We start from the raw sequence: 72,089 nt of genomic DNA, 5'->3' as shown, positions 1-72,089 counted from the left end.
GGGATCACCCCCATTCCACTAGGGATAAAAGAGAGAATGGACAGGGAGGATGAATGAGGGACACAGGGTAGGGTTGCCATAAAAAAAAAATAGGCATCTTTTAGCCCAATATTTGGAAAATACACTAGAAACTTATTCATCATTCACCTGAAATTCAAATTGGATCACGCATCCTAAATCTGGCAAGGAAGTCCAGATTGGACTTCCAGTCCAGGAAGTCCATTGCCACTTCAGGAAAAAGCCTCCTTACTTTGCTGCCATCACCTACAATCCCAGTGCAGCTGGTCTGGGAGTGGGGCTAGGAGGGCACTCTTCAAAAAAGGAAGTGCCCCTTTGAAAAATGACTTTTTTTTGGGACCTCCACTAGGTTGAGTAAATGTTCTCCAGGCAAACTCATGACACAAGGAGTGACTCGGACTCCTTCTTCTCCATCCGTTGCTGTGGAGTATTTTATGATGAGGTGGGATCACTTTACCTTCCCTCAGTAAATGAGAGTTTTCGCTAGAGCCGTGAGTGAGTTGAGTGGCTTAAACACCAGAAATTTATTGTCTCTCAGTTCTGGAAGCTGCAAGTGTGAGATCAAAATGTCAGCAGAGTTGGTTCCTTCTCTGGGCTGTGAGGGAGAACCTGCCCAGGCCTTTTCCCCAACTTCTGGCATTTGCTGGCAATCTTTGGCATTCCTTAGTTTGTGAAAGTATGACTCCCATCTCCGCCTTCATCATCACATGGTGTTCCTGTGTGTGTCGCTGTGTGCAAATTTCCCCATTTTATGAGGAAACCAATCATATTAGATTAGGGTCCCCCCTGAGGACCTCATTTTAATTTGATTACCTCTTTAAAGACCTGCTTTCCAAACAAGGTCATATTCTGAAATATCTAGAGTTAAGGACTTTTTTAGGGAGAGATACAATTCAACCCATAAAAATGCACCTTAGTCTTGTGTATATGTGCGTTCGCTAGGAAGATAAGGGATTCAGTGATTCGGAGTCCTATTCGGAGTCAGTGATTCGATTCCTTTGCTGGCTTTGGTTGATAGTGATTTAAGGACTTGGAGTAATGGAAGATAAACTGCTTGTCACTGCCCACTCTGTGCTCCAGGAGATTGCGTTTCTGAGTGAGGCCAACCCCCGCATTGCCCTGCAAAGGGCTCTTCCATTATGTTAAGAGCTGGTGATGATAGTTGCCATTAATATTCAGCCCTTTGGCCTCCACCCTCTCCCATTCCCTCAGCCCTACACACTTCCTTCTGACCCTCCGGGAGGTAACATCAGGACTCTTTTCTCCCAAGAGACCTCTGTGATTGTTTGCCTACAGCAGGGAGCCTGGCGATGCTTTGGGAAGCATGTGTTCACGGAGGGGTAGGAGAGGGAGAAAGGGAGTCTTTTTCGCAGGTCTTCACCCTCCCCCTTCCAATCCAATATTAGAATAAAGTCTCTGCTTCCTTCTTATCCTCCATGCAGATGCTGGGAGAACAATATAAAATTCCTTCTCAGTTGGGGCCCTAACTTCTCATTTATTTATTAAGAAATGATGCCATTTTCTCCAAGGAGCCATCTATCCTGTTTTCCTGGGCACTGTCCATTACTACAGAAACGAAGGGAGGGAAAGATCCACTTTCAGCCGTGGGGGTTGTAGTGGCTCTCAATGTCTCTTTCAGCAGAGAGAATGTTTTTTGAAGCCTGTCCAGGAAATTTGGTTCTAAGAACAGCCTGCTAATTTGAGCTTCTTCAGAGCTGACTCGTGTGACGAAGCTGGCATGATGTCCAAACCAGGCCGGTGCCATGGCAGTGGAAAGTGCCTGCGTTAGGCTGCTCAGGTGCCGTGACGAAGTGCCACAGGCTCGGGGAATTCAACAACAGACATTTCTTGTCTCACAGATCCAGAGCCTAGAAGTCTAAGATCAAGGTGTTGGCAGGGTTGGCTCCTTCTGAGGCCCCTCTCCTTCGTGTGTGGCTGTCCTCTCCCTGGTCCTCACATGGTCTTCCCCTGTGCATGACTGTGTCCTGATTGCCTCCTCATGTTGGATTAAGACCCCCCCCCCCCCCAGTGACCTCATTTAACCTTAATCACCTCTGTGGAGACCCTATCTCCAGAGTCACATTCTGAGATATTAAGGGTTTTCTTTAACATGTGGGAGGGGGGAGGCGGGGAGCACAGTTAAGTTCATAATGTTGCCCTTATATGAAATTCAGGGGCACTTGGGTCTCAGGCTTAGCTCTGCCTCTGGGTAAGTGACTTTGAGGAGTGTGTCAGCTGGAGGTTTTGGTTGTCAACAGCAGAAACAATCCAGGCTCATTTGAGCAACAGGGCAATTGAATTAGGACGCTATTGGGTGCACACTGACACAGCGGGAAGGCTGGGAACCAGACAGAGACCCTGGCACCCTGGGGGATGGGAAGCAGAAGCCCCAGGAAATGCCCTGTCGTGCAAATGCTTGGATCAGGGTGTGGTAGCTGACATGAGTGAGCTCAAGAGTGCCAAAGGGCAGCTCCTTGTTGGGTTCACCACTGTGCTGGGGGAGGAGGAGGAAGGACCCTGAGCCTTGGCCTCAGTAGTGGAAACCAGGCACCAGGGTCCATAGCTGTGCAAGACCTCCCCTCTTCGGAGGGAGTGATTCCTCAAGAGAAAATCAGCAACTGTCCAAAGAGGAAGTGGATGTTGGGACAAACAACTGTCACATGACTAATCCCTTGCTTGAGAAAAGGGGGCTGGACCAGGCAACCGCTATGTCTCTCTTCATTAAACATTTACGAAAGCTCCCTACCACTTCTTTCTTGAGATCTTCCCCTTTCTTTGTCAGGTGGGTGTTGAGACTTCCACTCCTGGATTCTTTATTGCCTGTGGTGCCTCCCTGGCCTTTGACTTCTCCCCGATGTCTCCCCAGTGGAGGCGTTGGCCTCTGTTTGTTCAGGAAGGTCACCAAGGCTTATACTGCTATAAAAAAGCAGAGTGAGCAGCTTTCTGGTATGGATCAGTTTATTAATGTCTTCTTTGTGATTTGTACTGGTAGTAAATATTATATTCATTATAAACAATAATTCAACCTGCCATTCTTTCTCTGGTCCTCAGTTACCTTGTCCATAAAACAAGGAGGTTGAATTAAATGATTATTAAGGTCTCTTTCAGCTGTAGCTCTGTTGGATTCCATGAAAATTAAACTCCTTAGGGTAGGTAGTCTGTGGGGGTTGACTGTGAGGCATCCCCCTAGAACTTGGAAATGGAAAATGTAATTTCCCTCTCAGGGAAAAATTATAAAACCAGCTGGCACCAGATCAAAGAAGATATATTCAAAGTCTCCTTAAATGGACAGGATGGATCGCAGACCAGAGAAGTCTGGATTGACAACGCAAACATCCCCAGGGACAGAATGGCCTGTCAGAATGGGATGGAGCATCAAGACATGGAGGAAAGGGAGGCTGGAGAGCTCCTCGGGATTGATTCAAAATCTGGCCAAGGTGAGGCTGGGGCAAGGCAGTGGGCAGGGTACCCACATGTTAGAAGACTCTGGACTGCTGTTGGCTGCCTCATTGTAGTAGAGATGGGGAGGAGATTCAAGCTGCTAGCACTGGATGAGAGTCCACATAGCTAACAATCCACTTGGCACAGGTGCCAATCAAACAGGAAGGTCTTTAGCTACAGCTGGAACAGGGCTCTAGGGTCCTACATATCCTGCATTTACACATTTATTTTCTAATGTCTGGGACGTCTATGGGGAACTTAGTATGGGAAGAGCAGTGAGTAGGAGCATATAGAAGGCTCAGGGCAGAAGCTATTTATCAATCAGCCCAGAATTATTTTGTTATTTTAATAACTTACATGTTCGAATCATTCATTCTCTTTATCTGATTCCAACTCATCAAGCAATCCTTTGATTTGAATGTGGTTACCCATGTTTCTACCTATAGGGAAAGAATGGGCATGACAGGCTTACACGATTATAAGATGACTGTATTCTTCAAAGTAAACGAACAGATTTTCTGTTTTATCAGTCTCTTGGGAGCCTGATCACATAGATCAAGTGACATCCCCCTGTGAGAGAAATCCTTTCTTGGCTTGCAAACAAAGTCAATTGTCCCAATTAAAAAAAAAAAAAAAAAAAAAAAAAAAGAAAGAAAACAGAAAGACCCAAACTTGCTGCATAGAAATGCTTCTTAGAAGTAGCCAGCCAGCTCCTCTTTCAAAACTAAAATCAGTGGTCCAAGGGTTTCTTCAGTATTTTTCCACAGGATTTCTGGCTGAAATTCCAAGGCATGTAAAAATTCAACTATAGACAGGTTAGATATAGTGGTTCTCTCTCTCTCTCTCTCTCTCTCTCTCTCTCTCTGTCTCTCTGGTGTGTGTGTTTAACAAATTTTTAGTAACACATTTATTTTCAAACAAAATCTTACAAAGGACCTGAAGCTCCAGATAAACATACCCATATGCCAGGCATCTCTTCTTGGGTGTGTAATAGGCACCTCAAATAAGAGGGATCCAAATAGCATTTTTTTTAAAGATTTTATTCACTCATTTGAGAGAGAGAGAAAGAGAGCAAGAGGGAGAGAGAGAGAAAGAGAGAGAGAGAGAGTGAGCATGAGCAGGGAGCAGAAGCAGAGGTAGAGGGAGAAGAAGACTCCCTGCTGAGCAGACTCCCCAATGTGGGGCTCCATCCCAGGACCCTGGGATCATGATCCGAGCTGAAAGCAGATGCTTAACTGACTGGGCCACCCAGACACACCCGAAATAGCTTTCTTAATGACCTGCCCTTCTCCATGCCTGCTCTTCTTCATCAGGCCAAAAACCTAAAATCATTCTCAGGTCCCCTCTTCCCAAACTCAGGCTTCTCCACACATCATATATTTAGAATCCCACCCCTTCCAGGCCAGGGCCCCTAGTCATGAAACATCGTTGCCGGCCAACATCCCCTCTTACCTGGGTCACTGCACTAGCCTTATAATAGGTCTTCCTGCTTCCACTTCTGCATCTGTGTGTTCGTTGTCTACGTAGTGAAGTACTATCTTCAAAACTGTGGATTAGATCATATTCCCCTGTTCAAAGTGCTCCAATGTTTCCCAACATACTTAGCATCAAAATGAAACTCTTTCCCGTGGTCTGCAAGGCCCTCCACCATCTGGTTTCCTGGTGTGTCAGTGATTAAACCGCTCTCCCCCTCATTCTCTTGGCTCCAGACACACTGGACTTATTGTTGTCCCTCAACTGTGCCAAGTTTGTTCTCTGCTTTGCATTCCCTGTTGTGCCCGCTTAGAACCACTGGTACCCTTGACTTTGAATGGCTCACTTCCTCACACCAGTCAAGTCTTTGCCCAAATGATACCTCAGAGAGGCCTTCCCTCACTACCTTGTCAAAATAACTGCCCTGATTCATTCCTACCCACTAGCTCCTTGATTAATTCCCACCACCACCCCAGCATTCTGTAGAGGACCCTGTGGTGTGCTACCCAGCTCCCCCTTGGGGACTGAGTGAAACTCACTGCTTTCACTGCTCGGAGTGTTGGCTGCCATCAGTTTACACCTGAGACACTTTCCAGGCATTGGTCTTTGCCCGAAGAAGCTGCTTCACCTGCATTTATGTCCATTCCCTGGAGGCAGCCTGTCTCCAACAGCTCGTCATACAGGCGTACAAATTCTCAATCCCCTGCTCTCAATGGAGACAACTCTCCTAACCAATGCTCCAGAGCTACCGTTAGCACTGGATGAAGCTTCTGCTCCCAGTGCTTCACAGCTCAACTTTTCCCCTCTGCCCAGCCTGTAGAACCCTGCCCAACCCCTCACCCCTCACATGTGCTGTTCCTGACAGGATTTCTATAAATCTCTGTCTCACAGTCTACTTCCTGTGGAAGCTAACCTATGGGCCACTACCTAAAATTATGTGTTTGTTTACTTATTTCCTGTCTCCCCAACTAAGACTGAAGTTCAGTGAGAGCCGTGATATTGTCCATCTTCTTTGCCTCTGTATCCCACCTCAGATGCTTTGCATGGTGCTTAGCATACTATAGGAATTCAAGAAATAATTACTGAATGAATGAATGAGTGTGTCCCCAGTATATATCATAGATGAAAGTGAAACTGCTGGGCACGGGGACAGTCAAAATAGGTGAAGGTGATTAAGAGGTACAAACTTCCAGTTATAAAATTAGTAAGTCACAGGGATGTAATAATGTACAGTGCAGGGAATCCAGTCAATAATACCGTAATAACTTTGTGTCCTGACAGATGGCAACTAGACTTACCTTGGTGATCATTTATTTCATAACGTATATAAATGTCGAATCACTATTTTGAACGCTAACATAAATGTCAATTACACTTCAGTTTTAAAAATTCTAATATTGGACTGATAAAAAGAAAAAACAACCCTGATACATTGGATTTCATCAAAATTACAAATTTATGTATATGATAAAGAACTTGTATCCATAATGTATAAAAACCCAACAAATCAATAGTAAAAAATAACTCGGTTAGAAATGGGCAAAAGACTTGATACGCAGTTAACAAAGAAGAGATATGAAAAGCCAATAAGCACATGAAAAGAGGCTCATCATGATTAATCATCAAAGAAAATTGAATCAAAAGCACAATAAGTTAACATTTTATACCCACTAAAATGCTAAAATCAAAGGCCAACAATACAAATGTTGGCTAAAATATGAAGCAACTGGAATTCTAACATACTGGTGGTGAGAGTACAAAAAACAGTGTAAGTATTTTGGAAGCTGTTTGGCAGTTTCTTATAAAGTCAAGCATACATTTACCATATGACCTGGAAATTTCATTCTGAGACATTTATCCAATATAAATAAAAATCTACAAAAAAGAGTTGTAGAAGAATGCTCTCGCCAAGATTATTCATACTACTGCAGGTTCGAAACACCCTGAATGCCCATCAACCAGAAAGTGCAAAAGTGAATTGGAGTATCTTGATACACTGAAACAGCACTCATCATGGCAAGGAATGAGCTACCCATACACAAGACAGCTTGCTGAGTGAAAGCAGCCAAATTAAAAGTACATATTGTGGGAGTTCATGATGATGAAAGAAAATTCATGTATGGCGATACATGTCAGAGTGGTCTCCCAGAGGGAAGGGTACCTTCTGGGAGAGAGTCATGGTAAAGATGGACTTAGGGGGCAATTCTCAACTGGTCTGAGAGCTCCTGCTCCACCTCCTTTTTACCCACATTTTTAATAACTCTTGGGTGAAGGTTACCCAATGTACTACTGGAATACTGCCTATGCAGGGGAATTGCTTTGAGAAGGAGCATGTAAGTGTGTAGACATGTATAAAATGTTATCTGTGCTGTGGAAACAAATGAAGATCAACCAACAACAACAACAAAAATTGAAACTACCTTTTTGAAATCAGGGGGGAAGAAGGGAGATGGGAGGCGCTCCTCCCTCAATCACTCCCACTCCCACACCATTTGAGAAGTGCCTGAGGGACCTTGCAGGACCTTAGGGCAGAGCTGCTTCTTTTTTTTTTTTATTATTTTTTTAATTTTTATTTATTTATGATAGTCACACACACAGAGAGAGAGGCAGAGACACAGGCAGAGGGAGAAGCCGGCTCCATGCACCGGGACCCCGACGTGGGACTCGATCCGGGTCTCCAGGATCGCGCCCTGGGCCAAAGGCAGGCGCCGAACCGCTGCACCACCCAGGGATCCCCAGAGCTGCTTCTGAATCAGGAAATTGAGATTCATGGCCAGGCCGCATCACTAAGAAGGCATTCACAAGGCCTCCTCAAGTCAAGATGTGGCCTTACAGGTGCATGAGCCCATTTGGCAGGGGCAAGGAGCCCCACACTCTGCTCTGGGAAAAGAAGAGACATGGGAAAAGAAGAGGCCTATCTCTCTGAAGTCAGTCATAAATCCCAGGGCTCTGGAGACGATCCTAGGGGATTTAGTATGCCCAGTGAGATTTGGGGTTGGAGGGATGACCCGAGACTCTGGAACCCCAAGTCAGGAGAGGTCCCTTTTTGTGACAGCTCCTGGAAGGAAGACTGCTTGGGCCCGGCCCTGGGGCGAGTCCTTTATTCGAGTAGAACGCCCAGGAAGCCATGGACCCTGGTGACAACTCATTTCCTCCTGAGCTTTTATAGTAACTCTCCTCTATTTCCAGTATTAGAATTCCCTGGAATGTTCAAGGCTCCAGCACCACAAGGTCGTAAAGGCCATTTCTGGGTCCAAGAAGGTGACATTGCCTATTTGTTCTGTTCCCATTTCTTCTGCAATTGCTCCCACATCTGACTGATCTTTTTCATTCTACTCTGCATTTTTGACAGAGACAGGAAAACAAGGCTGTCTGCCAGTTTCAGATGTCCTGACTTCTTGCCTGGGTGGAAACACACTGGGTTGGAATGAGATCATGCCGGGGAATCTTTCCCCTGAAACCAGGAGGGAGACGTGGCCAGGTGTGCTCGCAGACTACTGCCCGGTGAAGGCCCCGGAGTCGCACAGAGACTCAGCCCATCTCTGCTCGACCCATGGCCCAGGGGGAGAGGAAGTTCCCAGGTGGCTGGCCCCAGACTGGCTGTGAGAGTAGCTGCAGCCCGGGTTTCAGCTCCTTCAGAAGGCCGCTGGAGCAAAGTCCACTGCTTGGTCCCTAGGAAGAGGTTCTGGGGATTATCTGGCAATCTTTTTCCTCCCCTGAAGCCCTTTCACAAAACAAAAAAGGAAAGTAGTCCACCCAGCAGATGTCCAACAGCCTGCCAGACAGTCCGGACATACCCATCGCAGCCTGGCCTGGCTCATGACACACCCTGAGGAGACCTGTCCCAGGTCCCTAAGCAGGTTGATGCTGGCTCATAGACAGGAATGTTCAAGAAGGATACAGAGCAAGAGGAGCTGAGCCGGACGGAGTGCATCATTGTCCTGGAGCCTGCCAGGAAAGACAAATCCCTTCCTCAGCACTACTGAGGCCACGCACCCAGGGAAATGCCTCTGAGGACCTCAGGCATGCACGTCACTGGCCTAAGTACAAGCAGTGCTGGACACCACTAATAGCCATTGATGAGCAAACATCCTCACAGAAAAGCAGATAATGCCTCATCCCTGCCATGGCTAAATTGTTTTATAACATTCTCATCACTATTCTAAAAGAATAAAAACATTGCTAGCATGTAATGTCCTCATCAGGGTTCAGGACAGGCCCAGGCTTTATTCTTGGCCCTGGCACTCATTTACTGGAGAATTTAGTAATCTTGGGCAAGTCCTCCCACCTTTTTCTTTTTAATTAAAAAAAAAAAAATTAACTTCTAGGCTTTGAAGTCTGTTTGTTAGTAATAATATAACAATTACTACCATTACTCTCGAATGCCCACTGTGGGTTAGGCACTATTCGAGGAGCTAGAAAAAGCAAGTGGCAAGTAAGTAAGCAGACAAAATGTGCCCCCTTCAAGGAGACAGGAACCACACAGTTATGTTGACCAGGATGCTTTTATACAAAGAATTGTTAACTATAAGGGAGAGTTGGAATTAGCAACACATGGAAGCCTGGAGGAAGGGCACCGCCATTGATCTTCAGACCTTCCTGTTTTCCCCATTCTGTGCTGCAGCGAGTAGGAGTTACAGAATTTAGGTTGTGACATGTAAAGTACTTGCCACAATGTGTCTGTTGTTAAGTCCTTGCCTGTTAGGTCAAGATCCCCCTTCAGTTCCACGCTCTGTGATGCTGGAGCGGCTCGAGGCCCCCATGTTAATTTTGCCTTTGCCACCTGCCGTCTGGTAAATTCTCACCATGGGGGCACTGGAGGGAGGCTCGGAGAGAGAGGGACTGTGCCCTCCGGGGTGCTCTCTGAGGGCTTCCTGGCTGCTTCTGTCCGTCAGTTGCCACTGTTTGTCCTCCCTCATCCAGGGGTGGATGAGTCCATTTTGTGGTTCTACCAGCAGTTGCAGAACCAGCCACTGTGCACTCCTTCTGGGATTCCAGCACCCGCCGAGCAACAAGCACCCACTTGTCAGAGGTTTGCACACCACCAGTACCTCTTCTGCTCCTACAAGCTTTTGTGTGTTCCTAATTCCAACTCTTCCCTATAGTTAACAATTATTTTTATAAAATCATCCCAGTCAACATAACTGGTGTGGTTCCTGTCTCCTTACTGGACCCTGCTTTACGACTGTGTGTGCTCAGATGCTGGCCTCGCCTCGCTGGATCTAGGCCTTTGTCCTATCCACTGTCTCCCCCATGACGTGTGTCCATCTGCAGGTCTGTGGGAGAGAAGGGTTAGCTCTGACCACTGAACACCCCCCCACACACACACACACCACCACCACCAAGAAGACCTGGCTCACATTTTGTGATAAAGAAGGAAGACAGCACTTGGGTGGTCACTCTCCAGGGAGCAGACACTTGCTGCTAAAAAAAACGAGGTCAGTCAGCAACAGCGCATTTGCCCGCCCCCATCCCTTCTGAGGGCAGCTGATGGCACTCTAGCACTCTAGTCAGTGCTTGCCCTACAGCCATCGTCTCCCTTCATTCCTGCTGATGGGACCTGGGATTTGGGTCAGACCAGAGGTCTCTTGGTCTTGGGCAAAGTAGACCCTTTCTCCAAGCCCAGGAATGGGTCATAATTGGTCTAAGCCAGCCAACTTATCTCCCTCCCTTCTGCCAATGATCGGGCATGTCACTTGGTCATGGCCAATGACACAGAGAGAAATGAGGCAGAAATCCATGGGGGCTTCCCAGTGGCTGGACTTCAGCAGCCAACTTGGGGCCATGAGATGGCACTATTGAGGATGAGAAGCGAACCCCTAAGAGCAACAAAGCAAAGAATTAGAAAGAGCCAGGATTCTGCATGGCACGCCACAGTCCCGACTCCTATCTCCACGCTTCTCGTATGGTAATCCATGAACTGCTTACGCCACAAGCAGTGGTTGGCTATTCTGCTGTTTGTGACCAAAGCATTCCCATCTGATAGAAAATAGCCATCCAGATCAACCCGGCGCCACTGTCTCCTCCACCGGCGTCTGCTCAATCGTCACCCCGGCTGCTGCAGGCTGCGCCCCAGAAGGCAGTCCCCACCCGACCTCTGCGGGTCAGCGGTCTGCTCTGCAGCGGTGCCCCCAGCACACCACACGTGCCATGTTGTCCTTTGCTAGGCTCCAGGGCGACCTTCAGAGCAAGAGGGCATGTAAATAAAAGGTCTTATGTTTTATATGCTGGTCAATATTTATTCAACTCCCAGAGCAGTGGCCTGGAAGGAACAGAGAGACTATAAAATGTCTTCTGTACTGAAGCTTGAAACTGTGCAGGAGCAAAGGGGCCTCTCCGTGCTCTCACTGCCAAGCAGCCTTCAGCTCAGCAGAGCTTGGGAGCCCTTGGGGAGCAGAGTGGCTGGGGCAATCTGGTGCATGGGGACAGAGACAGCCCAGGGCTGTGGACACATGGCAACAGCCACGCTCTCGATGCAGCTCTAATCTGCGCCTTGAATGGCTTATCAAATGCAGATGGTCCCGCGTCCCCAGGGACCACTCTCCTCCCCTCCCTTAGAGGAGCCATCTCATGGGGAAGCCCACACTTTTAAGGGCTGCAGCTGTGGGGTCTTTGGAGGGGGGTGTGTGCGTTTGATGGAAGGCTCCCCTCCCCATATCTTGAGCCCCTGCTTGGCCTTGCTTTTCCCTGACCTCTCCCATTGCCTGTGTTGTGTTGATTTTGCCATTCTCGTGCTCTCTTACCTGTTTGTCGTCGTCCCCCACCTGGCCTTGTTTACACGGCCTCTGTTACTTGCTTCGGACAGGGTGGACGATTCTCTCTCTATGGAGAATTTTTAAACCTCCCCCTGGACGACTCTCTCAGGTCCCAAATCTGTTGCCTGATATTTTAGAGCCTTCCCCGCTCTGCCCTCTGGTTTCAGCTTTATCTCCATCTCTCCCTTCCACATACATTGTGTGGCCACTGGAAATGATGCTCCAAACCTGCTCCATGACCCCTTTCTCCTGTGCCTTTGCTGAGGCCGCTCTTGTTCCAGGGTAGCTTTCCTCTTCAACCACCAGGAGCAATCTAATCAAATCCACCAAGGCTTAGCTTAAATGCCTCCTCAGTGTCCTTCGATCTTTGCTTTTCCTCACTGGGAGAGAGTTTTTCTGCATCTGGATCACTAACAATTCATACTCCTTGCACTAGAATCAGAAGAATTTTCTGTGTCATGTATGATTGTTTCCCCTTCTCTTACATAATAAATCAGTGGTCTCAACCAGGGAGCGACTTCCCATCCCTACTCCGGGGCACATGTGGCAATGTCTGGAGATGCTTGGTTGTCACACTGTGGGGGAGCTCCTGGCATTTGGCAGGTGGGGGCCAGGGATGCTGCTATAAACAGCCCCCCACAGCAAAAAATAATCCAGCCCAAAATGTCAACACTATCAAAACTGAGACACCCTGAGTTAGCTTATAAGCTTCCTGAAAGCAGAAACCACACTTCCTCTTCCTTTTATTCTCCACAGTACACAGTTTTGAAATGCAATTTTGTTCAATTATTTTAAATGAGCAACTATAAATGTTTAATATACATTTACTCACTCTGTGTCGAACCCGTATATAGATGCCAACCACCCAAAGAGCGATCTGTCCTCTGCATCACGCCCATAATAGTCCCATTAGCCACCGCGCGCAATACATAAAGGGTGTAGCTCTTCATCATTGACATTCTCCGAGTCTCTCCCTGCATTGCTGGGTCCCATAAAGCAAAATCCCAGCTCATATTCACTTAGCTCCTTATAGAAATTCCTTCACTAAGCTATGCTTTAGTGTACTATGTCTTCTGTCTTTATGGAGGGTCAATAAAAGTGGCACTCTGTTAACAGTGTCCCTGTGCCGTGGAACTTCAGTTATCAGGATTTTGTACACTCCCCATCCTCGAAGGTGACTGTAAAGCAGCTCCTTTATTTTACAAATGAGGAGAGTTGGTTTCTCTGTTATTCAATATCCTTTATCCAAGGGCCTATGTGATACATTTTTACCTAACTTTAATTTCAGGAAAACATGTTGTAGATGTCATATATTGTCGAGAAGACAGAAATCTAGGCACCTTAATACGCTTCTCTTTTTGGCTTAGCGAAAAAGCTGTCAGAAAAGTTAGAACCAAATTAAAAGTCCAAGTGTTAGAATCTGCTCCACTCAGGTGTCTGAAAGCATCTATTTATTTCTTCTGCTTTCTTCAGCAGGAGTGCTATCCTTAAATACCTGCTCTTGTGCTGCGTTTTAATCTTTAAGCTGCCTCAAGTCTTTCGGAAGTGAGTACAAATCTTAAGTGAAACAAATAAAGACTAACTTAGAGCTATTGTGAGCCACCTTCTATTGTCGAGTGCCAAGCGCCAGGGTGCTGGGGCGGACGCAGCCTGGTTAGAATTTCAGCTCTACCACTTGTCACCTATGTAACCTTGGGCTTGCTACCTAACCAATCTCAAAGTTGCTACCTCATAGGGTTGGTGAAAGGATCAGAAGAGAGATGACGCATGCATGAGAGCGTCTTTCTGTGTCTGCCCATAATAGATGAGTCATGCCCATAGTTCCTGCTTCAATGTCCAGCCTTGTTTGTGAAGTTCACCGTTCGGAATTTGTTCCACTGAGTATCTGGCTCAGCCACTTTTCAGTAATAGTAACAAATTTGCACCTTAACATAGATTCTTCTTCTTCTTCTTTTTTTTTTTAAGGGAGGAGGAGCAGAACGAGAGAGAGAGAGAGAGAGAGAGAGAGAGACTGAGAATCTTAAGCAGGCTCCATGCCCAGTGTAGAGCCCAAGGTAAGGATCAATGGCCCAACCTGGAAATCATGACCTGAGCTGAAGAGTCGGACACTTAACAGCCTAGGTACCCCTAACATAGATTCTTAGAGTTATCATTTATCTTCCCTTTAAAGATAAAGTAACTTATACAAAGTTATCACTCTCTGTCCCTGTGATTTTCTTTGGGAGGATAAATCATGTAAACAACAGCACAACACTATACTTTGGGTCCTTTGATTAGCTGTTCTGGTAGCTATTTTCAGAGTTTGGCACTGTCTGCACTTCTGTCACTTAGGCTTACACTGGCCTTGAGGTTTCACGCTGTAAATGTAGGGAATAAAGCCAAAAAAGGCTACTTGTTTTTCTTCTTTCCTTCGATGGGATGAATTTAGAAACTAATGAAGAATACCAACTATTCTACGTGTCTTTATCATCAAACGGTTTCCCATTTATTGGGAAGCCCAGAGTCCCTTGAAAAAGTTAAAGAAACGTACAATTTCTTCAAAAAAACACTTCCTTTTTTAGAGTAGTTCGATTCTCATAGGTCCTTGTGAGGAAGTCAAGAACGAAGGCTCAGAGAGACATCAGGGCCTGGCCTCGTCCTATAACTGGAATGGCTGCTCTTATTCCTCTAGGACTGTTGCCATTCTCATGGAGCCAAGTGGCTCACTGGTCCCCTGCCCCTAGACTCCTAAAACTGAGACCCCAAGCTCAGGGACACTTATATTCCTTACTGAGTTGAGAGGAGGAGATTTGGGATTAAAGTTTGTGAACCTTCCAAAGCTGTGTTATCCCGATAGGGTGATCGCTAGGCCCATGTGCCCCCTTTGAATCAACATTCCAGCTAATTAAAAGGAAATAAAGTTAAAAACCCCGTTCCTAAGTTTCAATGGCCACATTTTAAAAGCTCAATAGCCACCTGTGGCTGGTGCTACCCATCCCGGGCAGCCAGAGGTAGCACACATGCATTGTCACAGAAAGAGCTGCTCAACAGTGCTGTTTGAGACCCTTTCCTACCCACAGGGGGATTGGTGCAGAAGGGAGGCATTGTTGTACATCCACCACTTCTTACAGTTCCAAGACAGTGTTCTTTGTGGAGGAGGGGCTCTCAGTGGTGATGCACCCCTGGGTCTCCCTTTTTTGGTGCTTGCTTGTTTCGCACCCCAAGCCTCTCTTGCAATTACAAAGAGCTACAGACAACAATGAATCCAGGGAGCAATAGGCGACTGTCTTTTGCTCCAAATACGTGTGTGCATTGAGGGGTGTGATGCAATCAGTGACCAATGGGCAATCTCAAATACCTCAAAGAAATGTTGCTCTGGAAACATTCACTGTCTCGGGGGGGCTCCCTTTCTAGCATGGCCCATGGCAAGAAGTCCTAGTGTCTACTCCAAACAGAAAGGGTGAGAGATTCTTTGGCTTCTGCAAGGCCAAACTTGCTTTATGTTTGCTCCTTTTATATTGATTTAGAGAAATAAAGTGTTCAAGTTTTGCCTGAGATGCTTATGTAGTTCCCAACTTCCCAGGGAGGTTTCTATTTTATATATTTCAGTACATAAAAAATATACAAACTAAATGCTGTCGCTATTGTCTCGCTGTGTCCCTGAAACCAGCTGACCTTGACTTTTCTTAATTCTCTGCTTCTCTGGAGGCTTTGGCATGGGGACAGATCCCTCGCCGTAGTACCCGCATGGTGCCTTTGAAGCTTAGAACAATCTTTTTCCCTGGTCCCAAAATAGTGCCTCTATGATTACCCTGATGCCCCGGCTGTCATCATCCCAGGTTTCTGGCTCTGCCTTCTCCTGATCCAGATAATGTCTGGCACATGGAACGTTGTGTCTTTTTTGCCCTCAATTTCACACTTTTCCTCACATACTTTGTTAATATTAATAAACACATGGCTATCCACTGAGCTCTTCCCATATGCCAGAAACGGTGGTGAGTACTTTACCAGGATTGCCTAAGTTTCATTTCACCCTCCCCTCTACCCCTGGCAGCTACCACCTTGTTCCAAGCCACTGCTACCTCTCACCTGGACCATTGCAAATGCTCCCAACATGTGTCTTTTCCCCTGTCCTTATCCCCTTTGGTCTACACTCAGCCGAGTAGTCAGAAAGAGCCTCCTAAAATATGAGTTAGATCATGTCATTCCTCACGGCTCCAGCATCCTCTCTTCTGACTCAGAGCCAAAGTCAAATGGCCTATAATACCCTAAGTGATCTGTGGCCCGCGCCCTGTCACTGCCTTGAGTGTGTCTCCTATCCTCATCCCTTATTCTAATCCAGCCACACTGGCCTCAGGGCCTTTGCACTGGTTTTCTGTCTGCCAGATGTCCACGTGGCCTGCTCCTTTGCCTCATTCAAGTCTCTCTTTATTCAAGTACTACTTTCCCACTGGGGGCTTCCCTGGCCACCCTATCTAAAACCATATATGCACATATATACACATACTCACACACACGTCTTCTCCACAGCACTTGGCACCATTAACAGGTCATACACTGAACTTATTTGTTTCTTGTCAGTCTTCCCAAATGATGGATCTAGCTAAGCTCCATGAGAATAGGGACTTTGGTCTTTTTTGTTTATGGGTGTACCAGCACCTGGCACATTATAAGGTACTCAGAGGGTATTGTTGAGTAAGTAAATGAATTCTCTGAGATTTGTAGTCAATCTGAGTTTATAGGCAGGGAAACTGAAGTTTAAGGTTAAGCAACCAGCCTGTAGTCACAGGGCTGGTCACTCCGAAGCCCAACACATGCTCCCACCCATGACAATGACTAGCATTCCATCAGCACCCTCTGGAGGGGCCCCTCCGGGCCTCACCTCACACCTGCTCCCCTGCCCACCCGTGTGTTCAGGCGGAGGGCTTCCGCAGCGCGCCAGCCTCCACAAAAGCAAGTTCAGCAAATTCCTCGGATGCCAGCTATCGTCAGGCAGAACTTCCAGAAACGGCAGCATCTCTTTCCCATCTGGGCCAGAAAAGCTCAGAAAGTGCAGATTCTCCAAAGGCTCGGGTGCAAGCTCACCGTACCCTTGGGTAGCCTGATACGAGGTGAGCCACCTATCAGACAGGGCTGGGAATAATGAGAGCAACCTTTTCTTTCGACCCAGAGTGGAGGGTGAAGAGTTCAGCAAATAAAGCCTGGACTGCCAGCAGATTTCTCATTGTTATGGTGAAGAGGTTACATTTAATGTTTAATTTTGATAAGCTATGTAGAGGAGAAAGAAAAGTGTTTTAAATATTAGCTAGTGAAGAGAGAGAACAAAGCAAATTTTTTTTAAGGAATGGGTTTGGAACTATTGGCACACTTTTTAAAAAAAAGTTTTTTGTATGTGCTAAAATGTACATAACAAAATTCACCATCCTAGCCATTTTTTTTATAAAAAGATTTTATTTATATATTAGAGAGAGAGAGAGAAAGAGAGCACAAACGGGGTCGAGGGAGAAGCAAGCTCCCTGTGAGCAGGGAGCCCAACCGGGGTCTCGATCCCAGGACCCTGAGACGATGACCTGAGCTGGAGGCAGACGCTTAATGACTAAGCCATCCAGGGGCCCCCATCTTAGCCATTTTTAAATGTGCAGTTCAATAGTGCTAAGTATATACACGCTATTGTGCGACCAATTTCTGGAATGTTCTCATCTTGTGGATCTGAACAACTCACCTTTCGCTCCTCCCCCAGCCCCCAGTGACCACCATTCCACTCTTAGTTCCTACAAATTCAACTACTCCAGATCCCTCATAGAGTGGAATAAGGAACAGTACAGTATGAGTCTTTTTGTTCCTTGCTGATGTCATTTAACATAATGTCCTCAAGGTTCACCCCTGCTGTAGCTTGGGTACACTTTTCAAAACCAGTGTTTGTGCCTGCTTCCTTTGATTAGGCTGGATGTAAAGTCCAGGACTATTTTTAGAGATGCTTATTTTTTCATAAGCATTCTGTTTGCATTTATGATGTGTAAAAATAATGCTTTGTTTACAACCACCCTGTTCAAATGGTTGAGGCTTGCCACAGAGCTGTACTTTTCCATTCAATTTTACTTTTTTCCATTAAAATAAAATAATCTAGTAAAACAATTGTCAATAAATAGAGAACACTATTTAAAGAAGATATTCAGTGCAGTGCATGCTTTAGAGCAGTGGTTGTCAGACTGTCCCCAGGAATCCTGGGTCCTCTGAATGCATGTCAAGGCCACCAAGGAGGTGTCTGTGAGGAATGAACTTTGACCTCAGCCCTCCAGTTTTGTTCAGAGCAGCTCTAGCTGAAAATCTCATGTTGAGGTCCTGCATAATATTTTATTTGAATAAAAAAGTTTCCATAGTGTGGAGACATTATTGTTGTCCACCAAATATTCTGATTCTTCCCCTCCCATCCCACCCCCATCAGCATTTGTAGAGTTGTAGTTCTTGACTTTCTGATGATTGGATAGAGCCATAGGACTAATTATGGCCAATGAGGGTATGATCCTGGCCTGGAACATTCAATTCCCAATGCATGACCCTCCAGACCACCTCCACTTTTGCCTTTTCTCTTTGCCGTGGTATTATGGATTGCATGTCCTCCCAAAAGTGATATTGAATCCCTAATCCTCAAGGTGATACTATTTGGTGATGGGAGTTTGAGCAATAACTAGATCATGAGGGTGGAGCCTTCATGGTGGGATTGATGCTTTTATGAGAAGAGACAAGAGAGAGCTTGTTTCTCTCTGCTCTAGGCCATGTGAGGGCACAGCAAGAAGACACCATCTATGAACCAAGAAGAGAGCTCTCGTCAGACACTGGATCTTCCAGCACATGATCTTGAAATTCCTTGGCCTCTAGAACTGTGAGGAATAAAAATTTGTTGTTTAAGTCACTCAGCTTGTGGTATTTTGTTATAGCAGCCTGTGTAGACTCAGACAAATGGCTACAATGTAGTGGCTACTCTATCAGCATGGATCCCAGGATGAGAATGAGGAGGATAACAGAGAAGAGCATTCAGCCATTTCAAACTATTCAGCATGAGCTAGGAATAATTATTTGTTATCTTTTTAAAAAAAATTATTTGTTATCTGAAGCCATTAACATTTTGGGGTTGATTTGTTACTGCAGTATAACCCAGCATGTCCTGACTGATACACATAGTTTTTGCAAGTGTGAAAATAACCATTTTGGAGCTATCTAAATGGTGATGTAGATTTAGATTTCTTCACTAACTTTTAACTCTTTTTAAACATTTCTTAATCCAGTCTCATGTTCTGTGGTTTTAGGTTGGGCTAGGGTTTATTTATGGCTTCTTCTTAGATGCTCACCTTCTACACTTGATTGTGACTCTAGGAATTTTAGGAGTTTCATCAAATAGTTAACTTTTGTAACTTTTCTGCTGCTGCAGATTTTAACTTTTCCCCCCCGGAAAGGAATCTTCTGATTACCATAGGTTTTCTCATTCAGCAGTGCTGCTAATACTTCTTCCTAATGCTCTACTCCTACCTCAGCTGTTTACATGGGGGAAACAATTACATATTCATTTCTTCTCCTGCCTCATGGCTGAGTCATATTGAGAGAGACACAGAGACAGACAGAATGAGGAGGAAGACCACAAGGAGGAAGGAGGCAAATAATAATAAGAAGGAAACAAGAAATATTTTTGGCACTTGGTTTATGTTGCTGATCTCTTTTTCTAATCAGGGGCTTCTGAGTTAGTGTTTATCAAAGTGTGGTTCTCCTACATCAGAATCACATGGTGAGCTTGTCAAAAATGCAAGCTGCTGTTCAGCACCCACCGGGGATATCAGGGTTATGCCCATGTACACCAAACTTTGACAAACACTGGTAAAAATCACTCTAAAACTCCCTGTTGGCCAAATGTAGCATCAAAAGCAGTCTTTTCTCTGTAATATTAGATGACACCATTTTTTTCAGTCCTGGCTCAGTATCCAAATTAGTTTCTGTTAAAAAAAAAATGTTGTAGTCACTAAGTTCTCAGCCTACTCCAGAACTCACTTTTTCTAATATATAGTTAAACAGAATATATCAATATTTTAAAATGGAGAAATAAAATGATACAATCACATTTTGCATTGCTTATCCTTTATATAGTTTAAAGTGTTGCATTCTTAATTTAAGGGCGACACACACCCAGACACACACACACACACCCCAAACCAAAAAAGACAACCTCAACAATTAATTGTGATGAAGCCAAGTGAGCATGAGGCAACCAGGTCCTGAGCTCCAGAATTACCATAGAAGCAGCACATTAACGTCGATCATCAATCAAATGTCCACAACTTGGCATATATTATCTCATGTAATCCTTATAGCCACTCTTTGAGGGAGGAATTATCTTGTTTATTTTACATGGAGGAGACCTAGACTCAGAGAAGTAAAGTAAGTTGCCCAAGGCCACATAGCCAGTATGTGGAAGAGCCTGACTTATATAACTTATATCCCAAGGCCACTGGCCTTCAAAAATTCAGATCCTCTACACCAAGCCATTCTCTCTTATAAGGAGCACTGAAACAGTGGAGGGAAAATTCAGGCAGAAAGGGGAAAACTGTCCCAGAGGGTATGTCCACCTAGACCAAATCACCCTTAATTTGCAAGAATGACCATAGCTTATAGCATGAAAAATACGGAAAGATTATGGTGCAGACTAGCATCATCTATGAAGAGAATTTGCTTGGTCAGGAAAAAGAAACAAACCAAACCACTTCAAATCTGGATGTTATTTCATTTGGTCAAAGTAGGTCAGAGAGTTGGGCAGAGTGATAGGTGGTTCTTTACTGGGAGCTGTGTTTGACTGAGGGAATTAAAGTAAGATGGAAAGAATACAATGATGCCACAGTGTTTCTCTTCAACTAAGTGATATTAGGAGTCTCTACTGAAGTAGGGACATTTACAGTTTCTATATGAAATGTCACCAAGACAGGTTGGCCGACAGAGAGTATCCTAGAAATAACTGCCTACAAGGGGAAAAATTCTATATGCAGTTGCATTTCTAATTCTATTTCTGCAGGACTAGGATGGGAAGTAAATAAGCTAGGAGGGTAATGTCCTCTTGTTCACTGTCATTGTCAACTGAAGGGAAAGTACACGTTCTGGTTCATTCTCCCTTCACCTGCCAGAAAGCCCGCTGGATTTTTCATAACCAGAGCTTGCTCCATATACCCATACAACCAAGCCTCGTGCATAATTTTTGTTAATATTCCTTTATTTAGATTTTAATTTAGCTGGGTGTAGAGTTCCTCACTACGTGTATATCCTCTTCAGCAAGTCGCATGCTGTGGGGATGTAATAAATGCTTATTAATAATAATGATATTTCTCTGTTGTGAGTTTTCTATCCGTATAATGAATTGTCATTGGAGGAGAAATGCTCTGCAATAATATGTGTCAACTTTTTAATGAAAACTACTATATTGAGTGTCTGCAAAGAGCTATTCCAATGTAAGTTATTAGAATACCATAGCGTTAATTTTTAGGAATTGATATATACTTATGTGGAGTGGCTTGAAAGTACCTGAGCTCCTGGAGCACGTTGAATTGCAACTTAGACATTTTGCTACTTGACATGCAGGGGGGCTTCTCCATTAGCATCAAAGGCTTCTCATGGTGTGGTTGCTTTGCTGATTGAGTCATGTAGATCACTCAAATTCGTTGTGAAGGCTTACACTTTAATCATTCTCTCACGGTAATATAATGGTAATTGGTGTCATTTAATCTACTGTGCTGTTTAATGCCCTGAGACTTCTGGGGATTTCACACAACCCATCAAATGTTAACCTACACTATTTATTTACTCCACGAAAGAAAAAAACTCCCCTTTTCCTCAGGTGCCCCAGCTTTTAAAGAACCTGCCTGAGGTAGAATGCACTCAGTTGGGTGTGGCCCCACACCAGGGAGAGGTTTTCCCTGTCTACATTCTCTTGAGCTATGTGGCTTTTGCACTTCTCCCCAGAAATTCTGTAAGTCACTAAGCTGATTCATTGAACTGATTCACTTCCCTGGGAAAATTCATTCCCGGGCCTGTGAATTTTCTGTCATTTCATATGTTAGTATTGGAGGCCTAGGTGAACCAAGCACGGCAGTGAGGCGAATTCCTCTCTAAATCAGGCACTCCTGAGACCCCACTCTAGGAAGCACAAATGATTAAAAACACAAAACAAAAGCAATGCTCAGAATTGTCAAAAAACAAAAACAAAACGACCACGACTATGACAACAACACACCAACTTGGGGAGAGGATGTGGCTGAGGGAATTACAAGAAATCGTAGACTGCTCAGCTCCTATCTGTTCCTGAGCTGGGTATCCTTGAATTTGGTCGGCCTTCCCAAACCCCCATTGCTCCTGCAGTACAAACATGCCTGCGCGGCACCTCGTGGAAGCCAATACTGTATGTATCACCCTCCCATAGAAATAAATGACCCTAGCAGAATGGAGGACATAAACTCACCAAGCACATAAATAACCATTATGGGCAGCTCTGCATGACTGCAAGGCACTGGATCCAGAACCTGACAAAACATTAGAAAGATTTGTAAATGGTTGTGGCTGTCGAGGTGGGAACCAACAAACCACATATCTCTAGCATTTTCAAATTTATTTTATTTTTGTCAAAATGGAGTACTTGACCTTGATCTTTGCTTTCTGAATGGAAAAGAAATAAGATTTTAGCAGGCATCCCATGCCATCTGAGGTGCAGATAGGATCTTAGCGGCGATGCAATGGACCCTGGTTCTGGTAGGATTGTTGTCTTTGAAGGTGCTCCCTGTGGGTGGGGGTATGGAAGAAAAGGTGAAAATACTTTAGCTAGACATGGCTCTCAGCTTTCATGTAGAGGAAAAGCAGATTGGAAAACCAGCAGCACTGGGTGGGGGTGGAGTGCAGACAGTGCAAAGGCTGGCTCTGTCTTAGGCAAATGGATTATTTCTTACATAGGTTAAGCAGATTGTTTGCTTTTTTTCTTTTGCTTCTTCCCTGCTTTTTTTTTTTTTTGCTTCTGTGATCTGAACAGAAGCAACTGGGTACAGTCAATCTCCAGTGTACCTGCCCTCATTTTTCCTACCTACAGTCACAGCAGACCCTAGTTGTTGATCATGAATGGTACTCTTTCCCCTGAGTTCATACGTAGTCCCAGAACATTTCTTCCACATGCTCTACAGCAACCTTTGACCAACAGAGGAAGCTGGTTTTCTGGATGGAACCTACTTATTGAGTAAACCCAAAAGAGACTGTGTTTCCTAGCCACAGTTTTGCTCTAGTTCACCCCATGCTCAAAAAATATTTGTTAAGAGAATGGGCCATGACTGGTGATAGAAGCAAATAATCTTGGAGGCTGGAGGACAGGACTCTAAGATAATATTGTTGAATTCTTGATGTGCTTTATTTTATCTATTCCATTCTTTGCCCCGTTTAGTAGCAAAAACGAAACTAATATAGTTAGAAAATACACTAACAACACATATATACATTATTATTCTAAGAAACCAACAATATAAAGTTTTTAGAAATTGTGTAAGAGATTAGTTAATGTCAGCTAAAATAACACTTTTAATAACATTAAAGAAATACTTGTTTATTATAGAAAATCTAAAAAGTAGAGAAAGTAAGTAAAAGCAATTAAAAAAGTATATATAGTTCCATCCACAATAAGTATTATAGCGATTTTTACTATTTAAAATCTCTAGTGTTTTTTGGAAATAAATATATCTTTAAAATGATTTCTTTCTTTTTTTCTTTCCTCTTCTTTCTTTCTTTCTTAGCAAAATTAATATCATTCTATGCACAGTTTTGTAACCCACATTTTTTCACTTAAAAATACATGCTGAGCATCTTTTCAGATAAATGTCTACAATTTAGTGCTCGGAAATGAATTTCTAGTTTTCCATCAGGATGCAATTTTCTCTTGGGGTCGAATGCTGGATAGTAACAAACCAACATCTTTCAGAAAATGCTTTTACATAAGGCATTTTAAAAAGAACTATCAAATTTTCTACTCCTCCTTCCCCATCCTCCTCCCCTCAAATAACTAAGAAGTTAAAGATTCCTGCTACCATTGAGATGACATTTAAATACTGATAGATCCATTGGAAGGAAGTTTGTGGTTGTGCGAAAAAGGGGGGCTTTCAGCTGTTCCATGAAGGAAATGAATGCTTGTTTTTCTTGGAGGTCTTTTCTGAATTAGAAAGGAGAAAGTGTCCTTTCCTCACAGGAAGCAGCATACGTGGGATCTACCAGCCTTTCAGGATGGGGACTGGCCCTGAATTTTAGGAAGTCCATCCCTGACCATAGCAGGAAGGCTGAAATAAGTGCTACCTAGAAACCACATCAAAACAGAGCCAGAGCCCTCAGAGTCTACATGTTCTACAGCAGAGTTGACAAGGCTTACTCAGGATCAATCCCCCCCGCAGGTGGCAAGAGTCTGATCTAAAAATCTTATACCACTTCTTCAATAAAGCAGAAAAGAAAAAACCTGCAGTTGGAGGATTTTGTGGAAAAGATGCTTCCAAGAAACCAGAACTAATAAATGTCAATGGACCGACTCCATTCCATGCCATGAAGCAGAGCACTGAAGCCTGTGGACATAGAATATGAATAGAGGGATCATGTCCAGGGTTTTCTTCAGCTTGGTGATTTCTCCTTTGAGGGCCAAGAGATGTCTTTAACTCTTTGCTTGATCTGACTGTTTGATTTTCTAAAGGTACCACATCTCACACATCCGAGATTTAAGCTTTGATGTCCTTGTCTACAGGGAGGGCCATACTGAACTAACCCAGCCCCTAAAGGCAGCTGCCTATCTTGCTCAAATGATTTTTAAGAAAGGAGGTTGGTCAAAGACCCCTGGCAACCTTTCCAGTGGTTCACGACCTAAACTATTCACAGCCTTCTGCTACTGACAAATAGTCTCTGGGCCTTGTCATCAGTGAAAGAGAACACTGTCCTTGCAAAATTCTTCCTTCGTATCCTTAGTTCAAGCATCCTTGTCCTGGCAAGGGATTGCTTAATCATTGGCAACAGAAACCTACGCAAGCTAGCTAAAGACAAGATATAAAAAAATTTAAGATACAGAGATAGCTCATGGGATTCAAGGGCAGAAATATAGATGGGTCTTAGGAAGGCCAGGAATTTGTAACTTGTAAATTACAAATGTGTTTGATATGAGTGACTGAAACAAACAACCAACAAAAACCCAACAGAATAATAACCAAAAGCCAAACCATAATACTGGCTTAAATGACCAAAAGGCTTATTTTTCTCATGAAACAATTTCAAAATAGTCAATCATTCCTGTCCTTAGGTATCCAGAGGTGGGACATTTGTCCTCATCGGTGCAAGGTGGCTGCTGCCCATCCAAGCATAGCATCTGCATCCTAGTCTGGAAGAAGAGGGAGGGGTAGAGAAGCAAAGGGCTTCTAGGAAAAAGGAATACTGTATACCTTTAACCTTTTGGAAAACTTAGCCTGGAGTTTCTACCTACTGGTGGTCACCTTGAGAGACAGATAAAAGAAAAGTCAACTGAAAGAAAGAGGACTAAGTGTGTGTGTGTGTGTGTGTGTGTGTTTTGTAGACATACTGCTACCTAGAGTACAATCTGATTCCTGCTGGTAAAGATGAGGGAAGAAGGGACATCGGGTAGCAGTTATCTCCTGCTGTGCAGGAAACTACCCCAGACATAGTGGCGTAAAACAACACCACTTTATTTTCCCTTGACTTTGTGGGACAAGGCTCAGGATGGATGGTTTGTCTCTGTTCTACAGTGTCTAGGGCTTCAGCTGGAGTGGCTCAGACCTGGGCAGGCTAGTATGGCAGGATCAGCTGAGATGGCTAGACTGGGGCTGAAGGATCTAAGACAGCCTCACTCACAGGTCCAGGGCTTCCTGGGCGCTGTATGTTGCCCTTCACATAACCTGTCTCTGGCTCACAGGCTTGGATCATGCAGCAACCTAGTCCAAGCATCTTTCCATGGTGATTGGCTTCTAAGGGGATTGAAACAGAACCTACAAGGCCTCTGAAGACCTCTTCTGGAAGTCATACAGCATCAATCTCCACACCTGTGACTGATCAAAGCAAGTCAGAAAGCCAGCTGGACTTCAAGGGGAGAGCAGATAGACCTTACCTCCTGCTGGAAAAAGCAGCATACACACCTAAGATGGGAGGAATTGTTGACAAGGTAATTGCGGACAATCTTCCTAGCTAGCCACAGGTCCTGAGGCTAACCTTTCTTCCTCCCTGTCTACCTGGCACTTGCCTCTGTTTTTTTCTGCAGATCTGTTCATTCTTCCTTAGCACCCAGTTCTAAGACAGTTGCCCTAGCATGGTGCCATCAGCCCTGGAGTCCCCTGACCTCTATGACTTCTGACTCCATAGCCAAGTAACTAGAGTTGCTAAATCCCTGTTCTCCTCTGAACCAGCACAAGGGCAGGTCAGAAATCACTGGGCAGTCCTTTTCTCTAGACCATAAATCCCAACCCCTTGAGGTATTTCATGAATGTTTTTCTATAGCTCCCTTGGGAACTAACCTTCAAGAAAAAGGCACAATCTTATAGTAGGTATTTGACAGTGGGTGGGATGTGGATGATGTTGAATCATGGCATAAAACCATTTGGAGAGCTTTTAAGAAGTAGTTCATGAAATGCAGTTTATATTTTTATCTTTAAACCCTTACGTCAATAGAAAAAACAATTTCCATCAGATTACATTGTTATCTGGTGGGTGAGAGGAGTGATTTTTTAATTCTGATGCCTCTCTACATATACATACTCTGTGGTCTGGCTCCATTCATTCTTAGGTGAGGCTCCTGTTACCAGTAAAAGCACTGTTTCCCTAAAGAGCAAGGAGACAAGCATCAAAGAGGTCATTCTCCCTGCCCAAGCCCGAGGTGGTTGAGTCCTTGGATAATCACTGCCTTTACCAAAATGCTGCACAAGTGCAGAGATCTAGGCGCCTTCCTAAGTTTGAAAATAACTGAAGCTAGAGTTCCTTTTTTTTTTTTAAAGATTTTATTTTTATTTATTTATTCATGAGAGACACAGAGAAAGAGGCAGAGACATGGACAGAGGGAGAAGCAGGCTCCCCACAGGGAGCCCAATGTGGGACTCTATCCCAGAATCCCAGGATCATGCTCTGGGCCAAAGGCAGACGCCCAACCACTGAGCCACCCAGGTGCTCCCCTTTTTGTTTGAAGTTAGAGTTCTTAATCTGAAGTTCAAAGAATGTGCGAGCCCCCTGAAATTATATACAAATTTTAGCATGTGTATTCATTATTCTGTAGCTGGAATTTAGCTTTCATTGGATTCCCAAAGGGGTCTATGAACAACCCCCCCCCCACCTGACACACACCCCACCACTAAAAGCCAAGACCTATTGAATGAATACACACCCAGAAGTTATGATGTCTGAACAATGATATGGGATTTACTGGGGACACTTTTTTTTTTCATAAAGGTCTGCTTGTTCTGTGGTGCTAATTTCTGGTATGTGAGGAATTGATGTAAAAACAATCAGCATCAGGGACCCCTGGGTGGCTCAGTGGTTGAACGTCTGCCTTTGGCTCAGGTCGTGATCCTGGGATCTTGGGATTGAGTCCCGCATTAGGCTTCCCACGGGGAGCTTGCTTCTCCCTCTGCCTGTGTCTCTCTCTGCCTCTCTCTCTCTTTGTGTGTCTCTCATGAATAAAGAAATAAAATCTTAAAAAAAAAAAAAAAAGCAAACAATCAGCATAAGAAAGAGGTAGTTGCAAAGGGATCTGGAGTCCAGTGAAAGCATGAGGCCGGGAGAGAGGGCTCAGCATTCTTTTGCTGCTGAAACAGAGAGGAGAGGAATAGCCTGGTAATCACAGCAGCGCCTGTCTGCTTCCCTGCTTCCCTGAGGAGGGATGAGGGGTCTCACCCAGGAGCCCTCCAGCCCGGCCTCATCCGGGACATGTCTGGCCTCAGCCATTCCCCAAGAGGGGCCCTGCAGTCTTGCATAGTCCTTGGGTCCTCCTATGTCCCAGGATGGGGACTGTGAGAAGCAGGGGTTGCCGGACTGGGCCAAGGGCTTTCCTCCAGCCCTAGTGATTCCGCTTCCTCTGCCAAGCGTGGCTGGGACAAATGCCCTAATACAAGCAGAGGGGATCTGTCCTGCCAACAGTCACCACTAAGCCCTTCTGCTCAAGGTACATTCATGCTGCTCCCAGATTGCAGTTTCTCATGAGAGATCTGGGTCTCTGCTGGGTGTCCCCTGCCCTCCTTTGTTAATGCTTCTGCTACTTTATGCTCTGCATTGGAGGTCAGCTCAGATTTACTGAGGTAACCAGCACAGAACCACGAGGAAACTACCAGAAGGGATGCTTGGGGGGGGGGGGGGATGCGAATGACAAAGGAGGAAACTCCTTCAGTGGAATTGGTTTTCTTCCTCCAACCACCTGCCCCTCCGTGCCTTTCCCCGAGGTCGATCTCTGAGAACTAATTTCTGCTAAGTAAATAGCAACGGCCACATCAATTTCCTGTCAGCCGCAGCAGCTTCGACGGTTCCCGTCCTTCATTCAAACACGTGAATGCTTTGCCTAAATTGCACATTTCTCATTTAGCGCACCTTGAAGCCGGCCCTGTCGCTTGCCCGCAGTCTCGGGGCCCACTGTTGATGGCATCCGTCGGCTCCACAGAGGCGCGTCGGGGCGGCGCAGAGGACACACTCGAGCACGCCCAGTGACTTCAGAATGAGAAGTCAGCTTCGGAAATTAGGCTTTTAAAATCTGAGGAACAAATGTAGAAACTTACCTGAATATATGTTAGAAAGTCACTCTTTTTTTTAAGACACGAGCCAGAAGTCTGTGGCATTTTCTAAAGGAAAGGCCACATCCTATGAGGTGAACACTTCACGTCTGGGCTAGCTCTGGAGTTTCCACCTGACTTCTGGGGTATGCTTGGCTGGACGCCGGGGCTCTGGGGGGAGCCTCAGCAAGTCACCTGCCCCTTCAAGGCACATGTGACCCAACGGGTACAAACATGTCTGCAGCGCTTTCTTAGATCTTCCTACAGGTAGTTCTTCCAGCAAACGCCCCATGAGGTAGGTATTGAATGCTCTGTCCTTCAGAGGTAGGCACAGAGGCTCGAAGACCTGAGGGTACTTGCCCAAAGCCTCACAGCTCGGAAGGGACAGAGCCTGGCTTGTTGTCAGGCCTCCTGAACCGGGTCCAGGGTACAGCCCACTCCACTCAAGGCAGCCTCGCTCTCAGATGCCTAAAACAATCTGGAATCTACTCTTTTCTGCTAAATACTAGGGCTGGAGGAATTTCTTTCCCCACTGTCTTGTCCTTTGGCCTCGACTGGATGTACCTATTCTTTTGTCTCTTGGCCTGGAGAGGAAAAAGACAGTGATGACAGTGTTCTGAGACTTAATTAACTAATCTCTTTAACATTCGGCTGCCGTGGGCAAGAGGGCCTATGCTACAAGAGTCCCAGAGAATTCTACGCTCAGAGAATATAGCTTTTCGATGGCAAAGATCCTTTAATGCAAAGGTGGGTGGGGGAGAGGCCCTCCCCTCCAGCTGGGCGGGAGGAGAGATGGGCGTCAGGGAGCAGGGGCCCGGTGTGAGCCGGGAAGTGAGCTGGAGGGAGCCTGGAGGGAGGTGTCAGGGGAGCCCCCCTGCAGCCCCCAGGAGCAGCTCCAGCGGCGCCACATGACTGATGGGTGACCTTGGCCCGGGGGCGCCTTGTTTCCTCCTCGTGCACCACGTGGCAGTGGGGGCAGGCTGCCTCCCCCTTCCCCCCCCCCCCAGGTTTGACGTCTCAGCCTTCGCGATAAACCAGGCTAAACGAATTAGCCTGGAAAAAAAAATTAATTGAATTTTAGAGAGAGAATGTTTTGCTTATCTCGTCTTTGCTAACAAACCCGAGACAATGCCGGCGTTGTCGTGGCTTTTCTCCCTCGTCCTTTACAAGTGGCCCGCAATGTGGGCAGGAGCGTGTCCTGTGGGTCACACCCCACGTCCTGAGCCTCCCCGTTTTGCAAGGCCTCCTCGGAGTCCGCTTTTTGTTTGGCATCGAAGCCTGGGGGCTGCTTCCGTATGCTGGCCACGGGGCTTCATATCATTTCTCACCAGGACCATAATCCTGGCTCACTGATTAAGAAGCGGGGGGGCAGGACCTGGGGGGTCACCAGAGTCGGGTCCAGAACATCATGTTTGCATTAAAGTCTCCAAAGTGCCACCTTGTAGTCTCAACCTTGAACGAGCCCCCACTTTCAGGGTAGGGGAAGCAGGAGGCAGCAACTGCAGGGCTGTTTCTGTGAGGCTGAAATTTCCTTTGAGGAAGATGAAGTGATGAGGTTGAAAATAAGTGATGAGGGTTTATGCTTCGTTTATGCAGCCGGACAGTCGGGTCTCAGTGCTCAGGGTGCACTCGCTGGCTGTTATCAGCAGTGTCTGTGATGATGGTGGCCCAACCACACAGGCCACAGATGCCTCTGCTAGACACTGAGAAGCGCTGTCCCCCAGCACGGTCTCCTCAGCCTGTGCATGAATGCTCACCGAGGCACAGTGGTCCTGGGGCTCAGGAGGGGGCTGCTGTCAGCCACAGAAAGAGGCGGCCCATGCCATTGCAAAAGCTGAAACTGAGAGAGGTGCTGGTGGGGCTGGGGGCTGGAACAGCAGAATTGCTCAAAATTAGGTGGCTCTGGTTAGAGCCCCTGGCCCCCCATGCCTTCCCCGAAGGGATCACACAAGTGACAAGGGGAAATTTGGCCAGCTGCTGGCTACTGAGAAGAAGGAGCCTGGGAAAGAGGGCTGAGGCAAGAGCAGTGGGAAATGAGGTCTGTGGTTTCCTCTTTAGAAAAATCCAGCTCCGTAGCCACTGTGATTTCTTTTATGATTTGGGCAAGTAGTCTAAGGCTACTCTGATCAAGGTCAGGTCCCGGGGGAAGCTAACGGACATGTCTTACCTCCAGTGCCTTTCCTCTTCTCATTATCAAATAGGGCTTAAGAGTGTTTGTGGAAGTATTTTTGCCTCTCTTCCATTTATCCCACTTCTGGCAGAGGGAAGATTCTCTGCTGACTGGGAGTTCTAGGGACTCCGTTGCTGTTTTTTTGACTGTAGCACATTTTGTCTGAGACGAGTCAATGCCAGGTGAGATCCTGGGGAGTTCAGCTTAGAATTCTAGCCCCACATTCATCGGGGTGTCCAAGATTGAAAAGTGGGAGGGCAGACATGTGTGGGGAGGCGAGTGGGGCTTACAGGAACAGGCCCCAGGCTCCCAGGCAGGGCCCAGGAGGGCTCAGCCCTGACTATGTTTTTGTCACTGACTCACACACATGAGGAAAGACACGGGGTTCACTCTCTCTGGGTCTCCATTTTCTTGTCCATCAGAAATGTCTCCTAATCCTGGCCTGTCATCCTCATGAAGTCGTTTTAGATTGATTTTGTAAAGCTGGCAGGCAGGATTAGACCATGCCACTCGGCAGAGCTGCTAGGGAAAACTTGCTAGAAGTGATAAAGACTGTGAGGTTATGGGTCAGCCGTGGCCCATGGTGTCCAACACGTTAGCGGAGCTGTGGTCTAGGGAGTGCTAAGTTCTCTTGTTCTAGATGTGAAGGCAGGCTCAGCTTGCATCTCACGGGCTTGGATCGCTAAGCACAGTTAAACTTAACAGAGGGATTTCTATGAACCAGAAACTGTTCCAGTCTCAAAACTGTGTGACATACAAGCAATTATTCTCCCCACTTTGCGGACAAGGACACGTTGGGGCATGTTGAAACCAGGGATCTTTCCCGTATTCGGCAGTATTCAAATCAGGAAGCAGTATTCCAATCCAGGAGGTCTTGCTTTCAGAACCTGAGTGTTGTAGGGAAAGCTCTATGCAAGGGTTGGGGGACAGGAAGCACATGGGAGCGAAGCCTCAGTTCCACTGCTGACATCAATCACTTTAGGCACATCTCTTCACCGCTCTGGGCCACAGGACACCCACCGGTACAATGAGGGGTTTCACAAAGGTCCCTTCTTTCTTTAAAATTCTAGAAAGTCATAGTTTGCCTCTAGTTGGGGACAGAGTCTCCTCTAGAGCAACTGGACAGCCACCAAAACAGAAGCAGAAGAAATCCAGATGTTATCATAACTACCACAAGCATGGCTACCATCGCAACAACTAGCATTTATGGATACTCGCTAAGTGCCAGGCACTAAGCCCTTTGTAGTCCTGTCTCTTAAACAGACTTATTAGTTAAGTGCTAATTTTGCAGGTGCAACAACCACAGCCCAGAAAGGTGAATGAACTCACTCAAGGTCACATAGCTCATAAGTGATAGAGATCTGGGGCATTTCTCGCCGCCCTCTGTCCACCAAGCACACTCCCTTCCAACTTATGACTGACGCTGCAGCACACCCAAGAGCTCCAGAGAAGGTAAAGTTGGGGTTATCACTAGAACAACCTCCCTAAATGCAATTACTGCCCCCAGTTGGGGATAGATATTTGGCCTATGGAAACCTCTTTCAGGCCACCTAATGCTAAAGCTGGGTTCTGGGAAGGACAGGACAACCCTGGGACACCTGGCTTCTACCGTTAGCCACCTTGGGGAACCAGACCTTGGAAACTCATATTGGAGGGATCTGTCCCCACTTTATTCCCTTTGTATTAAATACTGAATTTAAATGTCAGCAGAGAGGTGGAAAATAAATAGGCTTTGCATTGATGGTTAATTGCAGTCCACATTTTCCAGGCAAAATTTAACTGCAGACCAGAAAACTAGTGTAGGTTCTGGGGAGCGGGGGGGCGGGGGGTGGAGAGGAAGGGCCTGGTTTCCAAGTGCTAAGAGGGATGGTGCAGAAAGTGGCGAGAAGACAACAAACATGTACTCTTTAGGTCACAGAACTGCCTCTGGGAAGCTGAGAAGAGGGAGGAGGACGAAATGCTGGAGGATCTATCCATGTCATCAGAGCCAGCAGTACGCTGTGACAGACACCCAAAGCTTGGTGGTGACGTAGTCTCAAACGTTCTTTTTCTCTGGCATCACTGACATCTTACATAGCCCAATGTGAGTTGGAGGCTGGGGGTGGGGGGGGAGGGGAGGATGGTAGGCTCTGCTCTCTGCTCCACCTAGTCATTAGGGACCCAGGCTCCTCTACCTTGTGTCTCTGGCATTACCCCCAAGGCTGGGGGCTCTTCACTGTGTCCTCTGCCTCCAGCAGGAGGAAAGAGAGATCTCATAAATAAGACAGCCTTGCTATCATTACCTGGGCAGTACACCATACTCCTTCTCATATTCCAGAGTGGGAACTAGTCCCTTAGACTCACCTAACTGCAAAAATACTAGGCTTTAGCATATTGGTGCTGCCAGGAAAATGAGAAGCAGGCTCAGTGAGCCTGTGGTATTGTTTCTGTCACATTAAACTTCTGGGTTCCCCAAAAATTGATCCCCAAGCCCTTCCTCAAATGCTAATAAAACCTACTAGGTGAAGGTCTCAAGGAAGTCCCAGGAGATTTCATCCTTTTCCTTGGCATATATCTAAGAGCACACAGAAAAGCTATTTAATGGTTTTGTGGTGGCAAACGGTGCTGTAATACAAATTCTTTTGGTTCTTCTGATCACCATATTTCTGTGGACGAAGACTGAGATCAGTCCATGCATTATGAACGTAATGGTACATTTAATATGATCTATAGCTGATGGCTGCACGTTAGCTTTTTGAGTCTGGCTACTGCATTATCAAAGCTTATGATGGTCATGTGTGCTCATCTTAAGACAGGTACGTTCAATGAGTGGTTCTCAAACATTGAGGTCTTTTAGGATTAGCTGAAAACCCTGTCAAAAATGCAGATGTTTTCCCTCCTACCACCCCAGAGATTCAGATTTGATGGGTCTGAGGTGGGACCCAGAATCTGCATTTTTAAGAACATCTGAGATAAGTCAAAGCACAGTGAGGTCCTGAGGAGTCCAGCTTGAAAATTCTAGACCAAAGATTGCAATCATTCAATGAGACCATAGTTCAGTTCCTCTTCAAGGAGATCATTTTGGAATATACTTGAACTCAGAGAACATCATACAGCTGTTATCACCTTAAAAAATAAATAAGCAGATGGGGCACCTGGGTGGCTCAGTCAGTTAAATGACCCACTCTTGAACTCAACTCAGTTCTTGATCTCAGGGTCATGAGTTCAAGCCCTGCATGAGGCTCCATGCTGGGTGTGGAGCCTACTTAAAAAATAAAAACAAACAAACAAACAAGCAGATATATAACTTGACATAATACACTTCAATGGAAAGCACTCAGTTTTGGCCACAAGTCAGACGACACGGGACCAAGTCTTAACTGTCACTAACAACTCAAACCATGTAAACTTAGCTCAGCAAAACACTTAAAAGTATACTTCCTGTTTCTTCTTCAGAGAGTGGGAGTAACAGCAGCCCCACACTTACCCTACAGAGTCATTTGGATGATCAAATACATTTAAGTAAGGTAGTGCTTTGAAAAATATAAATTTCTATAATAGCAGCAGGTAATATCAATATTAGATAAACTGAGGGAGTTATTTACACTACAAAGCAATCATTTGCCTTACAAAGAGATTCCTTAACATTCTTTAACATTTAAATGCTTGCTTACAAAAAATTAATTGGGGAATAGGGCCAGAGGAATGCACTATTAATGCATTGTTAAAATATTAAGTTAATAAATCAGAACTCAAGTTTTCTGCAATGATGGTCTAAGCCAATAGGTTGATTTTAAACATTCAATTAACATCTACCCATTGCTAAAAGCAAGGTAGAGCTCTAAATAGATCTCCTTCATAATTGTTACTAGTAAAAACAGAATTCCTCCAATTTCTTTCCAATGCCTGCTTCTCAAGAACAATTATTCAGAAAATAGCAGACAGGCTTATCCCCAACACTTGTCTTTGCTCCCACTAATCCTCATCCTGGTTCCTAAACCCACATCTCAGAGAAGCAGGACTGTGCTGTGCTGGAGAAATTGGAGAAATAGCATTAAAGGCCTCCAGTCCTTCCCCTCTGCCTTCTGCCACTAAGGCCAGGGATGCGGAAAGTAGCATTGTAGGTTGTAGCTCTGTCATTGTAGCTAAAGGTGGTGTGAGACACGGGCATCCTTAGGGGAAATGGTAAAGTGAGTATGAATGAATAGAATGAAATAGAGACCAGGAGGACTGCTGCGCTCCATCCAGTTGGGTGGTATGGCTACCTGGAGAGCTGAGCTCAGAAGAATTCTGAAACCATATCTGGGCACATCAGGAAAGACGGCCCTCATTAATTAGTGATTTCTTGGGCAAGAAGTGAGAAGGAACTACAGAGTGCCATCCTTGACTAAGACGATGGCCAAGGAATAGGGAGGGCTGGAAGAAGGGATAGATGAATAGATTTCTGACACTATATGTTGTTTTCTATTAATATTTCCCAGACCTTCATCCTCCAAATCCCATTTCCCACATTCCTCATCAAAACTACAACATGTCGTGCATGTTTATAACTTGTTTCCTTGTCCTTATCTCTCAGCTCCAATCTCTCTCCCACTATCACCTTTAATCTTGCGAACCCTTGAAAAATCCCCTCTGGCCCTTAGAGATATCTTCTGTTCTTTTCTTTCATCTCAAAGTTCACAGTCTGTGATAGTAGGTAAGGTGTTTGTTAACTGGTTTAATTTTTATTTCATTTACTGTACATTGACTATACATGACTCACCAGTTTTCCAGGCCAGATTTTGTCATCCTTGGGTAGCGAGGCCCAAGAGGGCAGGAATCTTGCCGAGTGGTGTTCTCTGTACAGCACTTTGCTGTGGATCTCTGTCCAGGTCCCTGTTTTAGTATTGAGGCACTCATTTTCCCAGAATCTGGCAGTGTTGGCAGCTGACAAGTCTTAGCTCCCTGATGGAGGGTGCCAGCTTCTCTACACACCCATTGGCTATGATGGTGGCTTGGATAAAGAGACTGACATGGATTCTAGCCCATTCTCTTGGGTTCCAGCATAGCCTCATAGGTTCCAGTTTGTCCTACTCCCCCCACTTCACTTTCATCTTCTATTCTGACCACCTGTCTTGCAGACTTCAGGCTCCAACCCCAGACACAGAAACAACAGTTTCACAGAAACAGTGTAATCAGCTCCCATGATAGCATAAAGCCAGATCCCTTTAATAAATGAGTAAATATCATATCATATCATCTTGTTTCTTTTTTTCATAATTAAATCAGCTACAAATGCTATCTATCATTCATCCCTCCATCCTTCCATCCACCTATTTATCATAGTGGTTCTCCTTCTTGATCAAACTCTGATTGATGCAGCCACCTTCTGAAGTTGCCCTCAGGGGAAGGGGGTTGCTGAGACCAAGACGACACCCTGTCTTCCACATTGAATGATGAGTTAATATGGGGATATAAAGGCCCAGCCCTCTTGCTTCCAGGTGGGACAACTCAGAGGGTCTTTCCAGCTCTTGCACTCACTGTGGGGCTGGCTGAGGTCTATTACCACTGTACCACTGTTCAGTGCCTCCATCTATCGAACCTTGCTTTCCTCACGTCCCCATTCACCTTCTTGCCCCCTTGCAGAGACTGATCCCCAACAAATTTTCAATAAACTGCCTACATGTGAACCCTGCCTCAGAGTCTGACTCCTAGAGAACCCAACTGAAGACATGCTTAATTCATTCCCATTCCTTTCAGTCTAACACATTTTTATGTGGCATCTACTTAGGGCCAGGTACTGTGCTAGGCACTGAAAGTACAAAAAATGAATTCATTGCTGCTCCAGGAGAACACATATCTAATGACATAGGCAGAAATATGAGCAGATAATTTCAAGATCTAGGCATGCCCAGGAAACCTGCAATGGTAGCGAATGGCCCCTAAGGTTCAAGAAGGGCTTCCTGGTGCACCTGAACAGAGTCTGGAAGGATCAGTAAAAGCCAGACAAGATGGAAAGTGCATTCCAGACAGAGGGGGTAGCAGGAATGAAGACATGGGGTCCTACAAGAGCAGAGAATGCACCCTGGTGCTACCAGCGGGTTGAGTGTGAGTGGCTGGCGGCATATGGTGGAAGAGAAGCCAAGCCAAAGAACTTGGACTCACTTTATTTTGTGAGCAGTGGAGAATCAGGAGGGAGGAACAGGAGGGCAATGTGGTCAGATTTCTGTTTCAGATACTTCACTCAGGAAGGAATGGTAGATGTAGTGGGCTTGCACATTTATTCTAATCTCCTGGAGAGCCTTCCTACACTGCAGCTCTGCGGTGGCTAGAGAGCTCCAAGTGCACTTGCAGGACTCCACTGAAACTAGGGTTCTGGGTACGACTTAGGTTATATTACACAGAAGTACTCGCCTGAGATTTGGAAGGTGGAAATGAGGCAAGGGGCCTGTGCTGGTTTGCTTGCCAACTCACTCATGGAGGTGCTGGGGTTTACGGCAGTAGTTTCCCGGTCATGGCTGCTTCTCATCATGGCTGTTTCCTAATTGTCATGGCTTCCTGGTTGTACTGGAATCCTGATTATGGCAGTGGCGGCGTGGTTCTGGAGCTGGCAGCTGAAGCTCAGGCTTCTGTATTTGGCACACAACTTTGTGATTATAAAAGAGGCAGTAGTTCCCTTGGTGTCCAGGTTTGAAATGTGGCTGTCAAAAGCCACTTTCAAAAGCTCAACCTGTTTATTCAGCTTTCCAACAATTCTGTAAGCCATTTAAGGCCCTCTAACCAATCCCCTTCCACCCAAACTGGATGGAGTAGATGCTTTTATCTGTGCCTGAATTCTGCTTAATATGGGGACAAGACTAAACTTGTCATAGGGTTGTTGCAAGTGTCTAGGCTGATGAGAAAGAGGGCCGTGGGGGACAGAGAGGAAGGGACACATTAGAAAAACATTTGGAGGGTAAAAGTAGCAGTAAGCTTGGTGATTAATTGGGTGTCAGGGGTCAGAAGTGAGAAAGAAGCAATTTGTTAAGATGACTATTTTCTGACGTGGGGAACTGGTTGGATAAAAATCCAGCTAAGATGAGGACTTCTGGGGAGAAGCAACCTGGGTTGTGGGAGGCAAAGACTGATGAGTTCAGGTGCCCATGGGGTATTCAAATAATTTCTTTTTTCATAATTAAATCAGCTATAAATGCATAATTATTTATTAATATCCATTTCTTCCGTGAATCTGTGAACTTTCCTGACAGTAGGAACCACATCTTGTTCGCATCTGGCACCGTCTGGTACAGAGTAGGTGCTTGACAGACATTTGTTGAATGTTGAATAAGTGCGTCGGATAATAAAAGTCGTAATGATCACACCCGGCACTATCAAGATGAGCAAGCAGTCTCAGGCACTGCGGCTCTGAATAGTGATCACTCAGGAGCCGTTGTTGATGATGATGATGATGATGATGATGATGATGATGATGATGATGTGTTTGACCAGGAACATCTCTATGGTTAGAAAATCAAGCCAGAGGTGTAGGATTTCATCAACATTCCTCCAAAACCCAGAAAAATAGGCCAGAATCTCCTCCTTCAATCAAATTGTACTTCTGTTACATATTCATTAAGTGCCAATCGTGTAGTAGGCCTATTAGGAGGTTTTCCCAGGTGCTTTGCAAATGGAAAGACTTCTGTTGATCTGTCATATACTTAGTGCAATTGCCAGCTCTTGTGAATCAAAGCCAAGTTGACTCCAGTAACCCAGGGTAAAGCATGCCCTCAGCCAGACTGATTTCCTGCAGCTGCTCGCAGGGTACGGCAGCAAGCTGATCATTATCTGCAACGTGGTAATTAGGCTGGGCTGTGATTGGGGCAGGCTTTGTCCCTGTTTAGCTCCCTCACTACAGTACTGAGGGTTTGCTGTACATGCCCTGCCTCCTTCTATGTGGGTGCTTGAGAGGCTATTCTCTGATCCATCAGTCCTGATGATGTTTTTTAAAACCATTTATAATGCCCCCTTATCTTCCCAAAGTGAAATCCACAGACAACGTAACCTATATGCACACATAATTTCGAGTAAATTAGTATCTTGCCTAATGGTAATATCCAGGCACTCAGAAAAATTGATGATGATGATGATGATGATGATGATGATGAGAGTTTGGCCAGGAATATCTCTCTGGTTGGAAGGTCAAGTCAGGGGTGTCAAATTTCATCATCATTCCTCCAAAACCCAGAAATAGGCCAGACTACATAAGGAAGGTAACTCACAATAAAATCATGTGTATCTCAATGCAAAAGATGTACTACTAGTTCTGGGGAAGTGCTCCATGCCTGCACATGTGAAATCCTCATGGATGCGCTTGCTTGCATGTGCTTACGGATGCAGACTGGGAATACATTAGTAGACTGGTGACTGGAAACTCTGACTGGGATCACTGTCAGTGATGTGTTTACTGGAATAGTCAATAGTCCTCTGATAAAGTTCCAAACAAAATAAAGAACAGCCTTTCCTTGATTTGCACAGTAGTCGAATTCCTTGGAAATTAAGTGTACATTATAGTGTAAACAAAATAAAACCTCCCCAAACTCCAAAACTTCAAAACTTTGTGGTAAGGTTCCATGATCAGATGATTAAAAACAGGTCTCTTAACCACAGGAAACAAACTGAGGGTTGCTGGAGGGGAGGGGGAAGGGGGGACAGGGTAACTGGGTGTGGGCGTTAAGGAGGACACGTGATGTGATGAGCACTGGGTAAGACTGTTGAATCACTGACCTCTACCTCTGAAACTAATAATACATTATATGTTAGTTAATTGAATTTAAATGAAAATAAAACAGGTTTCTCATCTGTGTAATTGTCCAGTAGGACAAAGTTATGTAGGACAGACAATTCTTGGCTGTGACAGCAGTCCTGGGCTGTGGTCCACTCAATGCTGGTAGAGTCACTGGATCACTGTGACCACCCAGGAAACTGCTCTCTGCTTTCCAAACGCCCCAAAGGGGCAGCACTACCCCACTGGAAACCACAATATGTCCAGCAAGAGCTCCCCAGTTGGATCTCTCCCTTCAGCAAACTGCCCATTTGAAAAAAATATGGGGCAGGAGGTGTGAGTGAAGGTTTGGGAAGATAACAGGAAACTGAAGTGGCCGTGGATCTGCAATCTGGGCACAAGGGTGAGAGCATAATTGGAATCTACTCAGTGCACATTTTGCAGGAGGCTCACCTCTGGGAAACAAACAAGAGTGGGAGTTCAGTTGCCCTAATGGCTTCGGGTTCTGCAGGGTTTCTGTCTGGGATAGTAGTTTCGCCCAATGACTTGAAGTCACTATCTGGTTTGAAGTATCCGAGTGAAAAGATCATTAAAAAAAAAAAAAAAAAAAAAGACAAAACCCTTTGCTGCAGACATTTTACTAAGGATTAGGGAATACCTGCTTTGGTTCAAATCTCAGCTCTGCTACTCACTAGCTGTGAGCTTGGGTAAATGACTTAACATCTCTGTGCCTCAGCGTTAGGAATAGTGCTCTCATTGTGTTTTTTGAGTGCATAAAGGGTTGTTACGAGAATTCCGTGAGTTCATATTCGTAGAGTACTTAAAATAGAGCCTGGTTAACATAGTAGGCAAAACATATATGCATGTTAAAACAACTGAATACAGTTGACCCTTGTCAACAACACAGGTTGAACTGCACAGATCCACTTATATATGAACTTTTTCCAATAAATATAGCACGGTACCATCAATGTATCTTCTTAGATTTCTTCAATATATTTCTTAGATTTCCTAAATAACATTTTCTTTTCTCTAGTTTGCTTTAAGAATATAGTGGGTAATACATATAACATACAAAATATGTGTTAATTGACTATTATTGGTGCTGTTATTGTGTATTATCAGTAAGGCTTCTAGTCAACAGTAGGCTATTAGTAGTTAGGTTTTGGGGGAGTCAAAAGTGATACGTAGATTTTCTATACCTCGGCCCCCCTAACTCCTGTGTTGTTCAAGGACCAATTGTACATACATTTTCAAAACAATGAAAATGTCTCATTTCTACAAAAAAATATTTGAATAAATGAGGTATTACCAGTAATAAAAAGGGTGACAGATCAGTGACACAACGATTGGCACAACAGTGAAGATACCATAAGCCATTTCAGTGAATGCAGTGACAGTTTGGAGGAGAGATGGGGCCCCCTGAGCTGCACTGGGTGAACCAGTCTGGGCCACCAGGCCCGAGTGATCAGAAGAAATGGAGAGACTAAGGCAGCACAGCCTCCAGCCCATGGGACTGCAAGTGCATCCTGCACCCTGGGGACTTGAGAGATCTTAATTCATGGACCCTCACTGACCAAGCACCTACTGTGGGTGGGTACCATGAGAGAGATGAATGCACTCTTAAGTGTGTGTGTATTATCTTGTGTGTTCTGACTCTAAGGAACTTACAGGGGAGTATGGGAGATGAGATAGTCTGCATCCAAATTATGTTGAGTAACAATTGAATGTTGCTGGTAAAGAATATGGAGTTGGCTTTTGGCCACAGTCCCTCATTTCTGCCTCCAGAGAAGTTATAATAAAGGAATCCATACATCTTCCTCTCTGTGTCTGGCTCCCTCAAAAACTGGGGAATCTCGAACTACTCAAACTTCTACCAATAAAAAGGAGAACAAATCTTACCAGTAGAAGCCCCAAACTGTGTAGGTAACATCTGATTATTGTTTTTTTGTTTTTGTTTTTGTTTGTTTTTTTAGTAATGCTTGGGATTGGAGACTAAAAGGATAATAGAATAACTCCTCAATGATCTAAGTCTCTTAGCATCCTGAAATTTCTACTGCTTTGTTATTTTGAAAGGACTGAAATTTGTCCTGGTCCAACTCTAAATAAAAACTGAGTTTAAAAAAATGGATGTTAATAATGTGTGAGTACTAAGGGAAAAAAAGGAGGGATCACTTTCAGCCCTATTTTTGTCTTACTCTGCAACTTTTAAATAATCAACCCACTGACAGTTGGGACAATACGAAAGTTGTGATCTTGGTAATTTCCATGGCAAACAGTATTGCTCACCAAATATCCCGTATGTGCTCCCACAGTTCTCAGCCTGCCTTGTAGGGCCCGTGAGATCTGTGACTAGTTTCGGCCAATGGGCTAGTGACTCTGGGCTGGAGAGTTTCATGGCTGCTAGTTACCATACCCACTGTCTCCAATTCTCCCTCCTCCAATCCCTGTCACCATGTAAACCCAAAGACTCAATCTTGGAGACATACTGGAAAAGTCTAGATCCCTGAGTCATTGAAGAGAGGAGAGCTGCTCTGAACAGTCACTTGAACTCAGAGAAGATTTTTCATGAGCAAGAAATCATCTTTTGTTGTCATAAGCAGCTGAGATTTGGGGAATTATTTGTTACCATAGCCTGTCCTGACTAATATAATTCTGTCTCCACGATGCCTCCAAACCACCCCTGTTCTGTTCTCCTCTCTCTTGCTTTTCCCATTTCCTTAATTGCCTCTCACTTTGAATCCACATTTTAGTTTCTCTTCACTCTGCTCCCTCAAGGCTTAGGAAATCAGGGGATTTGGCTTTGTTGTTCTGGTTGACCCAAGCACATTCAGTGTGAGACTTCTGGCATCTGCTCTCTGAAGGTTGACCATGGCCAAGGCCAAAACCTGAGTGACCTGGAGGCCAGGCAGTTCTTGACATCTCCTGGGAGGTAGAAGAGTGAGCTCAGATAGGAACTATCACAACTAACTGTCCTAATCTCATTTGGGGACCAGGTTCTGTAGGAGCTAGAGTGCAGATAACAGAGGGGGCAGGACCTCCTTGACTTGACTGTAGCTCCTAACATAGGCTCTGGGACATAGAGGGGCATGATAAATACTGGAACAAATTGATTAGTTTTTTGAGGTTCTGGTTTAAGCAATATGGTGCAGTATGAGATTATGTGTCACTTAACTCATCCTTTACATATCTAGAGAACACAGAATAGTAGAAAGAACACTTGGCTAGAGGTCAGCCAACTATAGTAAAATCTGGCTTTGTTTAATAAGTGTGTGACCTTGGTCAAGTAACTAAGCCTTTCTGGGACTCATTTTATCCATCTGCAAAATGAGAGGATTGGAACAAGCAAATATCCAGATCCTTACTAATTTTAATTGTCTTCGATTCTGTAAGTCTGAAACCTACAATCAAGCTAGTGTAATAAATATGTTTGCATGCCTGTGAATTCTAGTGGGTCCTATAGTCCCTTTCAGGCACTGGCTATATTTTAGGAAATTATAACGTTTATTTAAACTTTCATACTTGTTTATTTTTTACTTATATTTTCTTTTTTTTTTCAAATATACATTTGAGTTACACGAATCAAAAACAAAACCAAGGGGCACCTGGGTGTCTCAGTTGATTAAGCATCCAACTCTTGATTTCAGCTCAGGTCATGATCTTAATGGTTGTGAGAGCAAGCCCTGTATCAGGCTCTGTGCTCTGCTTGAGATTCTCTCTCTCCCTCTCCCTCTATCCCTCTTCCTCACCACATCCTCTCTTTCTCTCTCTCTCTCTCTCTCTCTCACATAAATAAACCTTTAAAACAAAAGCTTCACTTCTTATCATGATAAGCACTGAGTAATGTATAGAATTGTACCACTATATTGTACACCTGAAACTAGTGTAACACTATGTGTTAACTATATGGAAATTTTTAAAAAGTCTCACTTCTATCTTTGTTTCTCTTCATTCAGTTAGGTAACTATTTTTATTAGCGTCTTATCTATCCTGACAAGTTTTCTTTATGTTATCAATTAATATTTTGAATTCCCTCTTTTTCTTTGCATAAAAGGCAACATTTAAATATATTAGTTCCTTGTTTGCTATTCTCACTTCAGAAAACATGCTGGGACTCTTCCCATATCAAACTACAAAGATCTTCATTTTGTATTGCTGCATAGTATTCCATTGCATGATGGACCATAATTTATTTGACTAGCTCCCCAACCAAGGAATATTTGGGCTGTTACCAATATTTTGTTATTTCATTGCTATAATATATAATCATATATGTGTATATATATATTATATATATATATTATATATATATTATATATATATATCAAGCATGTATAAGAGATTTCTACAAGTAGGATTGCTGAGTGAATACATAATTCTACATTGTGGTAGCTATGGACAGATTCCCTATCACAAAGTAGTGCCATGCTGCATTCCCACCAAAAGTGCATGACACATCTGTTTCCCTACAGCCTCACCAACAGAGGATGGGGTCATACTTAGACTTTTACTAATCTGATAGGTGAGAAATGGTATTTTCACATAATTTTTCATGTGTATTTATGTTGTCTGTGAGGCCAACCACCTTTTTGTATATTTCAGAACAATTTGCATTTTACCTTCAGTGTCATGTCCTAGGCTCATTTTTCTATTGAGTTTTTGGTCTTTTCTCTTTTTAGAAGCCCTTTATATATTAGAAACATTAATGAGCTGAAATCATTTTAACACTTTTATTTTGTGGTTTTATGGCTTTAAATTATTTTAAAGAACTAATAACTATTGAGATAATTTATTTAATAAATAAATATAAGGAATTCTACTCTATGCCAGCTGTTGATGAGGAAAATGAGTAAGACAAAGACGAGGGGTTCCAAAAAGTCACTGGGCCAGTGCAGTTTAAAATACAATCTAGTGTAAGATATAATAATAGTATCTAGGGGCACCTGGGTGGCTCAGTGGTTGAGCATCTGCCTTTGGCTTGAGTCATGATCCCAGGTCCTGGGCTCGAGTCCCACATTAAGCTCCCTGCGGGGAGCCTGCTTCTCCCTCTGCCTGTCTCTGCCTCTCTCATGAATAAATGAATGAAATATTTTAAAAAATAGTATCTGATAATTTTTAAGGTTGTATTAGTTGGTGAAGAAAACATAAAAATAACAATGCCTTTAGCAAAACAAAATTTCTGTCCCATAAAAGTCTAGGTGAGTGGTCCAGGACTAGTATTGGGCTCATGGTGTCAGAAACCTAGGCTCTTTATGTAGCCTCAGCTCATGGCTCAAGACAGTGCCAAAGACTTCCTATCACTTAAGGGTAGTTCTAGGGAGTTGATCTAAGGCCGTTCCACTTATAACCCATTTCACCAGAACTTAGTCACATCAAGTTGCAAGGGAGGCTAGAATTGTTCCGGGTTACTGTGTGCCTGCTAAAAATTGGGATTCTGTGACAAATTAAGGAGAATGGATATTGGGGTTCAGTCTGAATCTGCCAAAAAGTAAATGGGAAAAATATTGGTATTCTCATTATAAAGGATAAAAAAATAACTTTCTATCTGTTCAAGATGCTGGACTGAGCACATTTTCTACCTGTTACCACACACACATGCATACACACACACATACACACACATAGAGAGAGAGGAAAAAACCCATAAACACATAACAGCAAAGAACATGGAGAGGGGACACTATAAGTGGATGAGTAGTTTTAGCAAATTTCTTGCAGCCAGAAAGTACATGCAAGAAAGTTTGGTAGGGTTCACAGTAGAGAATGGATTCGATCATCTAGAACTTGGGAGAAGCTCTGGGCCTGAATTGGCAGGGAAGGCAGGAGAGAAGACTGAGAACTGGAACTGAAAAATGAGGACTGATTAAAGGTTCATATATGAAACAATTGCTCCCCACTCCCACCCACCCCTTGTGGTATTGTGTAGATATTGTGTAGATACAATATCTACACATAGATTGCATGACTGCCAGGACATGATGTGATCACCACTAGAAAAGATAAAAAGAAAAAGATTTATATATCTTATAGAAATTCTAAAAATGGCATGAGACGAATTTAACTCGTGTGATTATTAGTAGCACGGAATACAATCCTTCTTATTCTTTCTTTCAGAAGTCTCCAGAACAGGAGTCAGTTCCCTATCCACCCCATTAGAACAAAGCTCATTTAGTCAACAAGCCCTATATACCCAGAGCTACTAATTACTACTTCCTCATTCTTAATTATCAATGGACAATCAAGGTTACAAAAAACAATTACCTGAAAATCGCACCCTGATGAAACAAAAATAACTCAAGAACACAAAAAAACTTTAAAGAAATTCTCATCAATATCTTGAGAGTAATAATGTTATTTATCACTCAAGCTGGGACAATGTAGAGAGTGATACAGTGAACTATTAATATTTATGCCAGGACAGACAGGTATAAACTATGACTATCCTCAACAAACCAAGATAGACGATTGCTGTTATGGACTGAATATTTGTGTCCCCTTAAAATTCATATATTGAAATCTTATCCAGCAATGTGGTGGTACTAGGAGGTGGGCTCTTTGGAAGGTGATTAGGCCATAAGGGTGGAGATCTCACCAGACACTGAATCTGATAGCATCTTGATCTTGGACTCCATAGCCTCCAGAACTGTGAGAAATAAATGTTTGGGGATGCCTTGGGTGCCAGTGGTTGAGTGTCTGCCTTTGGCTCAGGGCATTATCCTCCAGTCTGGGGATCAAGTCCCACATCAGGCTCCCTATGAGGAGCCTGCTTCTCTCTCTGCTTATGTCTTGGCTTCTCTCTCTGTGTTTCTCATGAATGAATGAATAAAATCTTAAAAAAAAAAAGGAATAAATGTTTGTTGTCTTAGCTACACAGTCTGTAGCATGACTAAAGCTATCACCCTACTCCTGAAAGATCTGAATAGGTATAATATATGTAAATGAGAACAGGACGCTAAGAAAAAGGAACAATCAGAAACCAAGATAGAATTCTCAGAAATTAAAATATTTGATTGTAAAATTTTAAGGTTTAATAGAAATGGTAGAATATTAAGTTGAGAAAATCATCAAAACATAGAGAAAAAGGAGAATAATATGGAAAATATGAAGAAAAGGGGGACAAAGATATATAAAATATAAATATTTATATTCTGGACACCTGCTTTTTTTTAAAGAGTTCAAAACAGAGAACAGTGAAAAGAAAAAAGGATAATAATAAATGAAATGCTAGAAGAAATGACTCAGAATTTTTTAAACTCAAGGGCTATCGAGTAACCAACAACAACAAAAAGAGAATGTTTCTGTTTTTACATACTCACTGTGAAATTGCAGAACACCAAGGGCCAGAGATTCTAAGAGTTTCCAAAGGGAAAAAAAGTAAGTTCCTTATTTTTCCAATCCAACTGGTATTAGATTTCTAATCCAAAACCACCCATGCCAAAATGCAGTAGAAAAAAATCTTTTAGAGTTCTCAGAGCAAATTATTTTAAAACTAGAAATCTATATCAAACCAAATATTTAAGCATGAGCATCTAATGAAGTCTGTTTCAGATATTCGAGAAGGAAAGAAATGTATTCCCACACATGTTTATTGGGGAGGTTACTTGAGTGTGTCAAGTCCAGCAAAGGTAAAGCAAAAATCCTAGAATGGAAAGTTTTTAAATAGAAGAAATCATAGAATTTACTAAAAAAAAATCCCTGGATACCAATTGTCAGTGACCTAGTAAATCATTTGTCCAAATTAAAAGAATATCAACAGGCTCTAAGAAAAATGTTTTCAAGAAGAATGGAATGGATTCCCCCATCCTACCCCCTCAACAGAGTAAGATGAGTAAAGACTAAATATGATAAAGGAGGCATATGTTTCTTCTACCGGAAGAAAAAAATACAATCAGTAACTCCAGGAAAAACAAAAAATTGCACAAATACGAACTAAACTAAAATGTAGCAGTATTTTGAGCAATTGGATGAGTGTGAGAAAGAAGATGCTATTTGTTCTTGAAATATTTTTCTTTGAATGTTAGTGGAGTCGTGACATTGGAACCATAGAAAAGAAATGCAATCATGGTGCTCTACTTAGCTCTGTAACAATATTTACACAGCCATATTGTAAGCACTGTTTTCTGGTTTTCAATTTTTAGAATCAACCTATAAACAAAGCAGAGGAAACTTAATTGTGGTTACAGAATAGATGGAGTTTGGGAGGTAGAAGGAGTAGAAGGTGGAAGAAAGAGACATTTGGCTTCTATCTTCATCTTACTGAATGAGCAGTCAAAGGTATCATTGACTGTTGATGGAACAAGAATTAGAGGTTTGTCTACAGTTACAACAGTAACAGAGAAACTAAAATAGCTAAAACTTTCAAAACTTAGCAAGGAGTGGGGGAGACACAAATTAAAACCTTATCTACCCTAAAAGGAAGTGGATAATGTCTACTGAGGTTGTTGATCAAGACATAGCCGGGTAAACATATTATTTGAAGATGCAGAAGAAACCACAAGCAGAACTAAAAACAGAAGCTGGTTAAAGGCTGTCGTCTCTGGGAAGTGGAATGGTGGTGAGGAGAGGTGGGTCAGGGTACTGTCTCTTTACATGGCAAAACCTTTTGGACCATTTGATATTTTAATCATGTGCATAAATCAGTCTGATAAAATTTGAATTTAAGTCCTGGAGACCCATTTCTCTGCCACATCATCAAAATACTAAAACTGATTACAAAATAAACGAAATATTCACAATAAAATGAGAGAAAACAGAGAAGCTGATTTAACACAATTCACACTAGTCCATGGCTAAGAAATGGGAGATATGGAATTTGGACAAAAGCAACTATATATCCACTGGGCTAGCCACCACTGGGCCCATATGACAAAGATGTCATCTCTGCTATCCAGGGATTTAGGGTCTAAATGAGGTATTACCAGTTCTACAAGGACTTTCCTCTTCTACGTGTCTGCTCCAGGTCAGCCCCCAAGCTCAGTCCTGAGTCTTGCACACAGCAAACCTCTTGTTTCCTCCTCCTGGAAAAGATAGACCATCAGTCACAGGTAGAATTTGAATTCCTCATCTATCCTTTGGTGGTTTTGCCTTTTAAAAGGAATCATTCCCATCCTGGACCCAGCTTCTTACCTCATTCATTGCTTCCTGGTTAAGCAAGAAGGATTAGAATATTGAGAACTTCCGCTTCCAATGGAGAGCTTGACAGAAAGCCTTAAAGACTATAATCTAGAAACATAAATCAAGTATGTATTTTCATTGCGAGGAGGCCATTAGGGAAGAAATACAAATTCCTAGGAGGTAACATACAATCACCTAGTTGAGCCCCGAGAAATAAAATACAGACTGACAGTGTCGGAGTTTGGAAGGATGGAACCTCTTTCCTGAACGTTGAAAAGATTTGGTGTAGTTTTTGAATGTTGAGTTTGAAGTAGATCAGACCATCTGGAGGTAAATAAATTCTGCCAGGGGGTGGGGACGTGGTACCTGGCCTTCACTGAGTGTTGATATGAGTCCTGATTGGGAAACCAGGATTTTCTTTAAGATCTCTCCTGAGGAGCCCTGCTTGTTGCCAGGAGATCCCATGGGGTATTCTGGTTAAGTGGCCGTCAGTCCTCTGGGAGACTGGAGAGTTTGTAGACTATCAGGTGTCCATGTACACATTCATATGCAAAGCAGGCATGGATTGTAACGATTGTAGACATACAAACTACCTTTTTCCATATGCATACACATGTGTTGTAATTAGTAAAATACAAATGATTTTATTTTATTTATTTTTAAATGTAAATAATTTTAAAGCGTTATTCAACTGACAGTAACTTTTTACATTATGTGGTTTCACAAAAGACATTAAAAGTACAACCACAGGCCTTTTCTGTGCTCTATTAGGCTTCCACGTTTATAGTCAGATCTCTCTGCTTTCTTTTAAAGCACTTAACACAATTTCTAATTGCATTTTTGTTTTTGTGGCCGTTTATTTCATGTCAGTCTCTCCCGCTAGACTATCTGCTTCATGGGGGCAACGAATGCATCTGTTTTTCTCACAAATTGTATTCCAAACTCCTAGCAGAATGCCTGGCACATAGTAGGTGCTCAGTAAATATTTGTTACGCAAATGAATGAAGTGGCAGGGCTGGGGGAGGGTGTTCAATAATTATTTGTTTGATGATTTAAAAGTCTGATTATTAAAGGAGGCAATGATCTGGTTATTTTACAAATATAACCAAGACCCAGCAAGCCAGGAGAGTTACCAAAGAGACAGGTTGGTTCACTGCAAATATGGAGGCAATCTGAACCCAGGGATCTGCCTAGTATCATTGCCAATTTCTAATAGCATTTATTTTTGAGCTTATTTGTAAGTAATGTGATGCTGGACATGATTCAAAGCACACCAAGCAGAGGCTCAGCCTCTTTAGTGATTATAATCTAAAAGAGTGTCCAGTGGAAATTTTACATAGGAATGTTTATGTTGATGCTTTCTCATAAACTATATACTTAGCTCCCTCAGGATGTATGATAGTGTGGGTCACCAACAAGGGATCACTAAAAGGAAGGGACTCCATTTTCTGAAGCCCCCTCCTCAGTCCATTTACTCCCAAGTACCCCTGAGCCTGAAACTAGACTGTGCTATTTATGGAATGCCAATCACCAGAGAGAACTATTCTAGGTGCTTTGGGGAAATACATAGGACTTACCAGGCATGGTACTTGCTTTAGAGGGGAAAACAAGCAAGTCTACATTTATTTTCCTTTGTCACTAGGGTTCTTTCTCTCTAAAGATCTATTCTGGGTACTCAGCAGCTGCTGAATTGACCTGCAAATAAATTCGACTACATTCACAGTTCCTAAAAATGACTGTGACCAGTTCAGTCACAAAGGTGAGAAGAAAATATTTTCAGAGAGAGCAGGGGTACATGAGAAAAAGTCACATAAAATAAGTAGAAAAGGCTTGAGATTGCATAAATCCAACACAAACTGTTGGTTGTGAGGAGGTAGCAGTCTCTCCAGTTATGAAGAAAAATCTCAACATGCATCCTACATGGGACCCTGCCAGCAACCTATGGGCATGTCACTCCCCTTCTCCATTTATGGCTACCGGTTGCCATTGCTTGGCAAGTACAGTAGATGGGAATATTTAAAGACCCTAAACTCTACTCCCAATGAACTGGGACTCCAGTTCTGGAGGTCACAGCAAGGAAATAGAGTGACCCAAACAAATTTCTTTAAGATAAAATTTCCTTTCATTTTGACAACTAACAGCAAAATCTGGATTTCTAAACTACTCTTCCTCCCATCATTTAGGTTGGTGTGCTCAGAAAAGGACAGAGTGGTAGCGATAACTAAGCTACTTGTGGTGGCAACGGTCCTGTAGCTTGCTCGGGTTTGGGCTGCAAGATAGTGCATTTCAGCTACCTTTCACGTTCCTACCACCTAACAATGCTGGCAGGTGAAATTGTAGGAGAGGAAAAATAGTTTCAAAAATAATTTTTTGGATGCCTGGGTGGCTCAACTGTTGAGCATCTGCCTTTGGCACAGGGCGTGATCCTGGAGTCCCGGGATCAAGTCCTGCATCCGGCTCCTTGCATGGAGCCTGCCTCTCTCTCTGCCTGTGTCTCTGCCTCTCTCTCTGTGTCTCTCATGAATAAAGAAAGAAAATCTTTAAAAAATATATTTTTTTCTTCTACCATTCTTTATTCTTGGCTGAGATCCCCTATAATAAAAACACATTAACAGAAGAAAAATGAAAAATTTTTAAAGATTTTATTTATTCATTTGAGAAAGAGAGCATAAATGCACAAGCAGATGTAGGGGCAGAGGGAGAAGGAGGGGGAAAGAATCTCAAGCAGACTCTGCTCTGAGTGTGGAGCCTGGCTTGGGGCCTGATCTCATGACCCTGAGATCATGACCTGAGCTGAAACCAAGAGTCAGATGCTTAACCGACTGAGCCACCCAGGCAGCCCAGAAAAATGAATTTAGTTACATACATATGTACATCCATCCACCCCCCCCCCCGGGATACCCATCCCCCTGGGATACCCATCCCAGGTATGGGACGCCAAGACAGCCTGGTAACTGAGTGGTAACTGAGGCTTATATACCACCCTGGGAAAAGGGATAGGGGTGAGCCTCTCTCTTTTGGTCTTTGCTATTTGGAAGGGGAAACAAGTTTCGTGGGAGAGTTGCCATGTGCCAGGAGTTATATGGGACATTTTACATGTAATAAGCCACTTAATCTACCCAACCTGTCAGCGAGGGGCTTAACATTCTCTTATTCTTGCAGATATTAAGAATAAACAAGTGCAGATATATGAAGTTCCTTGCCCAAGGTCACACAGCTAACACATAGTGGAGGCAATATTGGAAGCCATAATCTGCTATTATCAAGCTGAGGCTTACTTACAGGCAGGAAGTGTGTTTATCTCAACCACGAAGCCCCTCCAGACACTCTGGACAAAGTAGAATCGTAGCAGAAGATAAGGAGAAATGGGACCCTCCTGCACCCCATCTTTTGCACTTGAGGAGTTGCTGCTTCCTGCCTCGTGGGGCAAAAGGGCAGAGCCCTGCTTTCATTCCTCTGCAGAAAAAAAAGCAGGTCTATGCCAGACATAGAAAGTTCACTCTTCAGACCTTTCTGCGAAACTGCATTATGTTCTGTTTCATGTTTCCTAAATTATTTGCAACAGGCAGCTGTGCTTGGTCAGAATCTCTGAGGTGCTCTGGGATTCCAGACAGGGTGGGGGCTGCCGCCCTGCTCTCTCCGGCTGGGAATAATACAATTCACAAATGTGGAGCATCTGGGGAATTTAGGGGCTAAAAAAGAGAAGCTCCTGGCTGGAAGTGGCTAGGATTCCTGGAACTTCGTGGTCCAGGGATGTTTTGCTTTTGCTGTGTAGCTAATAATACAGCAGCCCTGTATTGACATTACCGTGTCGTAGGCACCGTACGAAGGACCTTTTGCAGGTTCTTGACGCATCCATCTGGCAATCCTGACAGCACTTAGTCCTCGCAAAGACCCTGAGAGGTAGATATTAGCCGGCACATGTTATATGAGATGAATAAATGGAGGCTCAGATATAATCACAGCTTTTCCACCAAGTTGGGGTTCAAACCCAGGCTGCTTGGCCTGAATGTTCATATTTTTAACAACAGTATGTTGCTGTCCATGAATTTACTGTGAGGTTAACGAATATATCGGACAAGCTTTTCTCCATCTCACACGCTACCCACCAAATGCTTGAGCAATTGAGATAGTTTGAGTTCACTGATGAGGCGAATGGAAAAACAGCACTTGGGTTTGTCCCAGTTACATGAATTAATTCTGTCTTGGGGTTCTGATGGCAGCATAAACCAAAGAGCCCAGAATCCCATGATGAAATTATATCGTTAAAGTCCTTGGCAGCTTAGCTATTATTTTATGTAAAATATATGCATGGCTTCTGAGAATTCTTCTCCACCAGCAGACAGGATGAAAAAAATATTAGCAATGATCGGATTCTATGCTATCACGCCGGTATTTATGTGCCATTATTGATAGGAATGCTGCTTGTTTGGAATCTGGAAGGTAAACAGAGTTTCAAATTCCAACCCTCTATTGTGGAAAGTAATAACCCTGCAGCATGGCCATGCAAATTAAGGAACTCTGAAACCCCAAACCTCCAATCACAGCACCGGGCACACCAACATTCCAAACACGCCTCTCTCCCCAAAGAGAGCCTGGCTCATGCCACGGAATCTTTTCAGAGCCAGCATCAAAGGCTGCGTGAGGCCCAGTATGTGGGACATCTCATTGTAGCCCAAGTCCCAACGTGGGGTGAGGTCAGTGAGGGCAAATAACTAAATAGTTTTCTCCAAAACGCCATAGTTGGAATTCCCTCCCCTGCCCTGGGTTCCTCGCCCCTCCTCGCTGTCATGCATGTCTTAGTCTTACAAAGTCCTGGGGGCTCAGTGCCTGGCTGGCCCCCCGCCCCACCCACCTGCTGCACAAGGCGGTGCCCAGCCCAAGCATAAAAGAACTCCACCACCACCACCCCCCCTTCTGCAGAGAGGGACAGAGCTCGAGACACGCCCAGGCTATCTATAGAAAATCCCTCTGGGGGTTCTGCTGACAAGTCACTCGAGATCCCTCCTTGGGCTTTATTATGTCACAGGAACCCTGGATGGAATGCAGAGGATTAAATTCCGAGCCCTTCCCAGTCGGCTGGCCCCAAAGGAGGGGAGCCAGCCGCTTTCTGCCTGGCTCTGGGGCCAGCTGCGCTCTCAGGTGCCCCCTACTGCATGTTTTCGGCCCTCTGGTCCTGACGCCTGCAAAGGCGCAGGCCAACCTTCCAGGGAGGCTGTAGGAAGGCCTGGGGGCTGCAGGCAGCTCTACCCGGCTGCTTTCTTAAAGCCTGGAGGGAAAAGGATGGACGCTAAGGATGCAGCTTTGACCCTCAGAGCTCACCGAAGGGATGTGGGCAAATCACTGCTCCCCACTGAGCTTTGGTTTCCTCCCTGGGAAAACCCTGGCCCATGAAACTGCTACTATCACTACCTCGCAGAAGCTAGAGGGTGGATGCCACGGAGGGCTCTCAGCAGGTGCTGAGGGGGGATTTGGAGGCCCCAGTGGCAGGCACAGGTCCATGCCCATTGAAGGATGACAGAAAAGATGCCAGAGCGAGGAAACACTTCAATTGTGGGCTTATTCTTTTTGAAAGGCAAGGATATCATCTGGTTACTTAACCTGACAATCTTGTGTGTTCCTCACCCATAATATGATGAGGTAGGTTCCTACCTACTAGGTAGGTCTGTGGTGATGAATAAATGGGTCAGTTCATTAAAAGGGCTTCAGATGGTGCCCGGTGTGTACCAAGACGCCTATTTTTATTATTATTCTATGGGTTACCTATGGTTGTTGTTGTTCTTATTATGAGATCCCGGAGCTTTTACAGCCAACAATGCTTTGCAAAGATCACTAGTGTTGATAACATTCCTTGCATATTTATGACATGCCAGTCATTCTGCTGAACATTTAAAATAATCCAGCATTTCAGAACAATCCTGTGCATGAAGTACTATCATTTCCATCTTTTAACACTGAAGAACCCGAGTGTTAGGGACCTGCGCTAGGTCAGAGAGCCGGTGAGTGACAAGCATGGTCATACCTGTCCCACCAGAGCTTGCCCAGACTGGAGTCCTCTCCAGCTGTTGGAACTCCCAAGCACCCTTGACCTTGCTGGGTCTCATATGGAGCCATAAGGCAGATACTTACACCCGCTTTCTTTCCTTCACACGGTTGTCTCCAGGGAAGTGCTGTGCCAATTTACGTTCTGCCCAGAAGTGGGAGGATCTAATCTTCATACAGGAAGGTAAGTCAAAGGAGGTGGTAGCGGACTTGGACAGTCCCCGGGAGCTTGCAGATTCATGGGATTGTCCTGCTCCTTCTCAGAGAATGAGAAAGGACGGAGGGGACATAGTATACGTTTGATCTAAGCCAAAAGCCCAGGGAGGCAGGCTCCTGTAGTCCTGGGGAGGCCACTTGTGTTATGAAAAGTAGATGGTTCCCCACTTTCAGAACCTGGCAGGTCTTGAATCTCTCCGTGTGTGTCCATGCGGGCGCACACGTGCACGCACCACACACACACACTGATGCTTTCAGTAATAATGCATCACTAGGCTTCCACCTTAGCCGAGTATGTGAAACATGTAAACAAATAATAAATTATGCCTGTGCCAATGGGGCATAGAAGCAGTAACTATAAAATACTACCCAGGGGAGAGAAAGTTTATTGAGACTATGATAGAATGCCCCAATCTCATTGCCAATGGCATTATTTCACACCCAGAGCAAGCTGGCAGGGTTGTTACTTCTTGAAGGAGAGTTTTGTCTTTCTCTTTAAACATTAGATTTTTTTTTCTCCTTTAAACAATGCAAATCTTTCCTTCCAAAGGGATCTTGAAGAGCAGATTCCTTCCATTGTTATAAAAGGGATTCGGGATCCTCAGAATGAAGGGATTCCTGATGACAAGGGCTTTTTGTTGTTGTTGTTGTTTGTTTTGTTTGTTCGTTTTAAAGATTTTATTTATTTATTCATGAGAGACCCAGATAGAGAGAGGCAGAGACACAGGCAGCGGGAGAAGCAGGCTCCATGCAGGGAGCCCAACATGGGACTCCATTCTGGGGCTCCAGAATCACGTCCTGGGCCAAAGGCAGGTGCTAAACCACTGAGCCACCCAGGGATCCCCATGACAAGGTTTTAAGTACTGCTCATTTGGCACGGTGGGTGCCACCAAGGCTTTCCTTTACATGGAATGCAGACCTTGGTTCCTAGGGGTAAAAGATCCTTTGAGGGACATGTCCCTGCTGGACCCTGGGTTGAGAGATGATGCATCATAACAGACTAGAGCAGTGGTCTCCAAGGTGGGGTGTCATACCCAGAGGGTGCTATCCCCAAGCAATTCATTTGAAGTGAAGAAAGTATTCACTTTTTATACTTATTTTTTATGTTATCAATACAAAACCATTTTGGTTATTAAAACTTTAAATATATATAAAAGTAGAATAACTTAATGAACTTCCCATGTACCCATGTAGTCATCATCTGACTTCAAATATCATCAATAATTCGTGGCTAGGCTGTTTTCCACTATTCATCCACCTACTTGCTCCACTCTCTTCTCCTCCCACATTCTTTGAAGCAAATGCCACCGTATACATTGGGAAAAGCAGTCTTGTACATGCAGTCATTGGACACTCCTCACCACCCCGTAGAACATTTCTTACCAAAAGATAAAGCACCCACACAGCCTGTACTGGGTTTTATTGCCTTGTGTGGGAATAGCTTTCCCTATTTTAGGTTCAATGGATGTTCCTTTGCTTAAGCATGCACATCAATGGGTCACAGGTCCTCAGTCTTCAGTATTTCAGACCTCATGGGAGAGAAGTTGGGGTCCTTCCACTCTGAGAGGACCTACATATAGATCAATTGCCCTTTATTGGCTGCTGGGTGAGACCCAACAGCCATGAGAGACCAATCTATGTTTCTTCTCTATGTAAGGAAAATGTTCCACCTTGCATTTTCCTTGGTGATTCCAGCACCACAATAAAAAGAACTGAAGAGTTTGGAGTCCATCCTTGGATTGGTAACCAGTGCACAGTGTTCTGCTCCCTAGAACTGATAACTGCTGCTCTGTGTTTTGCTGTACACTCTCTCATTATGGCCATAAATATTTCAATATATGGATCTAAACAAGTCCTCCATCTTTAAAAACATAACCATAATACCATCATTATATTCTGAAAGCATCAATGATAATCCCTCCACATAATTGAGTATCTAATCACTGTTTACTTTTCCTCAATTGTCCCATTTTTTTACAGTTTGAACTGGGATACAAACAAAGTCAATACATTGTGATGGATAAATATGTCCCTTATATCCCTTTTAATTTATTGATCCCTTTCTCAACCTTTTATTCTATTCTTGCAAATTTTGTTGAAGAACCTGGATTATTTTTCCTGGTTAATCTACAGGTTGGATTTTGCTGATTACATTCCCATGGTATCATTTATCATGTGCTTTTATCCCTTGTATTTGCTATAAATGAAAAATCAAGAGGCTCTCTCAGGTTCAAATTAAATATTTCTGGCAAGAACACTTTGTAGATGGTGCTGTGGACATCTATTGGGAGAACATAATATTTGGTTTTCTCTTTTTTTTGTGATATCAGCAATCTGTGATGATCATTGCTAAATCCTGTAACTCACTAAGGATTACAAAATGTGACATTCTATATATCTGTCCTCATTTATTAGCTGGAATACTTCTATAAGGAGAATCTTCTCATTAGCTTTCTGCTAACCCCGAGGCATAACTCTTATAGGAAAGGCAGGACAAATGATTTTTTTCCTGGACCAGTTTTCAAAATAATAAGTTCATCATCTAGTATTTTCCAAAAGTGATTACCACCTATCTTTCAGTAGCTATAAGCATATGAATTTGCACATATATAATGTGATTTAACCCATTGTGGTTACTCAAAGTCCCTAATTTTTGGCCAGTGGAAACCTATTCAAGTTGGTTCCTGAGTCCTTTTGACATGACCCCACTACTAATTGATAGCTTCTTTGTTTTCTGGTATGACAAGATGTTCCAAGCGTACTTCCCAGACTTCTCCAAGGAGCTGATTCCTTTTAGTGGGAAATAGTATTTAAAGACCACAATCTATACTTAGGGTTAGATTATCCTTTTTAAAAAATTCTTTAAAACTATTTAAAAATAAAAATGTGCATAATATATTAATACTATGGTAAGTAGATAACATTTATGAATGACAAAGAAACATACATACCAAATACAATTTAGAGACCTACTTATTTAAAGTATATATCTGAGAAATGTGCTTGAATTCCAATTCTGAGCTCCTTTTCTGGCTCTTTGGCCTTGGTCAAGTACTTTTTTCTCTCTAAATGTCATTTTCTTCAAGTGTAAAATGAACAACAGTCATAGCTACTTCAGGGAATATTATGACGAGCAAATAAGGTAGATGGTAGAGAGAGATAGAGATATTGGTAGATGATAGGTTAATAGATCCATTGTTAGCATAGATCAATGTGCACACGTACATACCCTGGCTTCACTCAACAAATGGGAGCTATTCTAGTATATCGACTAAGACCAATATTGGCAGAGCCCCACTCTTATGGAAGGTCCTGTGTCTGCCCCTCAAGGATCTTGCAAACCAGAGGACTAGAGAAGCACTGCTCATAGGTATGCACATGCAGCAACCATTCTCCCAAGGACTTCCTGAGCAATATGAAGGGTGAGCCTTCTGGAAGTTCAGAGGAGAACTCCTGGGCACCTGGAGAGGTCTGGAAGTCTTTGTGAGAAAGATAGGGCTTTACTAAGGAGGTGGACATGGGATATGAGGTGGCAGAGAAGGCATGCCGGGTGGGGCAGATGGCCAGGTACAGAGAAAAGGGGAGACAACAAAATAGTAATAGGAGGAGAAGCTACTGGAAGAAACAGTCGCAGGAAAGAATGAATGTTCCATAGTCCCAACCCTCCATAGAGGTGAGCCAGAGGAGGATAAGAAACAGGACCCTGTTGGTTTTAAGAGTATATTTGGTCTCTCAGTAGTGGAAGGAAGCTGCGCTGCATCTGAGAGGAAAGAGGGAGTGGGGGCTTGCACAGAGGGCTCCCTGTGGGTGGTCCTTAGAAGGACAAAGCCACCCAGGCACTAGACAACTACAGAGCAACCTAGAATCCCATAAGCTGCCCTAGTGTGTGGCAGGCATCCCCCCACTTTCACAATGGCTTTGATGGCCCAAGCCCCAGGAACGCCAAGACTAGGCTGGCAGCAGCAAAGCCAATGCCAGGAATAACTGAAACTGTGCATGCCTCTCAAAAGCTTGGTGGGCCTCTGGATCCTGTCTGGCCGGGCCACGTCTGGAACTCACATTATCACGATTACGTGTCCGACACTGTGTTAAGTGCTTAACACACATTCTGCCATTTAGTCCTATGGTCAGCCTCCAAGACAAAGTGTTCCCATTCAACAGATGAAAACACTGAGGGTACAGAAGTCCAGCAATTTAGTGCAGGTTAAATACAAACTGAAGGTGGAATTCAAACTTAAGTCTGCCTCTAAAACCCTTTCTCCTACTCTTTTCACTCTCCACTGTTACTGACTATCCCTTAAAATGATGGTCAGATTCATTTAGTACAGCATCTATGGTCGCCCATGGTAGAAGCTGCTGGAACATTCCACATTTTTTACACACATTAACTCTTTTAGTTCTCTCATGCCTTGTGGGAAGCTTTTCTATTATTCTTATTTTGGAAACGGAGGCACAGAGAGATTAAAAAACCTACCTCAGGTCACACAGTGAGGACAGCGCAGGGTTCAAACCCAGGCAGTCTGGATCCAGAGCCTGCAGGCTTGATCTCGTGCCATAACTCTGCCTCACATGGGCCAGGTTTCCTCTCCATCCCACGTTTCCTTTCTAATGCAATTATGTGCCTGCCCAGGAAGCACTGTCGGGGAGTGGCAGGAAGGCTGAAATACCCCGAGAACAAGATGTTGGAGGTGGCAGGTGGCAGTTCTATGCTAACAATGTCTGTTCCCCTTGCAGCGGCACCTCTGATACTTATGTGAAGTGAATGCACTTGGCTCTGGGAATCAGAGAATTTGGAGTTTTAGGAGTAACAGTGCACGTACCAGGGAGGGATCCTATTCCACTACTCTGGTGTCAGAATTTTCTTTTTTTTTTTTTAAATTAAAAATTCTTCTTAGGAGATTTTATAGGGAGAGCACAAGCAGGTGGTGTTAAGAGTAGGGGAAAAAAATCTTCTTTGTCCCTTAGGGACTAAGAGCAATGCCTGTTCTACTGAGATTTGTAGTCCAATTTATCTTCCTTAAATGACCACATAGGAAAATGATCACAGCAGCGAAGTGACATTAGAAATGTGAAATGGATAAATAAAACGTTGGCGAGCGCTCTGGCTGCTGAACCCACTTGAAAAATGGAGATCTAAAGAGTACACAAACTGAACTAGAAGGAGCCTTTAGAAGGAAGGCAACAGAACAAAAATGTCAAATGTTTATCTGGACAAAAAGAGAAACTGATGGGCAGAGGCCCTCAGGCCCTTGCAGGATTCTTTCTTCTTGAGCAAGGCTGAACATTTCCACGGGTCATTTCCCTGCAGTGGTCACAGCCACTTCTAGTGATGACGGCATACCACGGAGCGTTCCTCGTGGAAGGGCCTTTGAGGTCACACTTTGTAGTCTGACCACTTCACTGTGCAAATGCGGAGCCAGGCCCAGAGAGATGAAGTGACATGGCCTGATACTTGATGTGCATTGTCTTGTGCAATGTTTACAAAAATCAAACCATTCATCAGATTGGAATGCAGGTGAAAACAGCAGCAACCACTGACATCCCCGAACCCTACTGTGTTCCAGATCCCAGAGAGCCTTCTGCAAATGTGATGTCATCTCATCCACGCAACAACTTGGTGAGATTGGTACTAGCACAGCCATTGAGGCCTGGAGAAATTAAGTGTCTTGACCAAGGTCACATAGCTAGGAAGTGTCAAAGCCACGTCTCAACCCAGCCCTGGCACCAAGTCTCATGTTCCTTCTTTACTGCCTTTTGACAAGAATGGGGAATAGTAAAATAAACCAGGATATATCTCCTGGGATATTATTTCACAATTAAAAATTGTTATGAACTTTATGTAGTAACATGGTAAATGCTCATTATACAGTGTTTAGTGAAAACTGTAATAGTCGATGTAACTATGCAGAAGAAAAATGGAAGTAGAATGTTTAAATACTAACAGTGGCTGAATAGCATGATAAGCTTCTCTTTTTTTTTCTGCTTTTTACCCATTTTAATTTTATGTAATGTGGTATAGATCTTTTTGTAACGGAAGAATGAATATAACCATTTTTCTTAAAGAACCAGCAGTATACTTTTAGAATCGATAAGGAAAAGGCTAAAATGAATAGTAATATATTTTCCTTTCCTTGGCAATAAAAGCTAATAAGTAATTGATTTGCAGTGTGAGATAGAAGACCATTATACAAAGTCCATACATAACACCATTCTCTTCTTACATTTCATCAGATGCAACAAAAACTAAAACTCAAAGAATTAAAATCTGAAGCTACCCTATTTTTATGGCTGGCGTAGCCGAGTCTATTAATAAAACGAGATGATAACCTTCCTATGTTTACCAGGGTGGTGACTAATCATTCTTTCCTCTGTCTGTAATTGAGCTCCAGCCAACATTGAGGCACGTGGACACATTGGGTTAGAAGATTCCTTCCCGTCCACTCTCTCCTTCCACGTGTGGAAGCTCAGGCAAAAAGCAGCAAGTCACTTGCTCAAGATCTTGTGAGTCTTAATATTTAAATCCTGAAAATAAACTCCAAACCCCCCTTTTTGGTTTTGTGCCGATCCCAGCAGCCAGTTCAGAACCCTTCCTTCTCTGGATGAGTTAAGGCTTCAGTGAGGGCACAGGATGAAAAGCCCAGTTTAATAAACATGGGCATTAGCAGTAGCTTAATTCCCTGAGTGCTTCCTAGGTGCCAAGCACCATGCTAAATGCTTAACACGGCCGATTTAGCCCCTAACGTAAGCCTGAGGTACAGGTAATAACATCAATCTTATTTCTATGCTGAGGAATAGGAGGGTCCGGAGGACCAAGCCTCATGCCCCAAATGTATAGCCAGCTGGCAAGTGGGCCAGGGCTTTAGCCTGGATTGAAGGCCTTCAGAGCCAGGACTCGTACCTCCTGCGTCTTAGCCCAGAAGGGATTCACAGTGCCAACAGGCTCTCACCCATGGACACAATGTTATTCCCGGGGAGTTAAGAAACTTGCCTGAGGTGAGAAGGGGTGTTGGAAAGAAAGCCAGATGTCTGTAGTCCAGAAACATGACCAAGGCTATTTGGTAGCAATCCAGAATGCCTTGATTTCAACCTCAGAAAAGCAATCTATCAGCTCCTCCTTCTTCCTTCTTCCCACCAAAGTGTGCCTCTTGGTAGCCTTGGCTTTTGCTTACTCAGCTTGCACACCCCCACCCTTTTTTTAATAGAAATTGTGATCAAATGTAAGCTCGGCAACTCATTCAACAGATGCATGGTGGGTTTCAGGCCTTGGCAAGGCCTGAGGGGAGGACGGGGTGCAAAGTTCTTCTCCAATGTGGTACATGACCTCAAGAACCTTCAAGAACTGCACCAATAGGCTTACTTTGCCAGACAGACATGGAGGAGCCCGAGAGGGGATGCCTGTTACTCTTTTAAAGTGAGCAGTCCATGCTCCTATGTTTGCCAGAGGAATTACACAAACATTTATATATCCTAATACCCAGCAAGGCAGGCCTGAAGCTCCCGGCACTGAATGGCTCGAGTTCTATTTCCTCTGTCAAAATTAAGTGGCCCTGGCTGAATTGAGGGCACACTGTGTTAGCCAGTCAATGAGCAGAGCCAGGAAAATTGGTATCAAAGGAAAGAAGAAGAAAGGAATGAGCAGACATTTAAGATAAGCCACTGAAAAGCACATATTGGAATTCAAATGTATCAAGAATAGGCTTTGGAGCTAGTTGTGTCTGATTCTGAATCTTGGCTCCAAACAATCACAGGCTGCGTGATGTTGGTAAGTCCTGTAGTTATTCTCAGGTTCTGTTTCAAAATCACTAAACGAAGTACTGATGCTCACCTTGCAGGGCTACGAGATTCATGATAATGCATGCCTAATGTCTAGCGCAGCGCCTGCCATTTTGCATTGCCTACTGTGTGGTGACTAGTATTTATAATCCCTGGGCATTTCCACTAACTGTTGGCTTGGCCCACAGTTGTAAATTAAGTTGAGGATTTCCAAAAGTGAGGGAAAATAATGTCTTAAAGCAAAATTCAACAAACAGCTGAGCAATATTTACTGAGTATCTGCTCTGGACTTCGTTGGGGTTGGGGAGGCAGGGAGGACTGCCTGCTTTTTCCATGACAGAGAGAAAATAAAAACTCAAATTAAAATAAAAACTGAACTAAGATAGCTTGTTTTCAAAACACTAGGCTCAGCCTCTGTGGAGAGAGAAAATGAACTCACCAATTTGTTTCAGCTCCAAAGGCAAACTACAAATGAACGTGGATATCCAGTTTTGACCGGAGTTGATCAACTAAGTATGCTCTAGAGCCAGGTGGAGTAGCCCAGGTAATACAAGCTGCTATAACAGAAAAAACCCCAAAGAAGATATTTCTTTCTCATTCACAGGAAGTCCAAAAAATTGGAGATGGAAGAGATGTGAAAGGGGTCCTTCCAGGCTCTGGCTGGCTGAGGCTTTACCATCTTCAGCGTGAAGCTCCCAAGTCTGACCTGGCATCGACTTCCAGCCTACAGATGGGGGAAGCAGGAAGGCACACTTCTCACCTCTATCTCCACACTCCATTGGCTAAAATTTAGTCATATGGTTGTACCTAATGGCAAAGGAAGCTGGGAAAACGATCTGTTAAGCAGGAACTGGAAATGGATTTTCAGAATAGCAGTCAGTTTCTGCTACACAGTGCACCTGCAAACACCAGGGATTCCATGTTTGGGAAATCTAAGACCCATTCTTTCTTGTTTTCATTCTTGTAACTCACCCCCGGTATTTAGTCCTTTGGTCCCCAGGTTCATAACTACAGGCAAATTTTCACAGTACAGGGACAAAATAGAATAAAAGGGAGAGTGGTAGATATTAAGGACTCTCAAAGGGAAAAGTCAAACGAAATTTAAGCCAAGAGGGAAAAATCAACATTCAGCCTCTCTGCTTATACAACACTCTGAAGGTGAAGCCTCTAAGAAACCAAGGCAACATTCACAGAGCTGCATCAGCAGATTTGGGATGTTTTGACACAGTTAAATTTAAGCTAAAACTTGAGTCTTCCTCAAAATAAGAGCATTTAATTGATTGTTTATGTTTCCTGGCTATTGTAAACTCAAGCCTAAACCACCAAGTCATACTATCTGTAATGATCATACCTTGTTCTGGAGCGTTCAGTTCTTAGAACCTCCAGAGCTTAGAGAAATGGCTTCCTTTATTGGCATGTCCAGGACAAATATCCACTATTCATGTAGGTCTACCTCTGGATTCTTGTCCGTTCTCCCGGACTCCATGTGGCTCAGACCACAAGAAGCTCAGGCTGAGATTTCCTGTCTCATCTTCCACAACTTTTCCACCTTCCTGCGAAAGTTCTGCTTTGGAGCTCATATCATCTTAGTGTCAATCTTTCTTTGTCACGACCCGCAATAATAAACACATTTTATATTTTGATCCAGTACACGCACACACATACACACTTAAAACAAAAGTTTCTTGAAACATTCTTATTTTATTAAGAATTATGCATTCAGATAATTTCTGTTTAATTCTATTTCAATCCATTAAAAAAATGCTCCTTGAGATTACTAAATTGTTTAGATAAACCATAGATTGGTTATGTTTGTGGTCTACTAGTCTACAGTCATCAGCCTACATTAGCAGAATTATTTTTTCTCTCCTTGAAGCCAGGGAACCTCATCTCTGCTCCACTTTTCCCGTATTTTCCTAAAATTACACCCTCAGCTTTTCCCCTTGTCACCTTTTGAATCTGTAACTCCTGTATCTCCCTAGACCTCAGACTCCTATTCTTATAGTCCTCTAGCTTGTTACACCCACTTTACCTACACTTCAAGATTAATAAAGAGTTTTAGACCCTTACTCTTCCATTGACTCTTCTTTATTAGAAGCTTTCTGGTCTTGCGTTTCCCAGGCTACCCATACTCCATCACTACAACCTTCTAATTTGCCTATTGGTCCACCACTTGGCATGAGATATTTTGGTTCTGTCTTCTTGATAATCAGGCCCACAGCTTGGCCATCAGCCTGATGGGCATGGCCAAGAAAGTGTACACATTAATGTGTCTGAGCCAGGCCTGTCAACTGGGATTGATGTCTCCACTGAGTCATGACTGCTTAGTTATTCTTTAGCCCACTGTAATCCTCCCACTTCTAATCCCTCTGCACTGTTATAGACTGAAAAATACAAAGCATACTTGCTGGGCCTTATTTTACTCTGTCTGCAGCATCTGAGACTATCAACCTTCAAAATCTCTCCTCATTACTTTGAACGCTCCCACTTCCCTAGTTTTTTGCATCTTCTCTGGCCACTCCTTTTTAAGCTTCTTCATAAATTCTTTCTCTTCTCTCTACCTCTTAACTGTTGATGTCTTCACATTCTACAACATTCTAGGGCAAAGTCATCCATGCACATGGTTTCCCCTGCATGATGATGACTCTCACCAATATATCCTAAATCCATGGTCCTTGCAGCTTCATATCCAATCCTTATTGCATCCCTTCACCAGGATGTCTCACAGAGCCTTTCATTTTTTTTAAAAGATTTTATTTATTTATTCATGAGAGACACAGAGAAAGAAAGGCAGAGACACAAGCAGAAGGAGAAGCAGGCTCCTCGCAGGGAGCTCGATGTGGGATTCTGGGATCAAGCCTTGAGCCGAAGGGAGATGTCCAACTGCTGAGCCACCCAGGCATCCCTCACAGAGCCTTTCAAACACAACATGTCCCAAAATGAAGTTGGATCTTTCCCCCTACTTAGTGTTCTTCAAAGGGTTGCCGTTGCATTTAGAAAAAAAAAATCCATAATTATTATGGTCTTCCAGATCTAAATGGTCTAATAACCTCTAGCTCCCTTGTCCACCCCATTATTTAGACTTTTCTCATGACTCATTCTGCTCAATACAAACTTGAAGTTCCTCCAATACTTATCACAGGGCTCTGCCTGAAATGCTATTGACCCAGCTGGAAAAGCCACAAAACTCTCTTCCCCACCTCACTAAGTTTTCTACTGAAATACCAGCTGCTCACAGAAGCCTCTCCCACCAGCCTGTCAAAATAATATCCTTATCCCCTTCCCCTGCTTTATTTTGCTTCAAAGTAGTTACCATGACATTACATGAATGTGTTTATTTCTGTTTATCCTGTTCACTAGAATATAAGTTTATTTAGCTGAATTCCCAGCACCTAGAACAATACTTGAGACAAAGTAAGAACTCAATAAATAATTGATGAACAAATGATTTATTTATCTCCTTCCTCTCTCTTATCTGCTGCCCCCAAACTGTGCTTTCTCCAGGATTCTAGGTAAAAAGTGCATGATTTTCCCAGTCATAGCCCAAGCCAGAAGCTTGGCCTGAAGCATCCCCTACTTATTCTTTCCACCCATATCCCATCTTTCATGTTTCTTAGTGTATCCTCCTAAGTCTCTCTCCTGTTGCACTTAATTTCTCCATCTTCGCTGCTGTGACCTTGTTTTCAGTATCATGGATCCCTTTGTAAATTTAATAAAAGCAATGGGTCGTCTTCTCAGGAAAACATGCATGGAAACAACATATTCTTCATAAAAGAGTCTTTAGATTTTCCAAAGCCCAGCATGGATGTCCCTCCCCAAGTGCCACTATATCCAAAGGTAAAAATCTCTGGCTCAATGACTCCTTATTTTTTGCATGAATAACTGTGGTGTGCTTGGCTCTGAATGTTTGTGCCCCGCCCCACCCCCACCAGAAAATGCGTATGTTGAAATCCCAACTTTCCATGCAACTGTATTATAAGGTAGGCTTTGGGTGGTGATTAGGTGATGAGGGCAGAGCCTACATGAATGGGATTAGTGGTTTATGAAAGAGATTCTGGAAAGCTAGCTCACTTCTTTCTCCATGTGAGGTTACATGGAGAAGACAATGGTCAATGACGGAGTAAGCTTTCATCAGACACCAAATCTGCTGGCACCTTGATCTTGGACATCCTGACCTCCAGACTTGTGAGAAATGCTTGTCATTTATAAACCACTCCATGCATTCTGTTACAGTAGCCCAAGTGGACTAAAATACTGTCCTCTGATAGTTCCCTCTGCCACTAATATATTGCCCTTTATCTGACCCACTGCCTAAGCAATCTTTTAGCAGTGCAGGTTTGTCCATGGCCTCTTAAGTGTCCTGTGTAACACCTGTTGATGGTCCTCCATCACCTTAAGAGCAAATTCCTCTATGTTGGTACTGTTTATTCTCCTAGCTCAGCCCTTTAGTGTTCCACACTCACACTTGAATGGAGCTATTCTCTCTCACACTATCTCTCACACCTCCATGCCTTTGAATGTAAAATTTCTTTGCCCTAGCTGACCCTCACCTTCCATCTACTTGGCTACCTGCCACTCATCTTCCCCTGAAAAGCTCAAGGATTGTCATGAAAGTATTCCCCGATATCCTGGGGTTTAACTAAGGGCTCTTTCCTTACATCAGACTGTATTGTGATAATTACTGTGTCCATTTCCCCTAACACATGGTGCATCACAGAGAGCAGGGACTGTTTTGTGAATCTCTGTGGCACATAGTAGGTGCTCAATAAAAGCATGCTGAATGGATGGAATGATCAGGTAAAAGGAGGGAGAGGTGGAAGCAGCATGTTTTGGATACATATAAATGGGGCAGGTATAGCCAACACAGCTTCCAAAATGGGAAAATCCATATTTACAGACGAGATAAACCTGATAGTTCTTCCATTTACAAAAAGGATTCACCACAAGGGGCCTCTAAATAGCAGGTACTTTAGCCAGCCTATGTAAGTGTTTGTTTACAGATCATTAATCATTTTACAAAGAGGCCAAGAGCTCAAGTGCAGCCAATCAGAGCCTTTAGAACTTCTGAATTTACTCTAGAAGTTAACAGGAAGAAGGATTCTATGTTAAACTATACAATTAACACGTAACTTTTCAGGAACAAGCCAGAGAGAGAGAGAGAGAGAGAGAGAGAGAGCGCAAGAGAGGGAGAGAAAAAGAAGAACTACAGTGACAGGAGCAACAATTTTAAGAAGTCTAACTGGAAGTCCTTAACCAAGGACATCTCCATTCTTTTGTGCTGTGGTGGGATGGGTGGGGTGCTCTAAAATAATTGGACACTGACAAGTAGGCCTTCACGTAGTTGGTAAAGACAAAGTTCTCAACTTCTGGTGAAGACAAGGATTCAGAGAGATCTTGTTTTGGCCATCAATGTGCATCTAACAAGTCAAATAGATTTATTCTGGCACAAGCCATAAAGTTCACTCATCTATTCACCAAATATCAATTGAATATCAGCTGAGTACCTGGCACATGTCAGGCCATGTGAGATAAAATGCTGACCAAGATCTGGGCCATCCCTTGCTCTCAACGATCTTGCATTTTAGAGAGAAGAGCAAGCAATCAACACACAAGGTAATTTACTACAGTGAAAGTGGTAGCACAGGAGTAAGAAGGTGATATGACAGTGAGGGTGCAGCTACCAGGAGCTACTCTAGGCAGAGAAGGCAAGTGAGGCCTCTCTGAGAATGCATCATCCTGCTGAACCTGATGGATGAGAAGAAGGCAGCCATGGAGAGACCTGGAGAAAGGCATTCCTAGAAAAGAGACCATCAAAGTCCTAAAGCCTCCAGATGAGGAAGCTCTAAGGGCCAAAGAGCTTTTAAACCAAAAAGAAGCCCCTATAACTAGAGTTCAATGGAGGAACAAGGCTTGTAGGAGGTAGAAGATGACAGTGGCGTGGATCAGGGTGGTGGCAGAGGCAGACAGATGTGGAGAGATTGCACATTAGCTGATATGGGGCATAGAACTGTAGTAAATGATGACAGCTGAGATATCTCTAAGGTCCTTTCACACTCAGACATTCTGTGACTGTAATCTGGGAACCATGGCTATCAAAGTGGAACCCTTGGACAGCCCAGTTGGCTCAGTGGTTTAGCACCGCCTTCGGCCCAGGTCGTGGTCCTGGAGTCCAGGGATTGGGTCCCACATCAGGCACCCTGCATGGAGCCTGCTTCTCCCTCTGCCTGTGTCTCTACCTCTCTCTCTCTCTCTGTCTCTCATGAATAAATAAATGAAATTTTAAAACAATGTAAAGTGGAACTCTGTTGAGAGAATCTGCCTGGCATGAAAGCTAGCAGGAGCCATGCTTGAGTCACACTGTGATGATTATAGGCCCATGGGGGTTTGGGGTGAGAATTCCTATAGACCCATCACTTGAGAAACCCAGAAGAAATTCATTCTGTGCATTCTAAAATTTCCCAATCCTGGAGCTAGCTCTGCTCGAATCTTCTTTCTTGTCCTGAGCCATGAGCACTCTTTTGGGGATTCTCTATATCAGCGAATGGCATCACCCATCCAACCAGAAGACAGCAAACCATCTTTGACAACTCAGTTGCAAACTGACCAAACTTAGGTTCGTTGGTCACAATTACTCTGTACTGAGTAGCTAATGGCATCTCTCAAATGAGAGAGGATAATAAGGGCTGTAAGTCCCTTTCCCCAACAACCTCACAATCAGAGCATGTCTCAGACCAAATTCTGCCTCACAGACATTGACTGACAGACAAGCATAAAAATGGTCACACGGCCAGTTGTGTAAGCTCAGTGGAAGCCTAGCTTCCTACCGACTAGGCACTCAAAAACACCTTGCATGGAAAGCTCACCTTGAGGCTGATGCAACTATACACCCCATTGCAGGATTCAGATAACCTAGGCCAGTGGTTCTCAACTGGACCAGATTTTGTCCTTCAGATTTTGCATTCCAGGAGATTTATGGAGATATTTTTGTCTTTCACAACTGAGGAGGCACTCCTAGCATCTAGTGAGCAGAGGCCAGGGATGCTGCTAAACCTCCTACAAGGCATTTCATCTATCTCCAGTGTCTATATGTGCCCCTTCCTAAATAAGTATAGAATTAATCACTTGCCTCTCCCTTCTACTGCCCTAGTTTGGGCTTTGAGCATTTCAGACAAAGCTTTCCTCCCACCTGCTTCTCAGCTCCCTGTTTCCTCTGGTCCAGTCTCTCATCCTGCTATCAGATTGATCTTCCCAAACTAGGACTGGTGTCCTGTTTTTCTAAATCCTCCAATGGCTCCTCCTTGCCTGATTAACTCTCTGCTTTCTCTCCTGCCTCTTCTTCTTTTTTTTTTTTTAATATTTTTTTCTTTATTTATTTATGATAGTCACACACAGAGAGAGAGAGAGAGAGAGAGGCAGAGACACAGGCAGAGGGAGAAGCAGGCTCCATGCACCGGGAGCCCGATGTGGGACTCGATCCCGGGTCCCCAGGATCACGCCCCGGGCCAAAGGCAGGCGCCAAACCGCTGCGCCACCCAGGGATCCCTCTCCTGCCTCTTCTATTGGGCATTTTGTTTTAACCTGGTATTTTAGTTGCTTTTGTATACCAAACTCCCCCAAACCTTTGTGCCTTTGTACGTGCTATTCCTCTGCCTGGAAAGCCCTCCTGTCCCTCTTTCATACTCTCTTCCACCTTTCTGGGCATCTAGAGCTTGAGCCTAAACTCAAATACTATCTCATCCTTTGACAACTCTAGGCCAGCTCTGGGGCTCCTTATTGACCTTGCCCTACTCTATACAAACCTCTATTAAGGCAGATGTCCCGGTTGTCCTGTTGTACTGTAACTGTTTGCAGGTCCGCTGCCCTCCTGGACTCTAAACACCTATATGACTAGCTCACTGGGCCCAGCATGTTATCTGCTACACAGTAGGCAGCAGCTAAATATTTGTTCAATAAGTGACCACTTTCTATGCCCTGGTTTTTGCTTTTTGTTTATTTTGGTTTTTAATATTTAGATTCTTCAAATTTTCAGTAGATAAAGTGATATAAATGAGATGCTGTGGTTTTCAAACCTCAATGTGCCTAAGTATCATTTTGAAGATTTGTTTCAAATGCAAATTCCTGGGCCCTAAATGCTCAGGTAGTTTTTTAAATTAATTAACTTTAAAAACTGAGATATAATGAAATTCATTCTTTAAAACTGTATAATTCAGCTGTTTTGTAGTATATTCACCAAGTTGTGTAACCATCACCACCATCTAATTCCAAAACGTTTTTATCATCCTAGAAAGAAAACTGTATCCACATCCACATCCACATTAGCTGTCACCCTGCCATTTATCTCTCCCTCCAGCCCTTGGCAATCACTAAACTACTTTCTGGTCTGGGGATTTGTCTAGTCTGAATATTTCCTATAAATAGAATCATACAATATATGGTCTTCTGTTACTGGCTTCTTTCATTCAGCATAATGTTTTCAAGTATCACCCATACTGTAGCATGCATCCGTACATACTTCATTCCTTTTTATGGCTGAGTAATATTCCATTGTATGGATATACCACATTTTCTTTATCCATCCATCAGTTGATCATTTGGATTGTTTGCACTCTTTGGCTAGGGTGAATAATGCTGATTTGAACACTTGTATACATGTCATTGTATGGACGCATGTTCCTAATTCTCATGGGTCATGAGTAAATGCCAAAAATGTTTTTCACAGCTGCTTAACCATTTTACATTCCCCATCAGCAATGTATGAGGGTTCCAATTTCCCCATAACCACATCAACCTTATTATTTTCCATCTTTTTTATTATAGCTATCCTACTAGGTGTGAAGTCATAAGTCCTTGTGGTCTTGATTTTTATGTCTGTAATGACTAGTGATGTTGAACATATTTACATGTGCTTATTGAACATTTATGTATCTTCCTTGGAAAAAAAGTTTATTTGAGTGCTTTACTCATTTTTTTAATTGGTTGTTTGGATATTTTGTTGTTGTTGAATGTAGTTCTTTATGTATTCTGGATATTAATCTTATCAGATATATGATCTGCAAATATTTTCTCTCATTCTATGTGTTATCTTTTCATTCTCTTGATAGCCTTTTGATGTGTAAGAATTTTTAATTTGATGAAGTCCAATTTATCTATTTTTCTTATATTTCTTGAGCATTCAATGTCATATCTAACCCAGGATCACAATGTCTACTCCAAGGTCACAAAAATGTACGCCCATGTTTTCTTCTTAGAGTTTTATTAGCTCTTACATTTATATCATTGATCCATTTGAGTTAACTTTCATATGTGGTGTGAGGTAAAGATCCAACCTCATTCTTTTATATGTGGACATCCAGTTGTCCCAGCATCATTTTTTAAAAAGGCTATTCTTTTCCCCATGAGATAGTCTTGACATCCTTGTAGAAAATCAATTGATGATAAATGTAAAAGCTTATTTTTGGACTTTCAATTATATCCCTTTGATACATTTGTATGCCAGTGCCATACACTTGGATGGTCAAGCAAGACATTTAGAAAATCCTTGATCTAAAATTACAGTTTTTGTAAATAAGAGCTAATCCAAAACAATGGTTCCCAAC

General features: G+C 43.6%; 3 long non-coding RNA genes across 10 annotated transcripts; 1 reads left to right on the top strand and 2 right to left on the bottom strand.

Moving 5' to 3' along the window:
• Positions 1–2,762: 2,762 nt before the first annotated feature.
• Positions 2,763–5,398, bottom strand: LOC102152418. Its single transcript, XR_005370893.1, has 3 exons — positions 4,912–5,398; positions 3,817–3,899; positions 2,763–2,934 (listed from the first exon to the last, which is right to left on the bottom strand). It is a non-coding gene; the product is annotated as an uncharacterized LOC102152418 (long non-coding RNA).
• Positions 5,399–17,269: 11,871 nt separating this feature from the next.
• On the bottom strand, positions 17,270–53,438 carry LOC102152372. 6 transcript variants are annotated; one of them, XR_005370892.1, is made up of 8 exons: positions 53,318–53,438; positions 52,270–52,358; positions 51,745–51,918; positions 48,475–48,570; positions 48,267–48,365; positions 28,281–28,440; positions 22,159–22,219; positions 17,270–18,547 (listed from the first exon to the last, which is right to left on the bottom strand). It is a non-coding gene; the product is annotated as an uncharacterized LOC102152372 (long non-coding RNA). The 6 variants fall into 6 exon arrangements; XR_005370891.1 differs by lacking the exon at positions 48,475–48,570; XR_005370888.1 differs by lacking the exons at positions 48,475–48,570; positions 51,745–51,918 and adding an exon at positions 26,466–26,528.
• LOC102152331 lies at positions 53,033–65,923 on the top strand. Of its 3 annotated transcripts, none has more exons than XR_005370886.1 (4): positions 53,033–53,159; positions 54,626–54,688; positions 61,104–61,221; positions 63,098–65,923. It is a non-coding gene; the product is annotated as an uncharacterized LOC102152331 (long non-coding RNA). The 3 variants fall into 3 exon arrangements; XR_005370884.1 differs by lacking the exon at positions 53,033–53,159 and adding an exon at positions 53,529–54,102; XR_005370885.1 differs by lacking the exon at positions 53,033–53,159 and adding an exon at positions 54,336–54,461.
• The last annotated feature ends 6,166 nt before the right edge of the window (positions 65,924–72,089 follow it).

Source organism: Canis lupus, chromosome 15, assembly GCF_011100685.1.
Source record: "Canis lupus familiaris isolate Mischka breed German Shepherd chromosome 15, alternate assembly UU_Cfam_GSD_1.0, whole genome shotgun sequence".
Lineage (NCBI taxonomy): Eukaryota > Metazoa > Chordata > Mammalia > Carnivora > Canidae > Canis > Canis lupus.
The sequence above is the reverse complement of the archived record's forward strand: the minus strand, read 5'-3'. Positions and strand labels throughout refer to the sequence as shown.